The sequence below is a fragment of the Mytilus trossulus genome, chromosome 11, assembly GCF_036588685.1.
Source record: "Mytilus trossulus isolate FHL-02 chromosome 11, PNRI_Mtr1.1.1.hap1, whole genome shotgun sequence".
Taxonomy (NCBI): Eukaryota; Metazoa; Mollusca; class Bivalvia; order Mytilida; family Mytilidae; genus Mytilus; species Mytilus trossulus.
Window position 1 is genome coordinate 952,616 of NC_086383.1, and position 72,089 is coordinate 1,024,704.

General features: G+C 32.4%; 2 protein-coding genes across 3 annotated transcripts; one reads left to right on the forward strand and one right to left on the reverse strand.

Moving 5' to 3' along the window:
* The first annotated feature begins 6,035 nt into the window (after positions 1–6,035).
* Positions 6,036–23,056, forward strand: LOC134690614 (uncharacterized). Its single transcript, XM_063550584.1, has 6 exons — positions 6,036–6,574; positions 7,785–7,922; positions 9,352–9,484; positions 10,889–11,086; positions 12,584–13,077; positions 22,310–23,056. The coding sequence occupies exons 1-5, from the start codon at positions 6,111–6,113 to the stop codon at positions 12,770–12,772; spliced, it is 1,122 nt and encodes a 373-aa protein (XP_063406654.1). The 5' UTR covers positions 6,036–6,110; the 3' UTR covers positions 12,773–13,077; positions 22,310–23,056.
* A 3,716-nt stretch (positions 23,057–26,772) lies between these two features.
* LOC134691652 (slit homolog 1 protein-like) lies at positions 26,773–50,877 on the reverse strand. Of its 2 annotated transcripts, none has more exons than XM_063552210.1 (11): positions 50,774–50,877; positions 45,275–45,445; positions 39,637–39,708; positions 38,500–38,571; positions 35,753–35,824; positions 34,508–34,579; positions 32,795–32,866; positions 32,124–32,266; positions 31,317–31,349; positions 29,214–29,307; positions 26,773–27,500 (listed from the first exon to the last, which is right to left on the reverse strand). In XM_063552210.1, the coding sequence occupies exons 1-11, from the start codon at positions 50,836–50,838 to the stop codon at positions 27,455–27,457; spliced, it is 912 nt and encodes a 303-aa protein (XP_063408280.1). In that variant the 5' UTR covers positions 50,839–50,877; the 3' UTR covers positions 26,773–27,454. The 2 variants fall into 2 exon arrangements, with proteins under 2 accessions (XP_063408280.1, XP_063408281.1); XM_063552211.1 differs by having other exon boundaries at positions 50,779–50,853.
* Between the last annotated feature and the right edge of the window lie 21,212 nt (positions 50,878–72,089).

Below are 72,089 nucleotides of genomic sequence, written 5' to 3' on the forward strand. Positions count from 1 at the left end.
TACTTCCAACGAGTTCTTGACACTCCAAGAATAATTTATTCCACTATTTCGAAGGCCTTATTTGAACAATGTATTATAAGGTTTTTAATTGTACCAAGTGTGCTGGTAAGAAGAATAGACAATTTAGTAGTTGAACAATTGCTTGAAGACGAAATAAATCTATATTTGTAAGGGGTTTTGTGAAGCTTCGAAAGCCAATACAAAGTTGGAACTTTCATTGTATTTGGCTCTGCTTGTAAAGCGGTGGCTAACAGTTGATGTTTGTTAAAGATTTCGTTTTCTGAAAATGGAGTCAGTTGGAAAGTTTGGTGAATTGGGGATTTCCTTCTTCAGAACCTCAATATAAAATTTACGTCAAACAATAATATTATTATTAGCAGCTTTATCGACCGGAACAAAAAACAAATTCCTTGGCTAGTTCTTTTAGTTTATGTTTGATACGAGAAATAGGTTTATTGTGGTTATTGTTAATAGTAAAATCTTCTTTGAATTGTTGAATACGTATATCAACTATCTTCATTACTGAATTAAAAAAAAGAGTCCAAAGATTGTTTGTCAGCTTTTTCCCGTTTTATCCATTTCATACAGTAAGTATGGAGTGAGTCGAGGATGATCTGTATCTGTATGTATACGTTGAAGATACCAATTCTGGCTTTTACTCAACGGGAGAGAGAGACACCTATTGGCGGTGTTGGAGAGCAGCCTTGAAGCTCTCAACTGTATCTGCGCATACAATACGATCCTCTAGTTGGTTCCAATGTAGTACACTCTTGACGAAGAAAGAGTTCTTATATGGATCGGTGTTGCTTGGAATAGTATCTAGTGCCTTAGAATTGTTCTTCACTGAATTTGTCACTATATTGGCACATACAAAATTGTCAAATGTTTTGGGTTTGATTTTCCTCTTAGGTTTACTTTTAACAAGAAAATCGTCGGGATTAATAGCTGGGACCAACCCCTCAACCACTTTGTACAGAAATACTAGCCGTTGACTTGTTCTTCTTGCTTGTAGGTTGTCTAGTTCTAACTCGGCTAGCATTTTGGTGACCGACCCCTCTTCTCTAGACCTATAGTCGCCTGTGATGAATCTAGCCGCTCTGCGTTGTATTCTTTCCAATTGATTTATATCATGTTGTGTATATGGGTCCCATATTATGGCACCATATTCCATAGTTGATCGTACTAATGATATATATGCGGTCTTTTTGCAATCTTTAGGGCAGAAGCGTAGGTTTCTTCTTAGAAAGCCGAGTGTCGAATTGGCTTTCTTGGCAACATTTGAGATGTGCGTGGTCCATTTTAGGTCTTCTGATATTTGTAAGCCTAGATATGGGTTGTGTTGGACTTGTTGTAGTACATGTCCGTCTAGGCTGTACATCTTCTGGCTTTTGTTCTTAATGCTGAGTATATAGCACTTCTTTGCATTAAAGCGCATGCCCCAGTTTGTGGCCCATACTTCTAGGTTTTGGAGGTCTCGTTGTAGGAGTGTGTGGTCATGTTGACTATTTATGTTCCTGTACAGGAGGCAGTCATCTGCGAAAAGTCTGACAGATGATTGTACTGAATCTGGAAGGTCGTTTATGTGGCAGAGGAAGAGAAGGGGTCCTAGTACTGTACCTTGTGGTACACCGGAGTCAACTGAAGCTTCTTCTGATTCCTCCCCATCTACAACAGCTTTCATTTTCCTTTGGGTTAGGAACATCTCCAACCATTTGTTTAGTGGTCCTCTTATACCGTATTCGTTCATTTTGTGCAGTAGTTTGTTGTGTGGCACAGTGTCAAACGCTTTGGAGAAGTCCAGTATAGCTACATCAATTTGTTTTCCTGCGTCGAAGGCTTTCATGAAGTCGTGTAGTGTGACTAGCAGTTGGGTTTCACAGGAATAGCCTGACCTGAAGCCATGGTTTAGTGATGTAAGTACTCTGTGCTTCTCTAGATGTTTAAGTATATGTCTACAGATTATATGTTCCAGTAGCTTGCATGGTACAGATGTTAAGGATACTGGTCTGTAGTTTTCTGGTGCATGTTTGTCCCCCTTTTTGAAGACACTTGATATGTTTGCATTTAGCCAGTCTCTTGGTAATGTACCAGTGTTGATGGATTTTTGGAATATCATTGTAAGTCCAGGTGCTAGTTGTTTTGACCATTCTTTCAATATACGGTTTGGTATGCCGTCTGGTCCTGATGCCTTGGATGTATTCAGTTTTTTCAGCAGCTTTTCGACTCCATCAGTATTTATGTATAAAGGAGGTATTGTGCTTTTTATGTGCTTTGATGTTGTTGGCAGAGTTTTGTCTTTATTTCTTGTAAATACTGAGCTGAATTGTTTGATCAGTAATTCTGCTTTACCTTTGCTGTCATTGATTAGGTGGCCGTTGCTTTTAAGGGGTGCTATTCCTATGTTGTCCTGTTTTCTTGATTTTACATATTTCCAAAATGGTTTTGAGTTGTTGTTTTCCAGCCCTTCTAGGATTGTGGTATTGATGTAGTTATACTCAGCTTTTCTGATTTGCCGCTTGCAATATTTTTGGAAGTGCCTGTAGTTGGTCCAGTTGTTGGTTTTCTTTGCCTGTTGGTATAGCCTTGTTTTCTTTTTAAACATTTTCCTAATTTTATGATTGATCCAGGGTAGACTGGTTTTAGATCGGATGAGTTTTGATGGTATATGGTTGTCAAGGTTAGAATAAAGGTCTGTCTTGAACTTGTCCCATAATTCCTGTACTGTGGCACCTGAATTATACATTTCAATGATGTTGGTTGAAAGGATAGTCAGGTCTTTGTGTAGATCTTCCCATTTTGCTTTGGAGTATATGTAGCATTTGCGTGGCTTCTTACTCTGATAATGTGGTTTTGTGTCGCAGTCTGTTACAATCATATCGTGGTCAGATATTCCTGGAGCATTAGAGGATGTTTTGATGAGTGACGGGTTTGAAGTCAGCACTATGTCCAGTAAGTTATTGCCTCTTGTTGGTGTTTCGTGTATCTGAGTTAGTGAGTGTGATATGATAACTTCCATTAGAGCTATTTGTATTTCCTTGTCTTGTGCATTTTGGTTTACTGACATGGTGTTCCAGTTTATGTCTGGGCAGTTGAAATCTCCAGTTAGCATGATGGTTTGATTTTTGTTTGAAATGTGGTCTAACGATTTGTCTAATTCCTTTATGTGTTCCATGTTTCTGTGTGGCATATAGAATGAGCCTATTGTGAGATCTTTTTTGTCTTTCATTTGTATCTTTACCCATTCTATCTCACATTTTGTTACAAACTCTGGTTTTTCAATTGCAATAATGTCGTTTTGTACAAGGATGAAAACACCTCCTCCCAGTGTACCTCGATCATTTCTGTAGGCTGTGTAGTTTCTGGAAAAACTTCGCTAGATTTAATTGCATCTTTAGTTGGGTTTTTTCCAGGATGTTCACCTTTCAGCCAAGACTCTGTGCCGCATATGATGTCAGGTTTGATGTAGTTGACTGCAGCTGAAAATTCAGATGACTTGTCCTTGATGCTTCTACAGTTCAGTGTAAGGATTCTTAAGTTTTGTTTCTTTGGTATGTTGAATACGTTGCTGCTGTTGGTTCTGTTTTTGCTCTTATTTCTCTTTGATGTGTTGTTATTAATTGAATTATTGCCTTTTGGACTGCTGGTTTTAAGTGGACTGAATGCATTTGACGTAATTGATTCGAATGTGCTGTTGTGGGTTAAAGGATCATAATAGTTTGAAGTGTTCAATTCGTAACTGTGGAAAGTGAAAGTAGAAACTTTGATGCTTTCACATTTACAGCATAGCCATTGTACATTAGATCTTTGCAGTAGGTCGTAGTCTGCAGAACATAGTTCTATACATGTTTTGTGATGCCAGATGTTACAGTCATCACAGCATACTCCTTCGCAGTTCCATGTGACTGGGTGTTCACAAAGTCCACATGGGTAGATACTTTGTTGTTTTGTTCTTGGTCCCGGGTTTTGCTTTATGTCCCCTGCAAGGAGGAGAATTAGTATTGCCATTGAATAGTTCTTATTTGGCTTAACAGGTAATGTCATTGGTTTACGGCCTGCTGATGACCATTTGTTGTTTAATAGATTTGTAAGTAAGTGACGATGGTCCCATGATTTTTCATTGAAGATGGATTGCCCAATGTTATATATCAGAGTCACTGCTATTATCAAAGTAAATATTTTCATCTTGTAGATTTTTCTATGAGTATCAAGCTCTTGTAAATGTTGGGTTACTGTTGAGGTCTTCAGTTTAGCTCGGAAGAGCCCGTGCTGACTGAAACAACAACAGCAATTACCAACAGTTAATTTGTGCTTGCTCAGCGATCTTCTTTAACCAGGTTTTCGCTAAAAGGTTGTCTGGGTGGATTCCGTCAGCGTATAGGTTATAGTTGTATTGTGTCCTGGTTGTTGATGTTCTGTGGTCTCCTTTTTTAAATTTAGATTTTGTCTGTAAATCGTTTGAAAATTTTGGAGAGTGACTGTTAATGTTGGTATTTAGTTCTTTGATTTTGAAGTTTAATCTGATGACTTGATCTGTTAGTATATTGTCCTGTTCTTTAAATTCTTCAGGTGTTTTGTGTTTACGATGACAGTTCCAGCGGTAGATTGAGTATACTGGTGTTTCAAGTATTGTTATTTTGCAGCTATCGTATTGTTGGACTAATTCAATAATTTTATTGTAGTGATCTATCAGATGATCTATAGTTTCATCAGTGTAGGTGTTGATTGAAATATATTTCTTGTTATAAGATGTTAGGTCGCAAGTGCCTAGCCAGACATATATCCATATAGCTCCTAATTCTCTAGTTTTAATATTTAGGGTTGTTTGTAGCCATTTAAGTCTGTCAGCTATTTTGGCGCCACTCTTACACCACCAGATAATTTCTTTTTCTACTGAGTGTGATCTGTTTACATGGTTTTTAAGCCAATTTCCTTTACTGTCCGAAAATACTACAGGTGTATATTTCTTTTGGGTAGTTGGCTGTTCCTTGGTGTTGTTCAGGAATTTTACCAGTTTAGAGTTTGACATTTGCTAGTTGACAGTTGCTTCTTTTGTTAGTTTTTGTTACAAAGCGATATATTGGGGAAGGTTTACCAGCTAATTAATTTAATGCACCATAATTACTTTTTTTATGGTTCCGTGATAAATGAAAATTTTTGTTTGTAAACAAAGATGGCGGGTGAAAAGTTCGCTCACAGTTCAAGTTCAGATAAATATGACAATTAAATTAAATGTACACTTTTAAATTGGTATCGATGGTGAGTATCAATGTTTTGAAGAGTTTTGGTATGAAAAATGTTCAAATGCAATGTATATTCCTGATAATATCTCTATTTTTCTTCTTTCTTCGTCGCGGTTTGAAAAAATCCTGCTACTACTTTGCGCATGCTATTACGACGAATACATAGTTGTACAATTTCTGTTTTTTTTACGCATCATCCTAACTTCTATAGGATAGATTTCTACGTTCAAAAGTCAATTTCATGGGGATACGTCGTGCATCATGACTAAGTATTTATTGCAACAATAAACCAAGAATAAAACAAAGTGACAAAACTCAATCTTTTATGCATAAGAACATATATAGATAAATCGTGCAGATGCTAAAAATATTCAAGAAACAGAATATTTAAAAGTAAAGTAATACATTTTTAAAGGTTAACAATGGACAGAAGAATTGCCGGGAAACGGCAAAGCAATCTATGTCAAATAAGTTAACCGTTACGTATTGCATCAAAACTCTCGGCACTCTGTATCTAGAAAAAGTTTCCGTTAAAAATGTCACATAGTTACCAAAAGATTTTTTTAATTTTTTTTTTTAAATCACTTTGTGATAGCAGAACCTGCTGCATTGGTGTATACATGTGTGAACGTTATTCGATAACGTCAGGAACGATTACTCGTGGCGTAACGTCATTCGGTATCGTGTTACCTTAACATTTTTACACAATAACCGATGGTGGTGCTTCAACTAAAGGAGGGAGATACAGAAAATACTTACATAAGATCTTCCTAGCATATTATTATTGGTTTCTCTCCCCCTACTTATATTTCCCTGCAAAAACAGAAGATGCTTTGCGATCCAAATTTGCCAATATAATTTATATAAAGCATGAGTAGATTAAGGGATAAAGTTGATCGACAGTTCTCCTCCAGTTCGGAATGTGAAAGGGAGTCAGCTCCGTCGTCTGGAACTGTTTTCCACGAAAGACAAACGGAGGTCCCAACATGTACATCAAATTGGGATCAAAACCACTTGAATCAGCTGCAGATTTCAGCTGTGTTGTCAAAGGCATACACACCAATGGACATTATAAATAGTTTTAAAATATATAGACTCAGTTATGATTATGAAGGATTAATTGATCAGAGAGTGAAAAAAATAAGTGATCATTTGTTTTCTTGTATGCCAAGTGGATTACAGGCTTTACATTTTGATGACTTTTCATCAGTACCATCCAAAACTGCAACTTCTTTGTTGTATGATAAGTATGATGGTTCATGGAATGAGAAAAGTTTTCATGTTCCACCATTACCAGGTCCCCCAGATGCTAAAGATGAATATTGGCGTGAATCGTGAGTTATTTATTTAATTTTCTTTCGCCTCAAAATGTCTACCTACATGTACATGTACCATGCGTCAGTAAATGTTTACGTCACAGGACCATTTCATTTATTTCAATTTGTTAAAGGTGACAGAAATCTTATAGGTTTTATGGCAGTATGGGAGAATAAGCTATCATGGCTATTGGTACATGTATTTTCATCAGTTGTCATTATGCAGGTCTTCCAACATACCTTAATATACCAGCCTTAAAGAAAAGATACACTTCAGGGTTTTACTTTTTGCAATAAAGTATTAATATTTATTTATCATGTTTATTTGAAATAATTAATATTCAGATTTCTTGAGCATGTTCATGATATTGAGGCTAAATTTGTTTTCATGTCACTAAATAATATAAAAAAAGAAGCTTATTGATGCTTCTTGTTGCGAATTAGTGAGACCCTCATATATTATTCTTAATCATGTTTATAACAAGTCCTACAGCCATGGCTTGCAGAATTGCTTGGGGGCTTGTAAAATTCTTCTCTACAAGCCAACAGAATCAAACTAAAATATCTCATGTATATGTCATGTATGTCCTCACAAATGTATGAGCTGCATTGGATAGAAATCGACCTTATGCAAGTGACCAAGTGTACGTGAATATGTAAATGTGTCAGACTCTGATTAACTTTGAAACATTCATTTATGAAATACAGTCAAATAAAAGATGAAGTTTGGTCCCTTTTGAGGCATTCAAATAAAAATTCAGCTTCCAAACAGTCTTAGGCTTTCTGTGGATTTTTTTTTCATAACCCAAACATGTAAGCGGATGTATTAATGTTGATTTACATAAGGTCGATTTCTATCCGACGCAGCTCGTATTACGTACTTGAGAATACATACAATGTATACCTGCCTCCTCATGCTGCTTTATAGTTATACTTGCTTTTAAAATTAACTTTAAGAGCAAAAAAAACATTTATTTCCATAGTACATTTATTTCAAAGAGACAGATAACTTCACATGACAAATATTCATCTTTATACAAAGGGACACAACTCTCGCAGGTTTCCATAAAACATACATATATATATATATATATACATGTACGACCATGCATGCACATATATCTGTATATATATCATGTACAATGTGTATATATAACAATATGAAGTACATTGTACTTAAGCATTATTATGATTAACAAGTTGTTTAAGAAAGTATTTTTTCAAACAGATTCAGAGTCAATGGAGATCTGTTCAGCAAAAGATTGATGTATATGACATGGCTCAGGGAACAAGATTTACCAGTCTCAGAACATTTGTTTCAGGAGCTGTTTCAACATTTCAGTGCAATGTTTGGATTAGATGCAATGTAAGAAAAAATGGCAGAACTGCATTTGAGAAAACATTTTTACAGCTTATTTCCTAATGCTTGTAGAGCAAATGTAGAGTAAAACTCTGGCATTAGACAACACCCATTTGATTTTCAGGGGAGGGGGCTTTTGATTTTTTTCCAGATAATTTTTTTTTTGTCCACGGGGAAAAACAATCTATTTTTTTTCTTTCAACTTTAGTAAATTACATAAAGTCATGAAAGTCATGATAGTGACAGCTGAGGGTGCAACAAAAAATTATTTTTAGTTGCTGCCTTAGGAAATTAGCTGTAATTAATCGTAAACTTTCTCAGCTCTTATACAGTGTTGAAAATTAATATTGATATAAAAAAGAAGATGTGGTATGATTGCCAATGAGACAACTGTCCTAAAGAGACCAAAATGACACAGACATTAACAGCTACATGTACATTGTACATGTGTACAAGTATAGCTCACAGTATGGCCTTCAGCAATGAGCCTGGGATCTATAGTTTTGCTGCCATGCCCATCTCGAGCCTGGGTACAATAATTTTGCAGCCATGCCAATCTCAAGTCTGGGTACTATAATTTTGCTGACATGCCCATCTGGAGTCTGGGTACAATAATTATGCTGCCATGCCCATCTCGAGCCTGGGTAATATAATTTTGCTGTCATGCCCATCTCCAGACTGGGTACTATAATTTTGTTGCCATGTCCATCTCAAGCCTTGGTACTGTAATCTTGCTGCCATGCCCATCTTGAGTCTGGGTACAATAATTATGCTGCCATGCCCATCTCGAGCCTGGGTACTATAATTTTGCTGCCATGCCCATTTCCAGCCTGGGTACTATAATTTTGCTGTCATGCCCATCTTGAGCCTGGGTACTATAATTTTGCTGCCATGCCCATCTCGAGCCTTGGTACTATAATTTTGCTGACATGCCCATCTCGAACCTGGGTACTATAATTTTGCTGACATGCCCATCTCGAGCCTGGGATCTATACTTATTTTGTTTTGATGTGCATAATATTGTGTAAGAATACAGAATATATACCATGTATACTGTAGACCATTTTTTTACCAACAAAAATGTACCTCCAAATAAATTCATGACTAAACCATTTGTAAACATGAAAGAGCTCACTATTTCTCTTTCATTTCCACTTGTGACAAGTAAACAGACTTGAGAGACACTGAAATCATCAATACTGTAAATTCAACAGGGTTATAATCGCAATAATGAAAAACTCGCATTTAATTATTTTTTTTATATGAATCAAACAGGATTTTTCTGAATATTGCACTAAAATAAAAGTGCATTTTAGTCCAAAATGACAAAATCCCAATAATTAATGCACACAATAGTGTCTGAATTTACAGTATTGCATGCACAGTATTGACAAAAATAATTGACATTTCATTACATGTATATATTTAACTGCAGTGGTGCACCTGGTGTAAAGTGTGAAACATTGAGGATTGGCGATGTAGAAGTAACATCAACAGCAGATCTAGTTTATTATGACTTTCCTAAATGCAGCCATGACCAAGGATCAAAGATATTTGTTGTGTGTGAGGTATGATATTTGTTGTGTGTGAGGTATGTTTTGCAAGCAACAATTTTCCTTAGAGATCTATATAAAGAAAGAAGATGTATTTTTTCCTTTAAAAATGTCCTGTACCAAGTCAGGATTAGGAAGATGGCCATTGTAATATTATTGTTCGTTTCTGTGTGTGTTACATTTTAACGTTGCGTCTTTTGTTTTGTCTTATTTTTTAGTTTAAATTCACATTGCGATAAGACGTGGCACGGTACTTGTCTATCCCAATTTCATGTATTTGGTTTTGATGTTATATTTGTTATTCCCGTGATATTTTGTCTGATGCTTAGTCCGTTTCTGTGTGTGTTACATTTCAGTGTTGTGTCATTGTTCTCTTATATTAAATGCGTTTCCCTCGGTTTTAGTTTGTTACCCCGATTTTGTTTTTTGTCCATGGATTTATGAGTTTTGAACAGCGGTCTACTATTGTTGCCTTTATTTATGATTGCCAGTTAGACAACTCTCCACAAGAGACCTAAATGACTTAGAAATTATCAACTATAGGTCTGACACTGTTCTGTCTTCAACAATGAGCAAAGCCCATACAGCATATATAGTCAGCTATAAAAGACCCTGAAATTACAATGTAAAACAATTCAAACAAGAATACTAATGGCCTTATTAATGTAGGTCATAGTTATACATTTTTGTGTTTTTATGAGGCAAAGAATGTGACAGGATTTTAGACATTAATTAGAACTTACTTTTAAGCTCACCTAGCCTGAAGGACCAGTATGAGCTATGCTCAACACTTGGCATAATTTATATCATCTGATGTGGCCAATTAATGTATTTAGTTTAAAAAATGTGTCTGATGACCTTGCCTGCCAACCAATATGGCTGACATGGCTAAGAATAGAACATAGAGGTAAAATGCAGGTTTTGTCTATTATCTTGAAAAGCATAAGAGATAGAGAAAATCTGACAAGAGCTGAAATGTTCAAAATTATTATATCCCTTCTGTTTATTTACCTCAAAACTATCAGAAAACTTAAGGTGGTACCTAACACTACAGGGAGATAACTCTGTAAAATCAGCAGAACATTTTAATGACATTGTGCTGTTAAGGGAATATTAAGCTTCTCAATGATCAAAATAAGTTTTTGTAAAACTGCTATATAACCAGTGTAATTTTTCTGATTGAATTGTTGGTTCAATTTTTTGGAAATTTTTATATTTTTGTCAAAAGTTCAAAGTCAAAATTTTAAGAAAATTAAACGAGCCAAATTAATTTTAGTTCAGGTGTAAGTTCCACCTTAAACCAAACTCATAAGATCATGAATAAAAAAGTCCTAGTTTTCAATCCTGCAAGGGTTTATATTTGAAGGGAAATTGTTTCCTTTACCATTTTTTGTACTACATACATATGTCTCATTTCAGGTAGAAAAAGATGCCTTGCAAAATGATGAAGAACCATCACCTCCAAAAACACATCGATATGAAGAAGGATGCCAACAGCGAATTTGTCATCTATCTTCTAATTTAATTGGACAACATGGTGGTGACCTACTGACACATTTTCCTTGCAAATCATCAATACAGTATGGTCTGTTTGGTTTTATTGTTCAGTGCACCAGTGTAAGTGTTGTTGAAAGTTGCAATGCACTTTTATAATTATATGATAATTGAAAATTTCTCAAAATCTAAATGGAGCATAAAAGTAAATACATGATATATTTATAAGTCAATGTCTTCTTAGTATGAAATAACTGTGAGCTAACTTTTTATACAACCACAAAACAAAAATGTGGTCGTATATTGCTATAATGTCGTCGTCTGAAGACAATTGGTTTCCTGACAATAACTTTTGTATTAGTGAATGTATCTCTATGAAATTTAACCACAAGGTACTAAACCAACAAAGGACACTTGGGATTGATTTTAGGGGTTATAGTCCCAACTGTTTAAGAATTAGAAGCAAAAACACAAGGATTTTCTGGTTTCCTGACAATAAATTGAGTATAAGTCTGTGGATCTCTATGAAATTGTACCACAAGGTTCCACACCACAAAATGAAGGTTGAGATTGATTTTTGGGGTTATGGTCCTAACTGTTCAGGAAAAGGTGCCAAAAAGAGCCAAAAGCAATACTTTTCTAATACTTTGTGTAAATTGCTTACTTCTTTACCAATTTCAATTAGGTTTAATTCTTGAATTTTTGGGGTTCTTTAATGTGCTGAATCTAAATGTGTATTAATAGTGTGTATTATTTATTTATTTATTTTGGGGGGGGGGGGGTTAGTCATTATTACTGCATGATTTATTTTCTGAAGACAGCTTTTCAGGAGCATGAACAAAAAATTCAATACAAAAATTAATCCAACTAATGTATGAGTGGAAATTTTTGAGATTTTGGAGGCAAAAATAGGCATGTTTTTTCTCTGGATTTTAATATTTTAAATTTTGAACAAAAGTCAAAAATAAAAGATGGAATCTGGACAGCTGTCTCTTTGATGTTTGCCCTGTACATGCTTTTATTCCTATGCCACAATACTGTATGATGAAGTAACATTAGAGAGTACAATTAATCAACTGGAAATATAAACTTAAACTTAAAGAGTTTTTACATTGTCATTTTGGGGCCTTATATAGCTGACTATTGGCTTTGCTCATTGTTGAAGGCTGTACTGTGACTTATATTTGTTAATTTCTGTGTTATTATGGTCTATTGTGGAGAGTTGTCTCATTAGTAATCATACCACATCTTCTTTTTTTTATATCAAAGAGAGATTCCATAAGATAATAAAAGACTGACTTTATTTTAACAAAGGAAATGTCAAACACTCAACACTATAGTTATTGAATACTTCGGCTAAAAAGACTTAGTGTAAGTGAATCATCTTCAGAATATTGATAGATTTGAATCATTATATCATCATCAGATATTCAAAGTAAAGTCTGACTTTGTAGACACAATATTTTGTGGATTTTGATTTCAGTGTTGACAGCAAAAATGTGGAAAAATTAGGCTACTACAAAAAATTACCGGTTATATATATATACAGTATCTGAGAACTGTTAAAGAGTTGATTAAATTGTTTGAGTGGTTCAAATCATGTTTGTCTTTATTTTTCAGATAACATTTACACATTTGGATTGTTCTGAAATAGACTTTGAGCAAATAAGAACAGGAAATCCTTCTTTTCCTCCAGGAACTGGACCTGTTATACGATTTAGTCAGCCATACAACTTTCTTAAAGCTGAGGATAGAAGGCACATAATTCCGCCTTTACTTAAACTTGGATTGATCAAGTCGTATATGTAACGATTTAGTCAGCCATACAACTTTCTTAAAGCCAAGGATAGAAGGCATATAATTCCGCCTTTACTTAAACTTGGATTGATCAAGTCGTATATGTAACGATTTAGTCAGCCATACAACTTTCTTAAAGCTGAGGATAGAAGGCATATAATTCCACCTTTGCTTAAACTTGGATTGATCAAGTCGTATATGTAACGATTTAGTCAGCCATACAACTTTCTTAAAGCTGAGGATAGAAGGCATATAATTCCACCTTTGCTTAAACTTGGATTGATCAAGTCGTATATGTAACAATTTTTGTCAGTGCTGTAAGTGAACATTATTTGATTTTGAATTGTAAAAGTAATCCATTACTTCAAGCATCTGACCAATAGGGCTATGTTAGATTTAGTAATCAACTTTGAAGATATTTTAATCACCCTAAGTCCTTTGTTTTTTCACTTTCACATTTTCACCTTCTTTGAAATCACTGATTTCATATTGATTACGTAAAAATATACAATAGTAAGAGTAAATTTTTTAAGCCAATCAAATTTTTGACGTGACATATTATTGTATACAAATGTCCAGCATCCTTCTTAAAAATGTTGCACTGTAACTTGAGAATAAATTATCCAAATTTCATGAAACTTTACATAGTTGTTTCTTATGATGGTCAAACAATCAGTATACTTTTGGTGAAAATAAGATAAAAACTTTTTGAGTTACAGGACTTTGCAACTAAAAAGATGCTGTTTTTTTTCACATGTAGCGCTCTCTACGAAACTATTTATGTTAATTGCATAAAACGTCACACACTTGTTAGTTATATTATTTATTTGTGATGATTCTTTATTTTATTTTTGTGTTATTGAATTTTTATTCAGCTTTTTTAGTTAAAAATGTATTGCTTAAAAATTTACACCCTTAATGTGGGGATTTTTTTTGCAGAAACATGAACACTGAAATTTTTGTTTCTCTCTTTTATCAACTTTCTGTTTTATGAAAATTTTCAACTTATGTATTGACATGCAAAGTTTCTGTTGCCAAAATCTTTAAAATCAGAATTATTGCTTGAATTTGGAATCAGATAAAACATGTTGTGAGCTACTTTTTTCTGTCTCTTATATAAACTTCCGTTTGAGCAGGAATAAGGAATGAGTCAGTATATACTTAGCATGACTTTCTGTACAACCCGTATAATTCTTAAAACATTTATTATTAATTTTTCACAAGATGACAGGCTAATTGTTTTACATTGTCTTATCAGGGCCTTTTATAGCTGACTATATGCAGTATGGGCTTTTCTCACTGTTGAAGGCCATACAGTGACCTATAATGGTTAATGTTTGTGTCATTTTGGTCTTTTGTTGATAGTTGTCTCATTGGCAATCATACCACATCTTCTTTTTTTATATTATCACGTGCCTATTGCACAGCTGTTATTTATTCATGTCCAAATTTCAAAAATATAAAAAATATAAAAGTTTCTGAAACTTGAGATTTTGTAAAAGGGATGTATTCTTATCTATGATCAGTTTATTTGCAACCACTGGGTCCATGTCACTGCTGGTGGAGATTTATTTCCCCTAGGGTATCACCAGCCCAGTAGTCACCACTTCTGTGTTGACTTGAGTTATCATTGATATGTTCATAATTATAAATTATCTGTTAATAAAACTTTGAATTTTGGAGAAAAATGAGGCTTGTCTACCTCAGGAGTAGATTACCTTAGCTGTATTTGGCAAAACTTTTAGGAATTTTGGTCATCAATGCTCTTCAACTTTTTACTTTATTTGGCCTTTTAAACATTTTTTGATTTGAGCGTCACTGATTGTTCTTTTGTAGATGAAACGGGCGTCTGATGTTAATATAAAATTTTAATCCTGGTATTTATTATGACTTTATTCATTATAAACACCATATATATTGTTGTAATTAATATGTTTGAGATTTTTTTCACTCTGAAATATAACATTGAATTACTCTTGTAAACATTGTAAGTAATAGGACAATTTGCTAGTGGTTGAAACGTTATGATAAAATTTGCATGGTTACACAAACATATAACGTCACCTCCCTGCCTGTCATGACACTTGGCCTTAAGGAGGCTGGCGGTACAAAATTTGAAGCAAAAGATTAAACATTTGTTTTTTCATTACAAATTTTATTCATTACAATATTAGTTATTACTAAATGATATGGTACAAAAATCAACCAATAAAATCGATTCTGTTTGCCCCCTGATGACTTTTAGAATATATATATCATTGAAAAAGCTCCAAATTATCTCCCTTTTGTTCAGAAAATGCCATTTTTAGCTCACCTGGCCTGAAGGGCAAAGTGAGCTTTTCTCATCACATGGCGTCCGTCATCGTCGTCATTAACGTTTACAAAAATCTTCTCCTCTGAAACTACTAGGCCAAATTTAACCAAACTTGGCCTAATCATCATTGGGGTATCTAGTTTAAAAAATATGTCCAGCGACTAAGCCAACCATCCAAGATGGCAGCCATGGCTGAAAATAGAACATAGGGGTAAAATGCAGTTTTTGGCTTATAACTCAAAAAACCAAAGCATTTAGAGCATATCTGACATGGGTGACATTGTTTATCAGGTCAAGGTCTATCTGCCCTGAAATTTTCTGATAAATCAGACAACCCGTTGTAAGGGTGTGGTCATGTTTCTCCAACATTTAGTAATTAGACTAAAATGACATTAGGGATTATGGGGTCCTCTTAAGGACTGGATCTTGATATCTACCTGTAATTCACCTGTTCTTAACCAAAATATTGTTAAAAAGGTATATATTTTTTAAAGACCTAAATATTTTTTAATAGTCTCCCAAAATTGTAAAAGTCAATATAATCTTACGCAGTGATGTAATTTTTTTATTTTATAAAAAAAAGATGTGCATGGTACGATAGACAATAAGACAACTCTCTACAAGAGACCGAAGGACATTGAAGTTACAATTATACATACAAAAAAAGAAGATGTGGTATGATTGCCAATGAGAAAACTATTCACAAGAGACCAACTGACACAGATATTAACAAAGAAAGGTCACCGTATGGCCTTCAACGCTGAGCAAAGTTATATCGCATAGTCAGCTATAAAAGGACCCGAGAAGCTTGAGACAAATGTTTAACAACTCAAACGAGAAAACTAACAGCCTAATTTATGTACAATATAATGAACGAAAAACGAATATACTATAAAAGGACCCGAGAATCTTGAGACAAATGTTTAACAACTCAAACGAGAAAACTAATGGCCTAATTTATGTACAATATAATGAACGAAAAACGAATATAGTACACAGGCTCCAACACTCCCCCTTATCTTGAGACATCGGTGCAACAGAACAATAAAAGAACTGTACAAAAACATAAAAAAGCAACAAATAATCTAAGACTAAATTATCAATCACTACACATCCAGTTATATTATTTATTTCTGATGATTCTTTATTTTATTTTTGTGTTATTGAATTTTTATTCAGCTTTTTGGTAAAAAAGGTATTGCTTAAAAATTTACACCCTTAATGTGGGGATTTTTTTTGCAGAAACATTATACCATGAACACTGAAATTTTTGTTTCTCTCTTTTATCAACTTTCTGTTTTATGAAAATTTTCAACTAATGTATTGACATGCAAAGTTTCTGTTGCCAAAATCTGAAGTAGATATGGTTCTTCGCACTAGAAGACAATAGCTTTCGATGACTTTTTACATTAATAAAACTTGGCTGTTTTGCATTGGTTTAGATTTTAACATTTACATGTAACACAAATACAAAAATATATCAAGTAATAGAATAAATTACTAAAATGAGGTACATTCAGTGAAAATTTCGATTTTTCATGTTACTTTTAAAGTGGAAGATATTAGCAGGCAAAATCGAGGGAATTGTGCAAATGATGATACATGAAAATTACCACAAAGCATCATTATTATATACTTTTTAAGAAACAACTGCCGGCCATTAAAAAAATCTATTTTTTTCAAGATGGCCACCGCCGTTTTCTAAAATGGCTGTTTTTTTCAGTTTGAAAATATTGATTTTTTTCTGAAAACCTTTTCGTTTACGTTCTTTTAGTGAAAAACAGCTGTCAGGTTTAGTAGGTACCTTCCTTACGTGTGAATAATTCACTAGACATGAGTATTTGACATATACAGGGTTTGCGCATGCGCTAAAATGTAACAAAATTCATAAAATATCATTTTAACTATTTTAATATAAAATAAGTGATTTTGGATTTTCAATGATATTATGATTTGGTTTGATAACGTTTTTAAAGGTTATAACTCACATGATTTATCAATTTTGCGCATGCGCAATCTATTTATAGACATAATTAGTGTTTGTATGCACTATCAGGGCAAACTGGTATACATCGTAGTTCATCTCTTTACTCTAAAAAGCAAGGCTCTTGTAGTCTTGTAGAGCTGTTCAAGTAAGTGTAAAATCTATGATGCCACTGTTTAAAAACAAGCCCATTCAGTTGCAGGTTTAATCCAACATTTTCTACATTTGAAAATGCCTGTACCAAGTCAGGAATATGACAGTTCTGGTCCATTCATTTTTTATGCGTTTTGTTATTTGATATTGCCATGTGATTATGGACTTTTCGAATTGATTTTCCTCTAAGTTCAGTATTTTTGTGATTTTACTTTTTGCAATGATCAGGTATTTGATGAATAAGACGGAAAATGGGTTTAATACGAGAGAAACATCAATAGTAACGGCAGATCAGCCAGTTTTGGTTATGAATATTCAGTGGGAATGGCCTGATTTGTACAGAGAAGATAAGTTTATCGTCATGTGAGGTAGATTGCACATTGAAATGACTTTTTATAAAATTCTTGGTGATATATTACGCGATAGTAGAAGAACATATGTCCTCAATAAAACCAATATCGCAACACCTAGAACGGTACATTCTTTGTATGTATGTTCAATTGTACCTAGGACTAGACACGCGCATCATATAACTCTGTTTTAGCTTGAATGGTATATATCGGCTTAAGAAAGCTAACCACAGAAATTATAATCATGTCATGACTCTGTCACGTTCAATGATTTGATAGACTGGTGTAAGAAAATATATTCATCTCGACCACAGTTTAATTCCTGGCGTTCAATTATGAAATAAGAACTTCTTGTGAATTTGGTAGTATGCTCATTTCATGAGTCAGATTTTGTACACACAGTCCATATTAAGCATGATACCGTATGTATATAGGTCTTGATCGTGTTATATGTTCTCGATCGTTTCCGACCTTCTCCGAGATCTGGCCTACCTTCTCTTACATCAACCACGGGTGGTAATTGATTTTGAAAATTATAATTTCACTGTACGTAAGACCAGAAAATATTTTTCTTATAGCACAATTGATCAGGCAGAAAAAAATAAAACAATGCTATTGTAAAGGGCGATGTGTTGTCATGGGTTTAACCGAAGACCCCATTTAGACGTTTTGATGGTAGCTGGACCAGAAGTCAGTTGACTACCAGATGAATTTGCGAGATCTAGTGATAGAGGCATTCTATAACAGATGAACGACTTAATGAACACAAAAGGATTCCTTTAAAAAGATCAAAGACAAGATCGTTTGAAGCAAATGCAAAACGAATGAGAACCTGTTTCTTATAATCAGATAAAAAAACCAACTTCCTATTTTGTCGGTAAAATAAAACTGTTAACGTTTTTGTCAAAAAACAAAGCGAGAGAACCTTACAAAGTATTGCGATATCTTTTTTTAGACTTTTATTTCTTGTCGCAGTAGACAAATTGATTTGGAATATTTCTTAGTCCATAAAGACAAACTGCTCCTCTGTTTTTGTCTTAGGATGTCATTTAAACAGTGATATCAAATCGGTGCAAATGGATAAACTTGAAACATTTTGCAATTTGCAGATCCAAATTCTGACGCATTTATCGTTAATTGGGCGGCAATGGTTTATTCCAGGCCACCTTTTTGGGCAACAATATTGGATGACTTTGCAAATGTGTCATACTGCCTTAAATAAAATCTTGCATCGATCAGTATTCAAGAGAAGATATTGTGTTAGATGTTTACGAAATGAATAATTTAAAGGCTAGATGTGACAAGACAAAAGTTGGTTCTGGAGTAGTTTTCTCTATGAAGATGATAACGAAACGAAATTTTTCAAGTGTCTTGCCGACAGAAAAGCTTTTTTAGAGACTAATAAGGATACTTTCCAGCTTCACCTTGCAAGTATGGAAAAGCAGATATACGAATGTTTGTCCATGTTCGGCATGATTATGAAAATTATTGTAAGACGGTAATTATAGGTAGCACCGACACAGATGTAGTAGTATTAAGAATTACAGCACTCCAAAAATATGGCAGAACAAACTGTGGATAGGTTTTGGCAGGAATGAAGACTTTTGATGGCTTCCTGTACGTGATATTTCAAATGCGTTTGGTCCTCGTGTAGCTACTCTTCCTTTCTTTCATACATTCAGTGGATGTGACACTTTGACGGATTTTCGTGGGAAAGGGAACAGGTCAGTTTGGATGACATGGGAAGTATTTCAACATGTAAGGGACGTATTTTTTTCTTTGCTGAAGTATAAAGACACATGCATATGGACATAATAGAAGCATCTGTTTGCATCATATATGACAGAGCAGCATCACCATTTGCTTTTAACGAGGCACGATATAAATATTTACTCTAGGAAGCAGCGGCATTGTGATTTCTGATGTAGTTTCGCCTACAAGAGGGTTCTTTTCCGGAGCACATCTAAAGAGCAGCGTACCAAGGAGGACAAGTTTGGGCTCAGCGTGATATATGTACCAATTCATGAACACTGGGGTTGGATGAAAGAAAAAAATGATGACAGTTGGAAACCAAAAGGGACTTCTTCGGCTGCCGTTAAAGTTGCATCCTCCTGTCGGGAACTTTTGAAATGAGGAGGCGAAAAATCCAGCTGTGTTGGTGACTGTAAATGCTACCGTTCTGTCCTTCCTTGTACGTTTTTTTTTTATTTGCTACTGTCAGATAATAATAAGATAACCAACCTGTCTTTCTAACAAAACTAGGCATTTAATCTTAACAAAGAATATAATATCACTTATTTAAGGTAGAACACAAGTATATATTTTTTGAGTCAGAATTTTTTTATAATTTGCCAAAATGAAGATTTTACTATTCTCTTTTCAAAAATTTAATAAAAAGTATAGGTAACCGTGCTATTTTTCAAGCTATGAGTCGTTGAAAATTGCCAAAATTTGGTTAGTTTGTTCATAAAAAAACACATTAGTGTGCATAAAAAAAATTCTATGAGATAGATATTTTGAAATACATTGTGAGAAGAAAGGTTTCATAATATGTTTTAAGAAAATAAAAAAAAAACATGGTGTCACCGAACTTGTTTCTAGCTACAAGTAAAAATAAAAAAAATCCCTATTAGCCCAATATAAATTTTGTTCTAAAAGAGTTATCTCCCCTTAAATGGCTCTTTTGATTTTTTTTTATTTTAAAACCAAAAAATTGATATTTGTTAAAATATTTTGTATGATACGATTAATTAACAAGTGTTATTCAAATAGAAAAAAAAAAAAAAACTATTGAATTGCAAATCTGTCTCTAAATTTGCAGATTTAGACAAATAACTAGACCGATTTTTTACTGTGATTGTACAATCAAAGATGGCGGTATACCATCAATCTACCTTAATTAAGGAAATTATGAAAAAAAAACATTTTTAAAAAAATTTGCCGCCATTTTGGAACCGGAAGTTCCTTCTTTTTTGTCATTCATGTGTTATTTTTTCGTCCTTTAGGAACTGTAATTTACGTTTAATAAAAACTAATATTGGATTTTTACCTATAACAAAGCTTTCAAGGATTTACGAAATGTAGCCAACTGGATATGACGCCATTTGCAAAATGATCGGTGGCCATCTTGAAAAAATGGAAATTTTTGATGGCCAGCACCTGATTTCTTTTAACTATCATTTTGTCCACCTTTTTACCAAATTTCATGCTCGTATCACAATTTGCACAATTATGTCCATAATATCTCCCACTATTAATAAAAAAAAATCTTTTAAAAATAATAATTTCGAGATTATTTCTTAATATTTTTTTATGAAATTTTCAGTTTGATAAAGAATTCACTTGTCTATATAATGATTGTTTTGTTGAATAACTTTTTAATTTTGTAAATCAAATACGAATGCAAATAATTACGTAACAGTTTCGGGTTATACTCGACCAAAAATATATGGTTTGTTAATTTTTTGAAAGATTTTTTTTTGGACAATATCCCTTTTTACAATATTTGAGTTAAGACCTAGTAAAGGTGAATTACAGGTAATTATCACGATGCCAGTCCTTATGAGGGCCCCCTAATCCCTAATGTTGTTTTAGTCTTATTATCAAATGTTGGAGAAACGTGACTAAACCGTTGTAAAGTTGCTGCCCCTGAATATGTAATTTTAAGGAAATTTTGTTGTTTTTGGTTATTATCTTGAATATTATGATAGATAGAGATAAACTGTTAAAAGCAATAATGTTCAGCAAAGTAAGATTTACAAAAAAATCAACATGACCGAAATGGTCGCTTGACCCCTTAAGGAGTTATTGCCCTTTATAGTCATTTTTTAACCATTTTTCGTAAATATTAGTAATCTTTTAGAAAAATCTTCTCCTCTAAAACTGCTAGGCCAAATTTAACCAAACTTGGCCACAATCAACATTGGGGTATCATGTTTAAAAAATGTGTCCGGTTACTTGGCCAACCAACCAAGATGGCTGCCATGGATAAAAATAGAAGATAGGGTTAAAATGCAGTTTTTGGCTTATAACTCAAAACCAAAGCATTAAGAGCAAATCTGAAAAGATATGAAATTTTTAATCAGGTCATGATCTCTCTGATCTGGAATTTTCAGATGAATCAGAAACATGTTGTTAGGTTGCTGCCCCTGAATTGGTAATTTTAAGGAAATTTTACCATTTTGTTGTTATTATCTTAAATATTATTATAGATAGAAATAAACTGTAAACAGCAAAAATGTACGGCAAAATAAGACCTAAAAATAATTCAACATGACCAAAATGGTCAATTGACCCCCAAAAGGAGATATCGCCCTTTATAGTCAATTTTTAACAATTTTCATAAAATTTGTAAATTTTCACTAACATTTTCCACTGAAACTAACTGGGCCAAGTTCATTATACATAGAGATAATTGTAAGCAGCAAGAATGTTTAGTAAAGTAAGATCTACAAACACATCACCATCACCAAAACACAATTTTGTCATGAATCCATCTATGTCCTTTGTTAAATATTCACATAGACAAAGGTGAGAGAAACAGGCTCTTTAGAGCCTTTAGTTTGGCATTGCATTTTTTTTTAAATTTAACACATCAGTGACCTATATTTTATATTATTGTTTTCAAATAAGTTGTACATAAACTAAATAATTGTAAAATTTAAACTGAAATACCTATTCTGTAAACATTGGTAAAGGGTCAATATCAAATGCGATGCAAAACTAAATAAATATTTTACATTTTTTAGGTATATGGCCGTCATGACAAGATATCTGAGTTGGCAAGCAGCTGAATATTCAGCTTTTGATTGGGAACATAATATTCACTGGCTTTCACAGTTTCAGATACATCTGTGTAAATTTTGAGGCTTCAAATAGTCTTAACGCAGTCAATGGGTTTTCTCAGTTATTACAGATGTGAAATATGTGACATTTTTTTTTATATGAGACATGTTTAGATCGATATGGAACGGAAGCCTGAATTGCTTCATTGCAGAAATTTCTTTATGCAGATGTGTCTAAATTGAAGCTGAAAACCATAATTCAGAGGGCAATATCAACATAAGACAAATCATGATCACTCAGTCAGATATATCATGGAACTAACCATTAACACCACACCATGCAAACAAAAACAAAAAATATATTAACTATGTCGCACACCACAAACACCTAGGGCATGTAGAGGACTGTGACCTTTTATTTTGAAATTGTTTATTCTCATGATACTTATGCAAAATAGAATTTACGTCAGATACCAGTTACCGAATAGATGCTATGATTAACAAAAACTTGTGCAACATCTCGACATACTCATTAACAACTGCCACAAAATGTAGAACTATTAACCTGAGGGATTTTGCTTCTTACTTAATTTTGAAGCGACACAAGAAGTCTGTTTAAACGTTTTGAATTTTATCAAAGATAAGAAGAAATGATAAATAAATGACCATGCATATATTGTTACATAAGCTAAGTTTGGTATTAATTTTTTTCCTTACTAATATATTTTTTTGTCCAAGAATGTATCAAATGAAGCTGCAGTATAAAATCAATATAAAATGTATGTAAAGGTATTTGTTTTTGAGTTGTTTTTACAGCATTTTTAAGCAAAGCCTTTAGGCTTTGTTGTGGCGGCTAGTTTTTATTTGTTGAGTAAGCTGTGGTGCCTGGAGAATACCACAACCTTTAATAGGAAAACTGACGATCCTTGTCAATTAAGATTTGGAGTCAAGTGCACCCAAACTTACCACTTCGTTTTTATGTGGTTAGTGATTACAGTAGTTTCTACTTTGTTCTCTCGGCCACTGAGGCCCTAATTCTTGATGGTTGAAATTGTTATAGGAAGAGTACACCTTGATAGATATAGAAAGAAGTGGTATGAGTGCCAATGAGTCTGTTTGTATTTTGTTTCATTCAATTTTGCATTTGAGCTTAAAGATGGAATGTTACAGTTCATATCCAGTCGTTTGATGTGTTTGAACTTCATGAACTTTTGATTTTGCAATTTGATAAGGGACTGCCTGTTTTAAATTTTCCTCAGAGATCAGTATTTTTAGCTCACCTGGCCCGAAAGGAAAAGTTAGCTGTTCTAATCACTTTGTGTCTGGCGTTTGACATCGTTAACTTTTACAAAAAAAATCTTTTCTGAAACTACTGGGTCAAATTAAACCAAACTTGGCCACAATTATCATTGGGGTATCTAGTCTGAAAAATGTGTCCGGTGACTCAAGATAAAAAATAAAACAAAGGGATAAAATGTAGATTTTGGCTTATACCTCTGGAACCAGAGCATTTAGAGCAAATCTAACATGGGGGTTAAATTGTTTATCAGGTCAATATCTATCAGCTCTGAAATTTTCAGATGAATCGGAGAACCCGTTGTTGGGTTGCTGCGCCTAAATTGGTAATTTTAAGGAAATTTTGCTAATTTTTTGGTTATTATCTTGAATATTATTATAGATGGAGGTAACCTGTGAACAGCAATAATGTTCAGTAAAGTCAGATCTACAAGTAAGTCAAAATGGTAAATTGACCCCTTGAGCATGTTGAGGAGTTATTGCTCTTTATAGTCAATTTTCAAAATTTTTTCGTAAATGTTTGTAACCTGTAACAAAAATTTACTCTGAAACTACAAAGTCAAATTTAGCCACTTGTCCACAATCATCATTAGGGTATGTAGTTTAAGTATAGTCCGTTGAAATGGCCAGCCAATCAAGATGGCCACCATTACTAGAAATAGAACATAGGGGTAAACTATAGATTTTGTCTTATATCTCTGAAACCAAAGCATTCAGAGCAAATCTGAAATGGGTTAATATAGTTATCAAAAGTACCAGGATTATAATTTTATACGCCAGACGCGCGTTTCGTCTACATAAGACTCATCAGTGACGCTCAGATCAAAATAGTTAAAAAGCCAAACAAATACAAAGTTGAAGAGCATTGAGGACCCGAAATTCCAAAAAGTTGTGCCAAATACGGCTAAGGTAAATACACCTGGTGTAAGAAAATCCTTAGTTTTTCGAAAAATTCAAAGTTTTGTATACAGAAAATTTATAAAAATGACCATATAATTGATATTCATGTCAACACCGAAGTGCTAACTACTGGGCTGGTGATACACTCGGGGACGAAAATTGTTAATCAAGTCAAAATCTATCTGCCCTGATATTTTCAGACAAATAAGGCAACCTGTTGCTGGGTTGCTCTCCCTAAATTGGTAATTTTTAGTTTTGCTCCTTTGTACATGTAGTCAAGATTATGCCAAGCAATATGTTAAACGCGAGAAAAAAGACAAAGATACTCTTTCCAATGGATTACAGCTGAGAGGTCGTTGATACAAATCAGAATTAAGAAACTGAATGGGTCTATCATTACCCATGCTACGTCAATCATAAATGATTTAAATGTTGTAAAACTCTTGTTCTACCTCCATGACAATATTGATGATGTCCCCCCAAGACGAAGCATCAAACAACATCGTTTTTGTGTGTAAATAACATTACATAAACTGCTTGATTACTGAATTGGGTATTGACAATACCACGACGATATTTACCTTAGATGAAATACTGGATTGATATAGGTCTTTTCTATCATTCTATGTTTCTTTGTAATTTCGACAAAAGATGAAGAACTGCACGGATCTTCCATCACTGTATTAGATACCTTAACTACATATGTGTTCTAACAAACAACGATATCATGTTGCGTCTTTCAAGAGCACCACGAACCACTTTTAAAACTATTAACATAAATTTGATCAGCATTAAAACCGGGCTCAAAAGTTATTGTGAAACTGCCTATTCTGGCAACAGATGTGGATTCTAAAAAATATTGTAGAAAACATACAATCTAAGATTCTTTCAATGCTAAAGCATTTAAACATTTTACTTTTGTACAAATTACACAAGTATTCCCCATAACAAAATAAAGACAAATTCAAAGAGCAGACATTACAAAAAAATGGCAGAAGTAGACACAAGAAGGGAGGAATACAATCAACTTAATAAAATTCACTCTGAATCCAGCCAAAAATTCTCAGAAACTAACGTTATCTAGATGTTGGATTTCTTGATTGGTGATAATACATTATTATATTTGTTACGTTTGGAGAACGTGTTTTTGAATACACAATCTACAATCGACATTTCAATGGGAACACAATGTGTCTCGCTATTTGCCGGCCTGTTCCTTATGCTTCTGAGGATGGTTTTATACAGGAACTTATTCATGTTATTAGAAAGAAAGAAAATAATTTAACTGAATACTATTTCTTTACTTTTAGCAACATAGACGACGTTTTCGTACTAAATAATTTGAATATGATTACTATGTTGAACGCATCTAGCCAATCGAACTTGAGATAAATATACAACAAATACAGTGAAGTATACCTTATATCTGGACTAACATCTATAAATTGACAATATGGGTTGGTTAAAAACAACACTTTACGACAAAAGAGATGATTTCAGCTTCTCAATTTTGGAATTTCCATTTCTATGTAGCAAAATTCCAGCAGCATATGGAGTTTATTTATACCACTTGATACGATATTCCAGAGCTTGTATTTCATATCATGATTTACATGATAGAGCATTAATGCTCATTACGAAGATATTAAACCAACGTGACTTCCCAGTTACGGAAGGGGGGGGGGTGTACTTACATGAGAAATACGACGGGGGCAACATATGTGTCAGGATCTGTTTACCTTCCGTAACACTTAATATCATTGCCAGTTTAGCTGGGGTTCGTTCTGCTTCGTCTTTGGTTTTCTTCTATGATGTCTTTTGTGTACTTTTGTTTGTATTTCTTAGCTATGGTGTTGTCATCTTATTTACAATTTATGAGTTTCAGTGTCCCTCAGGCATTTTTTATCCCCCTTTCAAATTTCCCTTTCATAGATATTTAACCGTACATTAGTAAAAAAAAATGGGAAAATTTTGTCTCTGATTTCTGAACAAAAGAACATAGTTTACTTTCTTTAAACTAGTCTAAATAAAAGAGAATAACATATAAGGATTGGTTTTAACAGATTAATTTTTCGGGATTCTAGAAAGAATACTAATTTCCGGAAAAATCGGATGCAAACCCTTCCCTTCGCCTTTCTCTGAATACTTGTTCATTGAATATCATATATAAATATGTAAAATCACAATAAAACTGAACTTCGAGGAACATTCAAAATGGAGAGTCCGTAATCAAATGGCAAAATCAAATGCTCGAACACATCAAACGAATGGATAACAAATGTTATATTTCTGACTAGGTACCGGCATGTTCGTATGTAGATAATGGTGGATTGAAACCTGGTTTTATAGCTAGCTAACCCTCTCATTTGTATGACAGTTACATCAAATTTAATGGCATTATATTGACAACGATGTATGAACAAAACAAACAGACATATTAGGTAAAAATGTCAAAAATACAGCAGTCAGCATTCACATTAACATAAAAAAAAACTAGATGTTCATACATGTATGTACAGGATGACAACAAAATGATAGATTGTACTGTAAATGATATACTATCAAACATGTAATAGAAAGCTATTCTTCGATTTATTTCACTTGACTGGGCGGAGTTTAACCGGTTCGCTCATAATAGACCAGTCCATCGATAGATAGGTGTTTTAGGATAAACTCATCAATGAAGTGTCCAGTCATTGTTTTATGAATTTATTTAATGACACTGATAAGTGATTAGAAGTCAGTAATAATTACAACGGCAATCATTCTTATCACACACATCTTCAAATAGACTGTTCCTATGCAAATCTAAACGTAAGCTCCGCCCGATCATGCAGTTGAAATAGCATTGGTTATACCAGGTAAAAACTGTTGGTCCGTACAGATTGTAATTGTGTGGAATATGTGTTGATCCTATTTATCCATATTAACGCTATTGACTTTGCGTTTGCTGTGTTTGCTGTAAATAGAATCAAATAAAACAAAGCATTTAAATGTATTTCCTAATTTACAATCTTTAGGTTGTGTTTGTGTCTTTATATTCTAAGTAAGGTTTCTAACACTTTTTTTTGCCTTTTCCTCGTTTTTTTTTTTTTTTAATTTTTACTGTTCCTCTGGTATCCTGCGTCTAATTTTATAATTTGAAAATGTAAATAGTTACCACAGAAGGCTTACATTCCTGTTAAGTATAAACACCTGAGTTTGTATTTAAACAAGTGAAGTAAACGCTTCAACACAATTTAGATATCAGCATGTAAAGAGAACACATGATGTTGTAGTCAGTTTAATAATGCTTATTAAATAGAGGCGTCAAAGGGGTTGGTGGGATGGAGTATCTATACAAAAGAACATGAAATAAAATTTACATTTCCTGATTGACGATCTATTAAAAATGTCCTGAACGCTGATCTGTTTACCGATTTCACAAAACACGTATAATAACGAACCATTTGCACGGCTGCACGTGAAATAAAAATGGCGAAACACGTTGCACGAAAATAACCCTTTACCAACCTAATTAAAATGTGGTAAATAACACTACAGAGGGTATTGTCAAACTCCTATATATCCAATAGAATTTTTCTGATAAAGTGTGTGGCTAATTTTTTTTTGAAATATTGTAATTTTGTCAAATAATGTGTGTCAAGGTATTGGTACCACGTTAATAACTCGATATAAAAATAATAGGATTGTTTGATCAGTTTGTATCCTTCCGCTTACTGACGCATTGTTCTGTAGTAATTAGTACAAATGCCATAATTTGTCAAATATATTGAGTAATTCGTTTACCGACATTCACGGAAAAAGATGATGAGAACGATGATTTATGGTTACATTATGTTGATTTGGATTTTAATACCGGAACATGCAAATGTAATATATGTATAACCGTGTATTGAACTACCTCGTCTTCCTAAGCTGGATTTTGACAATGTCAGTTTACAATATGACAGTCTGAGAAGAGACATATACTAGTTACCCTAATTGTACACCTAATTATGACTTCGATCCAACTTTGCTCTTACCCTTCAATGTCGGGTGCTTATGAGACGAATGTATGGATGGATTGCTGTTTTACTTTAATCATAAAAAAATGTAATGTGTATTCAGGTCTAGAACATGATAATAGGATATAAAAATAAACCCTGCTTTGACTCAATCAACACGCTGAGCTGGATTTTACACGTTTTTGTTCTATCGGTAACAATCCTTAGGGACATAATTATGTTGCCCACTCTTTTACCCCAAATAGCGTGTAGAATCAACATGTATCAATTAGTAAATATTCGATGTTTGTCAGTCTGGATTTATACACAGATCCTTCCGCACCCAAGGCGAACACGAAACCCTTAAAACCCCAAGTGGTACTTAACATATAAATCCGATACAATAATAAGCATGATAGTAAACAATATTTGTAATCACATAAGTAACACGACGGGTCCCACATGTGGAGAAGGATCTGCTTACCCTTCCGGAGCACCTGAGATCACCCCTAGTTTTTGGTGGGGTTCGTGTTGTTGATTTTTTAGTTTTCTATATTGTGTCATGTGTACTATTGTTTTTCTGTTTGTCTTTTTCATTTTTAGCCATGGCGTTGTCAGTTTGTTTTAGATATATGAGTTTGACTGTCCCTTTGGTATTTTTCATCCCTCTTTTTTATGTGTATTACCTCTTATAGTGACAGCAAATGCAGGAAACAATGACGATGATGATAACAAATAGAATGGATCCACACACAGCAGCAACAATAATAGTCGTACAATCTGAAATAAAAAGTAAAATCACAAAAATACTGAACTTAGAGGAAAATCAATTCGGAAAGTCCATAATCACATGGCAAAATCAAATAACAAAACGCAATTAACGAATGGACAAGAACTGTCATATTCCAGAAATGGTACAGGCATTTTCAAATGTAGAAAATGGTGGATTAAACCTGGTTCTATAGCGCTAACCTTCTCACAAGGTTCTCAATAAATTCAATATAAAATAAGGATACAGTAATCTATGATGCATGCATTACACGGGACATTTTGCCATTCAATGCATCCGATATTTTACCCGGTAAAGTGCATGCTGGGAGTTTTTGTGTCATTGACAAGAGAACTTTAATGTGAATAATAAATATTTATACAGTTTCCTTTTAAAAACGTGTGTTAATGTGATACATGTATGTACAAATAGTCATTTACAGCTAACGTTTCTAATGCAGTATGTGTGTTATTATTGACACACTATTTAAAAAATACAAAGTTCGATCCTTTTGTAAGAAATTGTGCTTATCATTTCTTCATTAGGACCGTCAACCCCTTCTAAAAATGAATACAAGTTGTGTCCGTCATTAAAAAAATTCATTGGTGACCTATCGAAATCAATGCAATATAGAACTATACTTTCTGATGAAGAAAATTGAAAGTATCAACCTACATAATAAAAAGAACCCAAGAGTGTCACAAAAATTTAATAGAGAAATTTAATTTAATAATTATCTTGTTTGTGTTATACATAATATTACGGCTAAAGTTATAAACTATATGTTTATTGATTATTCACTATTGATATCCTTTTTTTTCTCTCTTTTTTTTTCTTTTTTTTAAATTGTTAAGCAATAAAGTCATCAAGCCCTAGAGATAATTCCTTGACTGGTAAGCTTAACATAATGTTGTCACGTAGAAATAAACTCATCATAGATACCAGGATTAAATTTTGTATTTAAGCCAGACGCGCGTTTCGTCTACAAACGACTCGTCAGTGACGCTCGAATCCCCACAAAGTTAAAAAGGCCTAAAAAGTACAAAGTTGAAGAGCATTGAGGACCAAAAATCCTAAAAGTTTTGCCAAATACAGCTAAGGGTAATATATTCCTGCGGTAGATAAGCCTTAGTTTTGTAAACAGTTAATTTGAACATATGACCATTTCAAATATAATTTATGTCAGCACAGTGCTGACTACTGGGCTGGTGATACCCACGGGAAATTAAAACTCACACAGCAGCGGCATTAACGCAGTGGTGTTAATACTGAAAAAGCAATAGATTGTGACACTAAATATGACAGCAGATAACAGTGTTGGTCCTTCCAAATAGTGAAGTTGAAATCATCTCTTCGTAAATTTTACGGACGCCATCACGAGTTAGTTGACTGTTATCGAATAACCGTTTTGCAAATGATATTGGAAATGTTCTTTACGTCGTAACTACAACCCCCTTCCCTTTCAAGAATGTAAAATACCGAATAAAATTATTTAACAAATTTGTTATCGCATAGGCAACACTACGGGTGCCACATGTAGAGCAGGATCTGCTTACCCTTACTGAGATCACCCCTAGTGTTTGGTTGGGTTCGTGTTGCCTATTCTTTAGTATTCTATGTAATGCCATATGTACTATTGTTTGTCTGTTTGACCTTTTCGTTTTTAGCCATGGCGTTGTCACTTTATTTTCGATTTATGAGTTTGACTGTTCCTCTGGTATCTTTCTTTTATCTTTTACAGAAGTTTACAAGAACATTATGTTTCAGGGGCCTCTAGCCTTTGTATATTTATTTTATTTTAGTTATATGTTTTAGAGGTTAGTATGATATCCATTTTCACTGAATAAGTACACATTTTGGAACCAGCTGACAACCATATCCATGTGAAGGATGATCTTGCTGTTTTGAAGACCCATTGATGGCCTCGGGCTGTTGTCTGCTTTTTGGTCGGGTTGTTGTTTCTTTGACATATTTCCCAATTCCATTCGCATTTTTTTAAACGTGTTATTCATTAACCTACCTGTTGGCTGCTTAGTTGTAACTGAGGCTCCTCCTGTTGTCGTATATAGTAAAACATTATTATAAAAAGAAAAACATATCATTGAGAAAAATATACTCAAATCATAGTACTCATGTTCATAAACAAAAAAAGAACGCCAACAAAAGTAAAAATTCAAATATTTCGAGCGTTGAGTTTAAATACTTTTTTATTATTATTTAAGCTGATTCAGCTTCTTCTGTTATGACTTTGATAGGTGCCACAATATTACGCAAAACATAAGAATATATTTGTGACACTTGCTATAACAGCGGATTATAACACAAATCTAAAAAAACGTCATATTTAATTCCAATGTACGAACTCTTCAAGAAAAATAATTCCAAAGCAAGTGATATTTGATGTCATGTCTATTTAAAATATTGTGGATTCATCATTATTTTTTGGACACCAATTGTCGTGGGTATCGTGGGAACAGATAAACCACGAAATCATCAACGAATAATACCTTTTCAATAGTATATGTATGGAAAGATTGGCAAAAACACGAAATCAAGTATTCACGAAAATTCAAGTTTTGAGCAATCTATTAAAATTGATACACACGAAAATGAATAAATCGACGAAAGGCTAGACTCATAATAGGGACATTTGCATTGTAAATGTCGACGGCACAAAAAAAAAAACGTTTCACAAAATGCTACACCGAAATGTAAAGACAGCGAGTTCATATCATTTAAATATAACGCAGATATGATATTTAAAATATTTAAAAAATAATAATAATCTGTTTCTCTGACGTATAATTTTGTTTTTATTATATATTACCTATGCAATTGGTGAAATTATATTCCATTAACTTTGTGCCATTACACTCCGCATCTCGATCCGCGATTGTATAACTCAGTATGTACAACTTGACTTGTTCCAACTCACAGTTTGAACAGTCCAGAGGATTGTCCTTAAATTGTCTATTGGTAAAAAAATAAAACAAAAATTTTTCTAATTTAATAAAAACTGCATGAATGGTTTGAGGATCCATGCATAACCGTAAGGTTTACAAACGCAATTAAAAAGCTGGAACTGCAAAATAGTCATGATCTGCACTTGAATTAGTAAAAACCATTTTATTTTAAGTCTTTAATATACTCGTATGCCTTGAGGGACAATTACACATATTCTATTGTTGACAAAAACTTTTTAAATCAACAAATGACATGTAGAGACATTTATACATATTAGTCAACATACCATAAATTTAAGGTGTTTATTATTATTACCCTCAAAAGAAGTACTCATAGTAACTTATTTCTTAGATATGACACGCCTTAAGATAATGATGAACTATTATGAAAACAAAATACGTTTATCTGTTTGAAATTTTAAAATGAATAACTATTAAGAATTAGGTTTACAAAATGTAAGATTATATATGAATCAGCAGATACGCAGTTTCTAATGGTCGGGAAAAAATATATTTTCGCCAAAGATTTACTTACATTCCTAAAAGCGCCGGTAACTTATTGAAAGTATTGACATTTAGTGAGGTGAGTTGATTATCCACCATGTTCCTGAAAAATATCATTTTGTAAAAAGTTACTATATCTTACACCAACTACATAGCAGTGCAGTCATACTTAAATATGTCATCTACTGACATGCAGTTAGGGTAAAATTAAGCAACTCAGAAACTAGAATCCTTCAATTACTATGCTTGGAAAACAGTTTTTGTTTGTTAGGTTTTACATCTCTTTGGTATTTTTCGCCTTTCTTTGGTAGTCCTATGAAACTGAAATTCTTCTTGCAACAATTAAGTCTTGCACAATGGTTTCTAATTTTTCTTTCCGAATAAAATCATAATTTGGGAGAATATGTCCAGATTCTTCCTTTCCTTAATAAATCCAATTGGAAATATTGCAAAAAGGGGCTATGTAAAAGAAAAGAGGGGCAAAAGATACCAGAGGGACAGTCAAAACTCGTAGATTGAACACAAACTGACAACACCATTGCTAACAAAATATTAGAAAGACAAACAGTCAAATAGTTGTACAGAAGACACAAAATAGAAAACTAAAGACTAGCCAACACGAACCCCACCAAAACCGGTGGTAATACCAGGCGCTCCGGAAGGGTAAGCAGATCCAGTTCCACATGTGGCACCCGTCGTGTTGCATATGTTATAAAAAATCCGGTAAATAGTCTTATTTGCAAAAAGGGCAAGGCAATTTATATAGTTAAAATTTCAGTGACATATTGGAGATTTACTGTAACTTTCCGATTCATAATATTAGATCAGGTGTCGTGATCGATCTATATAAGTTACGAACTTGTTTAGATTAAAAACTAGTCTGTCACAAAATACTAGAACTCAAGACATTCACATACACATAATCAAACAAAAAATTGTCATGTAGTGCTTAATTTAGTGTACTTCTAGTTACAGACGGAAAGACAACTTGGGTATGTAACGTTATCGTTGTATAAGAATGTTTGGCATCATTTCGATCATAACCGGTCTTTCTTGTTCCCGTACGCGTATACTAAGTGTTCCTGTAGCGAAATATCCGTGCAGAAAAAAATGTGACCAATATTACTTATTTTATTACTTTTCATAACAAATTTTATTTTAAGTATATATGATATTATGAGAACTGATATTATTCAATATCTTTTAAGCTGTTACACATAACCGGATAGCACCACAAGATGTCTTTATACACAAATGTATAACTGATGATAAACAAAAGTCGTTTACAAAATTGTTATCCGTTGGGAGTCCGTTGATGTATTGATCAAATTAAACGGGCGAGAAACGAATGCTCAACACACACAGGATATGCAACGTACAAGAAACGAAAACGTACCGGACAGAATGGATGTTGCACAAACATCCAACGAACGCTTACCGCATAAAACACCTAACGGAAGCGTTCTGGATTGAACGGACAAACACGATATGCGGAAAAATTGAAGGCGACAATAGTACAATGTAAATCGCATAAATATTCGAAACGTTTCCGTGTAACTAGTTTTTTTTTGTTCTTCAAAGTACCACCAAAGGGCAGAGCAGCTTGATAGCAAAGACTTGTTCTTACTCTAAAAATCGTTTTCAAATTATAAGATAACATATAATTAAAGGAGCAGGGGGACATACTACAATAACACACCAAGTCATCAATAGTTTCTAAAAATTTACTTGTTCAGCTACCTACACTCGTTCAAGCTTTGTCAATCCATTGAAAATATTGGGATCTAGCGAGATGATTAGATTGGAATCGAAAGATCTGAAAAAGAATATTTTGTAAAATGTATAGTGCAACTGCTTTTGTAATATAAATAACTACAAAAATACGTAAAAAATATATGCTAACTGAAAGGAATACAGATTTTTTCAAAACTTCACTTACATATTGCAAATTAATGAAATAGATGATTTTACATGTTGTTAGTTTGAGTACATTGTTTAATATCAAGAGATTTAACTTCATTATTAAGCACCTTATATTAACAGTCGATTGTTTTTGCAGTTCTGAAATACAAAAACGCATATCCAGTAAAGTTAATATAACGAGCACCCACTATATCGGCGCATGCGCAGTCATACTGGAATAGTTTAACTATTGACGTCAGTGCTTGAAATCTTATTATCTTCAAGTCTTGAGCGAGCTTAAGAGCGACACTGATTAGACTATTGTAGACGAAACGCGCGTCTGGCGTACTAAGCGAGCGGCAATTATATTTTGCAAAACTGTTTCTATCTGTTTCCACTGCATTTTTTTTTGGAGGAAAGTAATATTGGTCTACACATGTTCTTTTTTTCATTTGTTAGATGTATGTAACGCCAAAAAATAGCATAAATAAATACAAATGTATTTCTAGGACGATTGCAAAAAAATCCTTCACAATCTAAAAAAAATATTCATTTTGGTTCTCAATGCTCTTCAACTTCGTACTTTATTTGGCATTTTAATTTTTTTTGGATTCGGGCGTCACTGATGAGTCTTTAGTAGACGAAATGCGCGTCTGGCGTATATACTAAATTTAGTCCTGGTATCTATGATGAGTTTATATACAATTAGAAATTACATTTTACAATATTCAAGTAATGACTGTAATATTTTTTTCTGTCTATGAACCGCATTTTTTTTATGTTATTTCGAATAGATAGATAAAGTATTACAGTAATTTCTTAAAATCTATTTTGTCAATTCTATTTTAAACCGGAATGAACAATAAAAAAAACCCGTTGATGACGTCACGATCACATGACTAAATTACGTCTATGAGTTGATAAACAAAACACCGTCAGCCAATCAGAAGATGCTTTTTGACTAACATTAAATTACTAGTATATAAGATTATATATGAGCCAAGGAGACGGGAGACATAATGCGATAACAAATCTGGTAACCAATGGTTGCACTCATATCCTTTTTTCTGCCTTTAAATCTACTTACAAAAATCGAAGCCCCGTCAAGCCATTGAAAATATTTCGATGTAGTGAGGAAAGTCGATTACCGTAAAAATTTCTGAAAAAGAACATTTTGTAAAATGTATAGCTCAACTACTTTTGTGATACAAATAATTGTAAATTTACGTTGAAAATATAGGGCAACTGAAGGTAGGAAAGATCTTTTCGAAAAATTAATTACCTATTACCTAGAAAGATAATATTCATACGCAAGACGTTATATATCAAGGGATGTATCTGCAATATTATGACTTTATTTTAACAGTAATTTGTTGATTACAGTTTTGGTTACGGAAAAATTCATTCTATCTAATACCAACTAAATCAATAGCAATGCAGTCAGAAATAAATATTACCCATACTTTGTACCTAACATCGTATATTTCGTGGTGTTGACAATATCGAGTCATCATCTCGTTTATGTTGTTTATAGTCTATACCTTTCTGAATACATCGTTCACATCGTATACATCGTGATGTTGACAATATCATGCCAACATCGCGATTATGTTGTATATGAAATATGTACCTTTCTGATAACATCCATAACATCGCATACATCGCAACGTTAACAATATTATCTCAATATCGTGTTTATAATATATATATAGATATATTCTACAACTTTGTATTTATATCGTTCACATCGTATATACATCGTGATGTAGACATTATCGTGTCAACATCGTGTATAGATTGTAATACTGTCTATTACTTTCTGTGTACATCGTTAACATCGTATACATCACAATGTTTATAATATTATTTCAACACCGTGGTAAGAATGAATATATATTCTACAACTTTGTGTTTACATCGTTCACACTGTATATACACCGTGATGTTGACAATATCGTGTTTACATTGTTCAAATTGTTAACATATTATCAAAGTGATGATATACTCATATTCTAAAAAAAGAACTAATTTTGGGTAATCTTAACCGCAATAACTATTAAAACGATATGAACACAATTTAGTATTTAAATTGTAAATATCGCAATATAAACGATGTGAACACAACATCTTTTCAACATTGTATATACATCGCAATGTAAACAGTATGTAAGAGTGCGGCAAATGTTAACAAGTTGATACAATATCGAGGTAACATTGTATAAATCGCGAGGTAAATGATGTTAACACGATATCTTTACAACATTGTATATACATCGCAATGTCAACAGTATGTAAGAGTGCGGCAAATGTTAACAAAGTTGATACAATATAGTGTTAATATTGTATAAATCGCGAGGTAAATGATGTTAACACGATATCTTTACAACATTGTATATACATCGCGATGTAAACAGTATGTAAGAGTGCGGCAAATGTAAACAAAGTGGATACAATATCGTGTTAATATTGTATAAATCGCGAGGTAAATGATGTTAACACGATATCTTTACAACATTGTATACATTACGATGTTTACAATGTCATCGGTGCAAACAATATGTAAGAGATACATTAATGTAATGATGTACACACGATATCGAATATATATATTGTATAAATCACGATTTCGACAATTTTGATTGAACATTGTACACTGGACATGTTAGAATATACACAGAAAGTATATACAAAAAGTTATCAAATCGTGGATCTTTCTACGTATATATATCCAGGTTAAGACTTTATTCCACGACTTCATTTCTTATCATAATTATTACTTCTTTGATAGAGGACACCCGCGCACAAGGAAGCTATTACACGAAAAGTAGCAAGTTGTGAACTCATCAGTTCGTAAATGTTATGTACACCAGCATGTGTTGGTAAACCGTTGTTGACTATCTGTTTCACAGATGCCAACGAATATGTTTTTTCTTGTCCCCTTTTAAACGAAAATGACTAACTGAATAAGACACTCTACTGGATTTGTACTTACATAAGTATCAATGATAACCTTCCAGAGCACCTGAGATCACCCAAGTATTTGTTAGGGTTCGTGTTGCTCAATCTTTAGTTTTGCATGTTAAGCGTTAATGAACTGTTGGATTTTTTTTTCTAACCTTTGCAGTTTTTTTTCGACTTTTCTTTGGTATATTTGCCTCTCTTAGGCAGTCCTTAGTCATTTAACTAAAATAATACTTTCAGCAATTATGTTTTACATAACGGGTTCTTTTTTATAAGGAAAACAAATCCCGATTTCAAACTAAAACCGACAAAACAACAGAAACACTAAAGTGCAACAAAAAAAAATATACGACAGTGTAACACACAGAAACGATCTATAAGATAACAACTGCGTTTTTTCTAACTTGTTATGGGTCATTTCAAGAATAAATGGTGGGTTGAACATGGTTTGGTGTCTAGCCAAACGTTGCTCTTTTATGACAATGTTAGACATAAAAAAGATAAATGCACCAGATTCAGTGGTGCAATTCGTGTCTCTTATGATTTATAGATGATATACACACAAACTTAATACTTCTTTCCGAATGATGTGCACACATATGTGGTCTTTCTGTGTGACGTCATCACGTATAGTCGCTCTTTTTTCATGAAGTCAAAATCAGAAACTCAGAGGAAAGCAAGAACGTTTGACGTCTTAATTGGGTTTTGCCTAATGATGAAATTAGAATAGACGAGCTACACGATGATTAGATTAAAATCAAAATAGATCAGGAAAAGAAAAAAAACGGATAAGAATTTGAGAAAATGTTATATACCCGGTCACAAATGGTTGCAACAATACGAGGTTTTTTATTTGACTATCAATTTACTCACAATGTTGTAAGCGCTGTCAAGCCATTGAAACTGTACTCATCTAGCATGGTGATTTGATTAGAATCCAAAAACCTGAAAAATTGCAACTTCTAAAATGTAATGCTGATCTTTTAATTATATATGATCATAATAAATAAACGTAGAATTTATAGGCCAACTGAGAAAAAGACAGATCTTTCCGAAACACTAATAACCAAATGCACAGGAACGAATAGATAAAACAGGCATTTTGAAAGTGGTGTATCTTCAACATGTTCAAGGTTAGTTCTTTATCTTTTCAGTTGGTTGTTGTTTAAGTTTTTGAATTCAGAATTCAAACTATACAAGTTACTTTATCATATAACTAGATCGAAAGTGGTGCTGTGAGACTTCAATCAAAATTTTGCCGACGACAGCAATTGTCCTACAGGAACAGAGACGTGAACAAAAAAAGTGAATTTCAATCGCATTGAAGTTAAATATCATGGGATATATATGTTACTGTGAAAGCAATCAAAAGCCAACAAAGGTTAGTGGAAAGAAATAATAGTCTACAGTTAACAAATAGGCATGCCTATTTCTTGTTGGAGTTCGTGTTGCCTTTATTTTAGTTTTTTATGTTGTGTCGATTGTACTTTTATTGGTTTGTCTTTTTCTTTTTTGGCCTTGACTTTGTCAATTTATTTTTATCTAGATGAGTTTGAAAGTCCCTCTAGTATCTTTAGTCCCTCTTTTGTACAGTTCTTTGAACTTAAATCATCATACATTAATTACATCTTGCAATACTGTTTTTGTTGTTTCTTTGGTAAATGATTTTAGGGAATGAAAATTAATCTACACAAATTCAACTATCTACATTTATATTAAATCAAATTTAACGAATAGGGGCGAATTAGTTCTGACGTCAATAAAGAATAAGGAAAAACGGCAATTATATTTCTCAATTTTATAATTCGCCTTTTCAGAATCTAAAAGACTATATTGATAATCTCATTGTTCGTATACCAAAATGACAAAATATGACCAACTTGTTTGATTGCATTCAATCTATTAAATGTCCAAAATATTGAATGCCTTATGTGTATGACAAAATAGCATAACAAATAAATTTATTTTTAAGTAAACTCGGTTGCTATTGGTTGCTATCAATAAACTTACAAACTCTGAAGCGCTGTTAAGCCATTAAAACTATGTTCATTTATCAAGGAGATTTGATTATAACCTAATTGTCTGAAAAAAAAGATTTAAAAATGTATTGCTAAACAACATTTGTCATTTTACCTAGTACACATTTACGTTGAAAATATTAGTCAAACGAAGTTTGTACAGCTCGTTTCGAAATAACATTTTATCTATAAATAAACGGACTGATGTCAATTTTGTTTTAAAAGTTTTTATATACACAATTAATTTGTAACAGATTGAGCATACAGAAAAACAATTTAAACTACTATATAATAAATAGAAAGAAAGGAATGGAAAATTGATCTACACATATTTCATCATTTTTTTCTGCCAATTTTGTCCAACAAAGAGAGTCAATTTAAAGAGGAAAAAAAAACATGTCTTTTAACAATATAATTGTTTCTCAACTGGGCAGACTTGGAGGAGATCTAAGTCTAAAGTAATCACATAAGCAACTTTGACCAAACATCTTCATTCATCAATTATATTTTGCTCAATTGTAATATGTATTTTGTTAGGATTCTTTTGTTTTATTATTATACAGTAGTCATATTTGCCTTCATATATAAATATAGGAAGATGTGAGTGCCAATGTGACAACTTTCCATCCATATAACAATTTAAAAAAAAATAAACCATTATATGCCAATGTACGGCCTTCAGTACGAAGCCTTGGCTCACACCGAACAACAAGCTATAAAGGGCCCCAAAATTTCTAGTGAAAAACCATTACGTCAGGTAAAATGTAAATAGTATTTTATCTTTGATGAGTTTATATAGAACCACTGGGTCGATGACATTGCTGTTGAAGTTTTAATTTCCGGAGGATATCACCAGCCAACCAGTCAGCACCTTTTTGTGCTGAACTGAATTATCATTGATATGATTATATCTATAGATAAACCGTTTCCAAAATTTATAATTTTTGAAATACTAAGGCTTTTCTAGTTTAGTTTAAACATATGTTATTATTCCAAAAAGAGACAAATGGATTAGACACAAGTTTTTCAACTTAGTAACGTCTTCTCCAATATATACAGAAATATACACATGCATGAACATTACACAAATATGACTTTAACCAATTATTATATTAGCATGAAGATATAAAAATAAATTACATATAAAGTTAAAGAATCGAATCAATGGATATTTACCAATATTTAACCAATCGAATGCGCTTATTTTCAAAACAAATAAATACACAGACACCGAACTGTGTAAATTAAACATGTTAGTGTACATGACAAGTTGATTTAGTCATGTGTGAATGAATTTGTTTAAATGGAAATTACACACTCATAGTTTATAGTCACGGATTAACAGAAAAACGGAATAAATATGTATACACATAATTGTAAGTATCAATTTTGTTTTTTTACTTAAATCCATTAAAACGTTTCAAAATACAAAAGTCAATCATAAAGATCATTCGATTATCGTACCCAAAAGAACAAACATACATTGATCATGTTCTAGTAAAATCTGTTACAAAATAAGGTTTTCAAAGTTGAGAAAAACGCTTGGTACTTTTTATATACCTTTGTACAGATAGAAAAACGCTATCATTTTCTTCAGAATTCAAAGACTCACCACCAGAGAGCAATAACTTAATTGTAATATTGACAGCAGAAACATTGATTTCATTTATTATTAAAAGCCTTTGTGATGAAAAATTGTTACAATATAATAAATAATGCTTCATTGATGAAGCCACATAAACAATTGGAATCTTGCATTAAACAAATCAGATTGAAGAGTGCTACAATGGTTTCGCAACCTTGCATGTAAAACAGATAGTAAGCGGTCTCCAGAGCAAAAATGCCTCGGAGGTTTTTCATTCTTATAGTATAACATGTGCAATTTGCTTTTAAATGATGAAAATGTAGGACTCTGTCTAATAATAATAGCTAAAGTGTTCCACAATGTTAGGGATGCTGAGAAATAAGAATGTTGATAAACCGACAAACACTTCACTGAAATAGTGATATTGTGTCTGTTTCGTAAATTGTAATTACTAATATCAGACACAAATTCTGGAACCAAGTTCCTTTTGAAGGAAACTGAGTTTATTGAAAAAGTTAAAGGGGATATCAAAACTGTCATTGAAGAATATGAGTCTGATCCATTTATTGATATTGAGACAGAGGACAAACAGTTTAATATAAGCTATCAGCTTTTATGGGATATGATTAAGATGAAAGTTCGTGGATCTGCAATCTCATTTTCGTCTTTCCGGAAGAAGGAACAAAATAATAAAGAAAAAGAATTATTATACAAGATATCATTATTAGATAAAAAACAAAAACTCATAGAGAATAACTTGCCATCAGTACAACAAGAAAGGGAAGGGTTGGAACTAGAATTAAAAGTAATAAGAGAAAAACATGTTAAAGGGATAATTACAAGAGCAAAGGCAAGATGGCAAGTAGAGGGGGAAAAGGGAAGTAACTATTTTTGTAATTTGGAAAAAAAACATTATACAGAAAAAAATATTCCCAAACTTATTCTGGAGGACGATTCTGAGATAACGGATCCATGTATTATTAGAAATGAACAAAAACAATTTTATAAAAAATTGTATACTAGTTCTAACCCATTGTTACTTGAAACTCACAGGAGCACATTTCTTCAGCATGATAATCCTTTTATTACAAAACCTATTGAGGAAGAGGTGAAATCATGTGAAGGACCTTTATCAGTACAGGAATGTCTGTCTTCTCTTAAACATATGAAGACCTCTAAATCACCTGGTATAGATGGATTCACTGTTGAGTTTTATAAATTTTTCTGGAATGATTTTAAATGTCCACTAGTAAGATGTTTAAGTGAGGCTTTAGAGTATGGAAAGTTCTCTATCACTCCAAGACAGAGACTCATTACCTGTATACCAAAGGAGGGTAAGTCAAAGTTTTATCTTAAGAACTGGCGACCTATCACACTGCTGTGTGTAGACTATAAGATAGCTACAGCCAGTCTAGCAAATAGAATTAAAAAAGGTCTTGGTAAATATAATTAGTCAAACACAAAAAGGTTTTCTTAAAGGTAGGTATATTGGCGAATGTACTAGATGTTTTTTTTTTTTTTTTTTACTTTTAGTCGATTTTGAAAAAGCTTTCGACACAGTCGAATGGTCTTTCATATATGAGGCGTTAGAGTTTTATGGATTTGACCATACATTTATAAATTGGATTAAGGCTTGCTACTGTGATGCTTCTTGTGCTGTGTTGAATAATGGTTATATTTCCGATTTTTTTTTCATTAAATAGAGGGGTCCGTCAAGGAGATCCTTTATATCCTAACCTATTTATTTTAGTGCTAGAATTACTAATACAGCTATGAAAAATTACCCTGAGGTTGCGAGTGACACAATTAATGACTTTGAATTTCTGTTGAGTCAATACACTGATGATTCTTCCGTAGTCCTGGATAGTGACCAAAAATCCCTAAATCAGTGTTCATACTTGTTTCATAAATTTTCAGAATGTGCTGGACTTAGGCGTTATGTTGACAAAACCGAAGCCGTATGGATTGGGGCAAAAAAAGGGTAGTATGGAAAATCTTTTGCCAGAAAAAAATCTTGTTTGGAACCATGTTGGAGGTTTAAACTACTAGGTATATGGTTTGAACTTGCTAAACTGGATAAAACTCTATGTAATTTTACAGCCAAGATAAACAGTATCAAGTCATTACTCAATACTTGGGCTTATAGAGAACTGACATATATTGGGAGGGTTGTAATTCTAAAGACTTTAGCACTTCCCATTTTGGTTCAAGTTCTGACTGTCCTTCCTAACCCCCCAGAAGGGGTTTTGGGGGAGATTCAGAATATATTTTTTTAACTTTTTATGGAAAGGAAAACCTGATAAAGTGAAAAGGGCAGTGATAATGTCCGAACACTGTGATGGTGGTCTTAAGATGCCCAATATTTATTATTTTTGCTATAGTGTAAAAATGTCTTGGCTGTATAAATTATTAGATCCCCAAAACTACTCTCCTTGGAAAGTCTTGCTACTTAGTTATATACAAAAATTTGGGGGAACAAGATATTACACTTAAGTCAGGAAGGTTTACTTTATTTAGCAGAAAAGGTTAATCCATTTTGGCATGGTATCCTGGTCAATTTTTCCAAGTTAAAGGATAAGTTAAAAGCTGAAAACAATACTAAAATTTTGACCCAGTCCATATGGCTGAATCCAAACATCAAAATAGAAATTTAAAAAAATATTTTTCACATTTTTTGGGAATGTAATGTATCACAAAATTTCTGGCTATCCGTTATAGATTGTATTAAAAATTATGGCATTCTCCTGCCTTTCAGTGCAAAATAAGTCATTTTGGGTGTGTCTGAGGATTTTGTCAACAGTAAAATAGTTAACAATATTTTGTTGTATTTCAAATATTATATATACAAATGTAGATGTAAGAACATATCCCCCACAAAATGTGGTATGGTAGAATATTTAAGATATTGGATTAATATAGAAAAATACTCTGTATGTTTCTTAACCCCTGTACAAAAAGTAAAAATGGATCAGAAATGGCATTTGTTAGAAGAAGCTTTTATTTAATTTATTTGATTAATTAAAAAAATCTTTTTGTTATATTTATATCTATATCTTATTATATCAATATGACTTAATTGATTTATCAAGTATTACTTTAGTTTTAAAATGTGTATCGAATACTGTAGTATGTAATTTCACATGTTTCATCATCAAAAATAAAATAATTACAAAACTAGTCATGTAAATAATCTGGAGCCTGATTGTAATAATTTTATAAAACATGGCTAACTTTTTTACCTCCCGCTTTACGCTTAATTTTTCCCATCCCGTCTCCCTGTAAATAGCGTTTCGGCTAGCATAACTTGGTCATCCAGTAACTATGCGAGCAGCCTCGATTTGAATATTTTCTATCCGATCAGAATTTGTGTTCCCACAATTATCCCAAACTTCTGATGAATACTCAAGTATCGGACGAATAAAAGGCTTTTCTACCTCAGGAATAGATTACTTTAGCTTTATTTGACAACACTTTTAGGAATTTTGGTCCTCAATGCTCTTTAAATTCGGCTTTTATTTGACCTTTTAACTTGTTTGTATTCGGCCGTCACTGATGAGTCTTTTGTAAACAAAACGCGCGTCTGGCATACATATAGAATTTAATCCTGGTATCTGTTATGAGCTTATTTAAATCGATTTACACTTTCCAATATACACAATTAATTATCACATTACAATAGAAAACACAATCTCAAATACTTTCCTGTTTGCATACAATTTATTTTATTTAAATAATAATAAATATTTTGTGATTTTACTTTTTATACACAAAATATTATCACTAATTTAGAAAATGTATGAAAATGACGTTAACAAACTGATCGATTTAGCGATTTATTATGCAGAAGCTTTAAACCTCGGAAACATGATGATCAATTCTTCACACAGGCCGAGTAACCTCGTACAGCTTATAAATACATGTAACATCAAACCCTCCACTTGTAATAATTTTTTTCATCTTTAAGTTTAAACGTTCCACAATCTATCGTTATAACACAATCATGAACGGTAATTTGTTTTTAACTTTAATTCAAAAAAGTACTTACAAAGTGGTTGCTGAATTCGGAATTGCAGATGGAACTGTTGTTAGATTTAATGATCTGCATTCTACAGTATTGCTAGCGCAAGAACATACATCAGGACAGCCTAAGACAGTACTTGTTAAGACAGTACATATAATTAATAAAATGGTTTGTCGCATTGTCTCTCTAATATACCTGCAAAAGATCATTGTGGTATATTTTAGTATCATTACCTGCATATTAATTAAATCTAAGGAAAAAAAAAACTTATCTTAAAATGACTGAATTATTTTATAAATAGTGGTGCATTACTGTGTCTGATACTCATTATACATTATATGAAAAAGATGATGTGATATGATTGCCAATGAGACAACTCTTAACAAGAGACCAAAATGACACAGAAATTAATAACTATAGGTCACCGTACGGGCTTCAACAATGAGCAAAATCAGCTGTAAAAAAAACATTTTTTTAAAACAACTTTCTTTTAACTGAACGGAGAACAGAGACAATATAATAAATATTTATTTACAGATTTTAACATCCTACATTATTTTCAGATTTATAAAATCGAGATTGGTAAGCTATCTTATTTTAAAGTCAGAGTCTTGTTAAAGTGAAGGAATGTTTTACATGAAAACCGCAACTATATCGAGAGTAGTAAACACTTATTAAGATGGGTTTTTTGGGGGGCTTGTGTGTGTTTAACAAAACTTGCATTTTCCTAACTTCCTTAATAAAACTACAAAGGGCTTAATAGTTTCATACAATAAATATGTAACGATCTTTTAAATGAGATAAAAACAGCTAACAAAATCACTGACATTGTTTGTCTTTATCATGTTTATATCAGAAGAAATATTTCCATTCTAAATACAATATAAATATATTTAAAAAAAGGAATGTAAATTTAGAGAAATGAACAAATATTTTCTTCTGATTAGCAGTCAGGGGCATTAATTTAACAAGTAACAATTTTTATGACGTATTTGCGTTATTTTTTTCAAAGCTCTTTCTTATTCCCGTTTGATTTTTTCTGCGAGTAAGGGGTAAACTGTAAAATAATGCATTCGGACACACTGATTACAAATCTCACACCTGAACAGAGGGTAAAATTGTTTAAATAACATCCATTGCAAATTACATCATCCTGATCAGAGGGTAATATATTTTGAATAACATCCAATGCAAATTACATCATCCTGATCAGAGGGTTATATATTTTAAATAACATCCATTGCAAATTACACCATCCTGTAAATTTTAAATCATAAAACCTTTTCAATCACTGGATAAGTAATACACGATTTTAGAAAATATAGGTTTATTTATTATACCTGTAAAACACAACTGTACGAAGGTATGAAAATGTGTTGAACTGCATTTTGTATGACAAACTTTATTTTTATGATTTTAAAATATATTTCTACTGCAACTTTAAAATACTTTACTTTTTGAAACAGTTATCAAGGATTGCTATGAAAGTTCTATCAATATTTATTTATTGTGTAACATTTTTGGTTTTACAAAAAATAATTAATATTTATTAAAATGCCTCAAATTCTATTATATATATTGTAATACTAGTATCGTTACGGATATTTGAATCATGGCTTGAATTTCTAGCATATTTGATGTTCCTAAATAAAGTAATGTGAACATGTTATCATGTATATGTGAATTCATTTTAACGAAACTAAATTTATAAAAAGACACTTGTGTTATACAACAGAAATTACTTCTTTTAATTATCTTGTTTATTGTACAGGCAACAGTATTATACCGATGCTCAAAACTCATAAATCGATTAAAAAAACAAATCCGGGTCACAAACCAAAACCGAGGGAAACGCATTCAATATAAGAGGACAACGACGACACAACATTAAACTGTAACACACACAGAAACGAACTAAGCATTTGACAAAATCCGATGAGAATAACAAATATAACATCAAAACTAAATACATACATTTGCAAAAGAAGCATTTATACATTGTATATAGAGAAGTTATGGTTAGAGGGTGGGATACGGTGTTTGCGCAATGCTAGGTGGCATTGTCGTAGTAGTTACAAGTCAAAAGTACAGGTTCCAATCCCGCTCGGGTAGGAGGTTACTAATCAGATCTTCTCTACCATCATTAGGTAGATTTTTTAGGTCCTTGATACATATAGGTATGCATAGAAGTTCTTATTTGATAAGGTACAATATATAGATACAAAAATAAACAGGTTTAGGTTGAAGAATTAGTCGAGTTTGGTTGATGTGAATCGTTCCCAAACTTTCTAATGGAATTGTAAATTGCAAATTGTCAATTCATTTAGATGACAAAAATAAGTTTTAAAAATCGTTTGACTAGTTCAAACAGACCAGTAAAGGTTTATCTGTTGGTGTCCGCGTTTATCACAGTTAAAATACATCTGTGTTTGTTAAATGTGAATATCAAATACATTTGCATCTCTCAGATCCCTGCATTAATTAAAACACTAATTGATCGCTGATAGCTGATAGCTGTCAGGGTAAGTCTCTCCTATAATCTGCTTGATACGTCAAATACGCTATTTCTGATCACACAGTCAACCATCGGTCACCGATAATTCACTGATCAGTCGAGTCCACGTCCAAGGTTTAGGAATAAAGTTTCGAAGTATTATATTGAGTATTTTTTACTATTCTGGTTTGCATCCTCTCATTGTGTTGTTTGTGTTATCTTTGTTATCTTTCACGTTTGCTTATGTGCTTTGTGCATATTACTTTTTTTGTTTATTTGATACGTATGACGTGGCTCTGTACTTAAACATCCTGCCATAATGTTATTATTTTTTTATAATTTTTGTAATCTTGTCTTTCATATTTGCTCATGGTTTGTCGATATGCCCTTTTGTGTTCCTTTGATACATAATGACGTGACTCTTTTTTAGAAGAAATACACAATAAGCATATAGACAATCGACAAGAAAGAAAAGATAAAATTATCATATAGATTCTGCACAGAATATACCTAAAATAACTAAAGTGTATATACTATGTTCTTTTTATACTTTGAGCGACATTTTCTTTTTATCTTTATCTTAGTGACGCTTACATTCTGACATCTGACGGGCGATTCTACGTCAGAGTTTCAATCTTTATGGTTGAATTTAACATACTTAACATACTTAAATGAAATACACAAATAAGATAGCAATAAAAAATGTTGTTAAATTTAATATATGTTTTTTTCGTGCTTCTTTCTTAAATATTTGTTTTTTTTTATTGTGATTAAGATTGCAACAAAATATTGACTGTTGTACCCCTAATTTTGTCATTTTTACCATTTATATCTGATTGTTTTGTTTATGCATCGTTGCCAATACAATGCCATTTGATGCGAAAGTCGTCAAAGAGATAGGTTTAACACTATTAAACAAGGTTCAACCCACTATTTTCTACATAAATTAATGCCTGTACAAACCCTTTGATTTTGTCGTTTGATTAGGGACTTTCCGTTAAATTTTTTTGTGATTTTACACTTTTTCAGACTATGATTCCTTCAAAACTTTTACTATTTAAGTTGTCCTATCAGTCTTACAAATTAAAATATTTAAAACATGTTGTACAAATGTTATGTTGACATTTAAATAGTGATTTATGTCAAAAAGAAAGCAGGGTAGACATTAACCGTCGCCATTTATTCAAGATTTAAATTCTATTATCCGTATGCCTGAATGGATTTTAAAATAAAACATTGGTGGATTGTCGTGAGATATTTTGTTTTTAACAATGAAATTTAGTTCATGTTTGAACCAGTGATGACTTATATAACGTCATCATAGGAAAAACGCTGGAATTTATGACTGTTTTTAAAGGACAAGGTATGATAAGAGGCGTTTTTGGCCTCTTTCCCAAATAAGTTTATATATACATCATTGATAGCCTTCGTATAGAAACTATTCAAAACTATGATTTGTTTTATGTTCCGGTGAAACGAAGGTTGCCTAGAAACGGTTTTAATAAATAGCCAAATTATCACACATGCATTGCTTTCTTATTACACATTAGCACAATTCAAAATAGTATTGTTTGTTTTGGGACCTTCAAAAAGTTAATTCAAAAAATTCTTGAACTCAGAGGAACATTCAAAACGGGAAGTTCATAATCAATTGTTAAAATCAAAGGATAAAACACATCAAACGAATGAACAACAACTGTCATATTCCTGACTTGGTAAAGACATTTTCAAATGTAGAAATTTGTGGATTCAACCTGGTATTATAGCACTAAACATCTCACGTGTAAGACAGTCGCATCAAATTCAAACATGTTTCTTAATAGGTTAATAGCCTCGCAACATTAAATAAGCTATACTTATCTAAAACATGTGGTTCTATTTGATAAACATCCTCACTATATAATGCATAATCAGGAGTAAACATCCTTACTATATAATTCATAAACAGGAGTATCCATAATGAAAAGGCCTTACCAGATGGTGACACAGGAGTATACATAATATAAAAAGGCCTAACCAGATGGTGACACAAGAGTATAAATAATATAAAAAGGCCTAACCAGATGGTAAAACAGGAGTATACATAATATAAAAGGCCTTACCAGATGGTGACACAGGAGTTTACATAATATAAAAAGGCCTAACCAGATGGTGACACAGGAGTATACATAGTATAAAAAGTCCTAACCAGATGGTAAAACAGGAGTATACATAATAAAAAGGCCTTACCAGATAGTGACACAGGAGTATACATTATATACAAAGGCCTAACCAGATGGTGACACAGGAGTATACATAATATAAAAAGGCCTAACCAGATGGTAAAACAGGAGTATACATAATATAAAAAGGCCTTACCAGATGGTGACACAGGGGTATACATAATATAAAAAGGCCTAACCAGATGGTGACACAGGAGTATACATAATATAAAAAGGCCTAACCAGATGGTAAAACAGGAGTATACATAATAAAAAGGCCTTACCAGATGGTGACACAGGAGTATACATTATATACAAAGGCCTAACCAGATAGTGACACAGGAGTATAAATCATATAAAAAGGTCTAACCAGATGGTAAAACAGGAGTATACATATTATAAAAAGGCCTTGCCAGATGGTGACACAGGAGTATACATATTATAAAAAGGCCTTACCAGATGAAGGCCTTACCAGATGGTAAAACAGGAGTATACATAATATATAAAGGCTTAACCAGATGGTGACACTACGTAAAAATAATTTACAAATTTCACGTAATACAAATTTAACTGACAACAACGACTACAACTTTATTACCATGTTCTGACTTTGTGCAACACTACGGGAATTTAGCGAGATTTGGCATCTTTTCAAGAGCCAAACCTTCTCTGATATAAGAACATGTTATAACAGTATAAGAAAATTGTTATCAGATAAACGTCTATGTTTAGGTTTCTCTGTTAGCTTGTACTTATTTTTTTTAGAGAATAAAGTATATATCTATCTATTTATATGTAAAAAAAAAATAGTACAAAATTTTTACTTACCTCACCTGAAATAAAATACAACCATAATCGTCGTTTGATGAGCATTGAACTGTGGTTTCAATCATTAATGTTTCCGCTTTAATATGCAAACTGTCACGGTAGAACGTTTAAGATTATAAAAAAACATAGTTCATATTAGACTATCAACTCAATGAATGTCATAGATCGTTAAACACGTACATATTTGAAACTCAATGTATTAGGTTGAATTTTGATCAAAAACAATATTGTTGTTAACAAGATCATTCTTCTTATAGTTCAAATTCGTGTACATGTAAAATAAGGCCAAGTCTATGTAATGATGTCTTGTTGCATTATTACGAAGTAAAGGGGTTTGTTAGCGGCATATACCTGTTCGGTCAGATTTGTCACGGGAAGTTTTTTTCTTTTGAACTAGACAAATTGTATTGCACAAAACAAAACATGTAAAACTAAAGTGTATCATGTGCCTCAAAAGGGTAAGCATATATTGCTGCACATGTGACAACTGTTTCGTTGATCATATAAGTACAACCCTCCAGAAACAGTTATTATTGCAATTGTTCAACAAAAATTTTAGTCGTACACTTTTATATATTGCTTCTAACAAATTACAAGACCAATAAAGACAAAAATAAGTATAAATACAGAAGATAAAACACTTAGGGTATTTAGTGAAAGGTGTTTGGGTATTTCATGGTATGTTGATCATGTTTACTTATATAAGTCAACACCATTGGCCTAAATATATAAAGAAGAAAACGTAGGGATAAAAGAAAATCTTCTCCATAACCTTGAAAACCTCTCAAAGAGATATGCTCTCTTTTTGGAGCAAATTGCCATTTATGCAAAGATATATTTACCAATAAACACTTTTGTTTGGTATATGTGCTTGTTATCTCACATTTTGCGCCCATCCTGCTGCTCATGAATGTAAAATTCTTTGATATATTCCACATTTCGTTACAACAATCATGTTCTCTTTTCACGAATGTGACCCGCCGAATCAGGCTAATTACCGGGCCTTTGTGTTTTCGTTTTCCTTTAGAGTTTTTTAAATCACATAATTGAGGCTTTTTTTATAGCATTTTAATACTTATATAAGGTTCTGTATGAATATTATTGGTGTTAACACATGTTTCAGTGGTACAATTTTTCATGATAGCTTTCTGACACAAAACGAGCACATCTTTACAAGTGATATATAAGAAATATGCAATATCCTAAAAAATCATAGAGATAAAATAACACCGTTATACATTCACAGCAAAATTAAAACTCCTTGCATTATTAAAACGATAATGATTTGGATACATTCACCCTTATTTTCACATTATTAGATAAAACTTTAACAAAGATCTTTATAGTTTTGTAAATTGTTTTCATAAAATATTTTGTTCATTAAAAGTCCCTCATAAGACTTCACGAACTGTCTGGTAAGATACGGATATTGATGAATCAAATACGCATGTTTAAAAAAGTAATGTTTGGATTTAATAAACATGTCCGAAGTTGTACTTAAGTCTATTTATGAAACGAACATAGTTTGCTAAATCATTGCCAAAAAATCGTTTTTTATTTTTAATGTATCGTTGTATATTAAATCTTTTGACTGTTTAAATATACATTTCGTTTTTGAATATCATTCTCAAAATGCACAAAACCATTAAAACGAATTAAAAAATTAAAATGTAATTATCTAGCATTATCTAGATATACGCCTAGTGTTATATGTGGGAACTTTTGATTTTGTGCAACATCCATGACATCATGTTCTCTAAGTTTTGTTTATTTCACATTCATTAAATCATACGTGGACTACTTTTTATTTAATTTGTGCACTCGTATGACACAAGTGAATCCAAGTACATCAAATGATATATAATATTTTTTTTAATTTGTTTCATGCATGTTAACGCGTTGTTCCAGTATATGACTTTAATTTGATATATGTATATAATTGAAAAGTCTCAAAATGGGTACATTGACATTTTAATTACAATTTTTACTGAACAGTATTATGAAAGAAGAAGGCGGGATAAAGGTTTGGGATACTTTAATGTGATAGCCATGTATAAAAACAAGAAACCATATACAGAGATAATAGTTTCAAAGGTTATCTTTTGGTTTTGAATATGTAATATACAATGATATTCACAAAGAGTCTGATTCTAAGATGAATATTTTGTTGTTTTAAAATGAAATACAAAAAACATATATTTAAGATAAAATTGAAAGTTCCTCTTAAAAACAAAATGTATTTCCTTTTACAAAATCAAAGGTAAAATTGTACCTTCTTTTTAAATTACCAAAAGTACAACATTACCCTCTTTTACTAAACTTAAAATGTTTCGTTTCTTTAACATAATCTAAAGTTAAATGGCACGTTTCATTTACACATTCAAGGTATAATGGTACGTTCCATTTAGACAATCAAAAGTACAATGTAAGGATCCTTTTACACAATTTAGAGAAAAATTATGAATTCCATCAACACAATTTAAAACAAATGATACGTTCCTTTTTTACAAATTAAAGTTAAGTGGTTAACACCACAATCAATTTCATGTAATGATGTTTAATGTTCATCACAGTACGTGATGCATACCTATGTCTAGACAGGCTGTATACTCTGATAAGTAAGCAGCACGACGGGTGCCGCATGTGGAGCAGGATCTGCTTACCCTTCCGGAGCACCTGAGATCACCCCTAGTTTTTGGTGGGGTTCGTGTTGTTAATTTTTTAGTTTTCTATGTTGTGTCATGTGTACTATTGTTTTTTCTGTTTGTCTTTTTCATTTTTAGGCATGGCGTTGTCAGTTTGTTTTAGATTTATGACTTTGACTGTCCCTTTGGTATCTTTCGTCCCTCTTTTTAACTACGGTTTTTATTGAGTTAAGCTATTCCAAATAGTATTTGATAGTGTGTCTTTCTATGTTGTGATTTTACACTATTGTTTCAGATAAGGCTGGAGGTTTGGTACCATTAAAACGTTTAATCCCGCTACAATTGTTTTTTCTATCAAACAGCAAATAACCCATAACGTATAGTCGGCTATAAAAGGCGTCAACGTGAAAAATATGAAACAATTCACTTCAGAACTTACTGTCTATAACCAAACAATATACGTACAAAAGTATGAAAGACATGAAACAAAAAGCATCATTAAACTACAGGCTTCTGATTTGGGACAGTAACATAAAAAATGTTGTTAAAAATGTTTGACAGCGCAAACCGTCCCCTCACATTAGACAGTTTTGTTACAACACAAAATAAGAACATATTATGACCATTAGTTAAAAACAGACTTAACTCCTCAGATCAATACAAAGCAAAAATTTAAAAAAAAAGTGGCCGACTAAACGTGGCAAAAAGTAAAATCACAAAAATACTGAATTTAGAGGAAAATCAATTTGGAAAGTCCATAATCACATGGGAAAATCTAATAACAAAACCCATCAAAAACAAATGGACAAAAACTGTCACTTTCCTGACTTTGTACAGGCATTTTCAAATGTAGAAAATGGTGGATTAAACCTGGTTCTATAGCGCTAACCATCTCACTTTAATGACAAGGTATCTAAAGTAGTTTTATATCCATAAAGAGATAAATTGTTTAACACTGAAAGAATTGATAAAACAAAACAAAATTATCTGCTTATATATCTGCTTTATTACAATCTTTAAAGGGGCACTAGCTGTCAAATTCTCCTTAAAGGGCCACTAGCTGTCAAATTCTCCTTAAAGGGGCACTAGCTGTCAAAATCTCCTTAAAGGGGCGCTAGCTGTCAAATTCATGGTCACCGATTTGACTCAAATTCTCATATTTGATTTATAACAATGTAAAACATTTATCCAAACCATCAAAAGTCTAAAATAAACAGTTTACAGAGTATGTGGTGAATAATATATACTAGGTTCGTTAATAATAAAAAAAATTATATAGGTTCGTTTTGTGTGTATTGTAGTCCAGACGTCATCTAATTAACTATCAATTTGAATTCAGATGACCATATAAGCGACGTAAACATAAATAAAGATATGAATAGATTAAACCAACACGTGCAATTGGATTATTTTAGATCTGTTTGATTTTGTTTTATAGATTAAACATAGATGTTTCTCATTGTTTTAACCGTATACGAATGATTGTATGTGCATCGAATTAGTATTTTTGAAAAATGATTAATCGTAGTTTCACTTTCATTGTTGACATTCTTTTTGTTTAAATAACCAGTAAACGTACAATGCATGCGTTGTCAATCTCTAGCCATGGGTAAAATTGAAGTTCAAATGAATACGGATTTAAAGAGGTCGACTAATTCACTTGCAATTGAATGAGTCTAAAATTATGTTTAATCGCTTATTTTAACAAAATTAAAGGAAATTGATTGTTAAAAGTAAATTATTATCTCATTATTCAACTTTGATAAATGATTGATCTAAAACAAATCATACTTTACTTTTATATATATATATATCGTAGCTAGTGCTCCTTTAAATACATCAATCATACTTTACTTTTATATATATATATATCGTAGCTAGTGCTCCTTTAAATACATCAATCATACTTTACTTTTATATATATATATCGTAGCTAGTGCTCCTTTAAATACATCAATCATACTTTACTTTTATATATATATATATCGTAGCTAGTGCTCCTTTAAATACATCAATCATACTTTACTTTTTTATATATATATCGTAGCTAGTGCTCCTTTAAAGACATCAATCATACTTTACTTTTATATATATATATATCGTAGCTAGTGCTCCTTTAAATACATCAATCATACTTTACTTTTTTATATATATATCGTAGCTAGTGCTCCTTTAAATACATCAATCATACTTTACTTTTATATATATATATATATATCGTAGCTAGTGCTCCTTTAAATACATCAATCATACTTTACTTTTATATATATATATATATATCGTAGCTAGTAACATGAGTAATTACAAAAAATATATATTAAATATTTCATAACAACTTTACAGAATGTTTTGCTTCATTATTTACAACATGACTTTGCAAAATGCTACTTTATTTTTAAAACATGCCCCCTCCCTCAACTAGCAAATCTTGTGGCTATTCAAACAGGAAATTATATGTTTTTATCTACAATAAGGTATGGGTTTCTTTTTATTGTCTTCTTGTTTAGACATTTTAAACTAATTGTACGTTTGCTTGGATTAATGAAAACAATTTGGTTGTATATAAAAGATGTTCGTATACAAGTTATTTATTTTGCTTGATACCAATTATTGCACAAGAATATTGTAAATAATTTTCCAAAACTGAAAACGAGAATATAATCCATACAAAAATTGTACACAACATGGTTTTATTGCTGATCATTTATTCTGTTTAGTTTCACTCCATTTTCTTGAGTTTTTGCCCAAAACCAAAAAGAAGGTTAAAAGTCCGCATTTCCAAATATAAGGGCGATCACTCATGTGCAGAGCGACATTCTACTAGCTAAATCTGAAATTTACTTAATTGTAGATCTTGAATGCTGCTCATGAGTTATGTTTTATTCTATATATTATATTTTTACGGAAAAAGACAAACAGGAACGGAAATCAATTTCGGAACGTACGGACAAGGGTTTAACTTTATGCCCCACTACGATACAAAAATGACTTTTTTGAATTGTTATAAAGCAGTTAAATAGATATAGGAAGATGTGGTGTGAGTGCCAATGAGACAACTCTCCATCCAAATAACAATTTAAAAATTAAACCATTATAGGTTAAAGTACGGCCTTCAACACGGAGCCTTGGCTCACACCGAACAACAAGCTATAAAGGGCCCCAAAATTACTAGTGTAAAACCATTCAAACGGGAAAACCAACGGTCTAATCTATATAAACAAAACGAGAAACGAGAAACACGTATATATTACATAAACAAACGACAACTACTGTACATCAGATTCCTGACTTAGGACAGGTGCAAGCACAGTCCACAAATGTTAATTAAATAAATTTTAACTGTTATCGCTTTTATATTCGATCTATGCAACATAAACTGTTTTATTTCATTTTATACAGCCTTTGGATGGTGTAAACTTCCCAAAAAACGTGTGTGGTGAAATGATGTATGGCATATGGTGTAATGGTGTAAAAGAGGGACGAAAGATACCAAAAGGACAGTCAAACTCATAAATCTAAAACAAACTGACAACACCATGGCTAAAAATGAAAAAGACAAACAGAAAAACAACAGTACATATGACACAACATAGAAAACTAAAGAATAAACAACACGAACCCCACCAAAAACTAGGGGTGATCTCAGGTGTTCCGGAAGGGTAAGCAGATCCTGCTCCACATGCGGCACCCGTCGTGTTGCTTATGTGATTACAAATCCGGTATATAGTCTATTTCGGTAGGTAAAATTTATGAAAGGGAAGGGGATTGTAGTTACGACGTAAGGAACATATCCGATATCATTTGTGAAACGGTTATTCCATAACGGTCAACCAACTCGTGATGGCGTCCGTAAAATTTACGAAGGGATGATTTCAACTTCACCATTTGGAACTTGGTTTAATAGCTTCCTTGTGAGCAGTAACCCTCTATCAAGTAAATCATGATAGAAATGCAAGCACGGGAATATCGTATCAATTGGGAGATATATACCCCGTATGCAGGTGCTGCAGGAATGTTGCTACTTAGAAATGGAAAGTTCACAATTGGAAAGCTGAAATCATCTCTTTTGTCGTAGAGTTTTGTCTTCAACATTGTCAATTTCTAGATGTAAGTCAAGATATGAAGCCGACTTCAAGGTGAATGGTGTAATGGTGTAAGGTGTATGGTGCTATAATGTATGATGTTAGAGGAATTGTGTAATGGTGTTTGGGGAATGGTGTGATTGTGTAAAGTACGATTGGTAATGCTGCGAATGATAGGGTACGACATTTCATTGGTTGAAAACGAAGTTCTTTTTATTTAATTTTTTCGAATTGTAAACATAAACAATAATAACAATCTTAATATTTGAAATTTAATTGTATCATGGATAATTTCGGATCGTCAAGATAGAATGGGGAATCTTAAATGGTGTAATGTGTAAGGTGTAGTGTGCAAAGGTGTAACTTGTATGGTGTAATGGTACAATAAAATCAACGGTACCAATTTTGTTGCACCAGATGCGCATTTCGACAATACATGTCTCTTCAGTGATGCTCGTGGCCAAAATATTTGAAATCCAAAGCTTATATAAAAGATGAAGAGCTATAATCCAAAAGGTACAAGGTGAATGGTGTAATGGTGTATGGTGGAATGGTGTATGGTGTTAGTGGGAAGTTTACACCATCCAAGGACTGTACAAAACATGAGTGATTTCTAATGAGAAAACTGTAGCATTACACAAATCAATATTTATTGAACAGAAAGAAGCTAGGGAAAAGGGGAAGGTGTCAAAAAGACAAAAACCCGACTGAAAAGCAAAAAACAATACAAGGCAAACAATGGGTGTTTAACAAAGCAAAATAAAACTGCATGCATGTCATTATTACTATATATATATTGTGAACTGACAAGTACAAACCTTATCACTGAAATGCTATATACTAAAGTTCACGAGGCCGGGATAAGGTACCGGTACTTTATTTATCTTTAAAATTCAAATAAAATAATATAATTTAAACTGAAAGAAAAAAAAACACAAAAAAAAAGAAACAACGAAATGAAATAAAAAACTACACCGAAAGCGAGCTTGAGGAGGCCATTATAATGAAACAAAGATTTCATTAATCAATGTTTTGTGGCAGTGTACATATGTTTTTTTACAACATGTTCAATACAAATAGAAACTGATGTGCACAATTCCAATTTACTAACTAATTACCGCTACAGGACATTTGTGCTTTAAATTTTGACACAGCTCAAGCAAACTTTAACTTGGATATTTTGCATTTTTTACCTACAAAAATTTACCTTTCATCAAAACTAGGTAAATTTAAGTCAAAGTATGATAGTTACAAATTATATTTAAGTTAACCTGACGTACAAACCTTTAAATCACAACACGTTATCAAAATCAAACTTGTTTTAATAGATGGATCATTCAAACTTTTCATCGGGATTATTTTTTTTACAATCTGCTTGTCATGATGACTTTGAATATAGATTCATCGCTTATTTGTGACGAAATACTCAAGATTGCTGTCAACAAACAAAGAAAGAAAATGACACCATTATTCTCTGTTCTTATTTTTCCTGACTTGTTTTTTTTCTTTTCCTTAAATTTATACCCTATATCATTGTCCATTCTGTAAATCCCATCTAAACTTTGACACACGCTAAAACAATGTTTACTGTTTCGATGTCTTGGTACTAGTATATCTTTCCTATTATTATTTGATACTCCATAATTTGTAAAATACGGACTGTTTTCATTGACGAGCGTCCAGTGTTGTTGAATGTTGAATGCATGATGGGGTTTTTTAAATTATATTTTCAATCAAATACGGAAACTCTGTGACATACTAAGCTAATAATGTATTGCTCACTGAACTGTCGTTCGAGACAAAACATGAAATATGTATCCTCAGGCAAAAAATAATCCTACAGTACAAAGATTTATCATACAGAAAATGCATGTTATAACATCGGCTTTTGTTTTATCTTGACATCCAATTTGATAATTGGAGATTTCACGATTTTGAAATACAATTTAAGAAAGTTTCTGCCATGTGTGTACTTTCAATAGAAATTTTGATCAATTTGAAATAATGAAGTTTGTAAAAATAGTTTGAACCAAAGTTTCTCGTGATTTATCCGAAATACTAAGGATTTTCAAGGCATATATTACCTTAGACATATTTGGCACATTTTTTTTTATTGTTGGTCCTCATTGCTCTTCAACTTTGTTTGGCTTTGTAACAATTTTGACCTGAGCTTCACAGATGAAACTTATGTAGATAAAACGCGCATATAGCGTGTCAAAATATCAGCCTGGTACATTTGATAACTGTTTCTCAATACGTACATTACACCAGTAAATTATCATCTGCTGCTAGAATTAAAAATAAAACAAAGACTTTTCTGATTTAACTTTAATAAAGAACACTTAAACACATAAAATACCCATACTTAAAGTGTATTGTTCAAGACGTCATTATCTTTCATCTCTGTATGACAGATTAGAAAATATAAAAAACATTAAAAAAGACATACTAAACTAGGGGATGTCCATATATACTGACAAAATCAAATTATAGTAATAAACTGAACAAATAATATGAGAGGATAATTACATTTATTTTCATTTACACACACACACGTACACACAAACACATACATATATATATAGTACATTTTAACCAGTAACATCTCTACGCCAGATTTTATTTATCGGATCACCAGTTACTATGATACAAGACTGAAAACACTTTCTGTATGTACAACTCGTCTAAAAATCCTTCCAAAAATGTTTGATCTGTAAATTTGCCTAATGAGAGTTTTGTTCCTCTATTGCCGGGATATATTTATTAAGTGGGACAAAACAAAAAAATATTTCTCAGAAAAATAGACAAAAATAAAACTAACGTTTATATACAGTGATATATGAGGCATCTCTTCAAAAATCTGATAAACCGAAAGCACAGTTACCGATCTTTTCCTTTTATTGCCAAGTAAGTACACAAATCCTGAACGTAAATAGATCTAGATTTAACTCCAAATGTAAAATAATCTGTCGCTATGGTGTAAAAGATTTTTGTATTCAAAGCATCTATTCTGTTGAAAGTTCGATATAAAATCCCGTCCAATCATTGTTTCCATTGGACGTGAATTCGATATAGACAAAGTTATCTAAAGATGTACGTTTCACATTCTGGTGTGATCCAGTCCAACTTTCCAACTGATAAGCTTTGTCCGGACGGTTGTAAACCTGCAAAAAACAGTATTTGGTAATAAATTTCTCTTAATAAATGTGGTAATGATTTACCATTCTAGTTTTCAATTTAGTTAAGTGAGACACGCGAACAAAACACTTAAAGGTAATTGACGATGAAACGACCAGGAACAACACAGTACTAATGTGAACTGAGCTAACAATGTTTGCGTAAGGAATATTCAGAATTTTTAGAACGTAATGTTAACAATGATAATCTGCATGTTATTTAAAATTAACATTCCAAAGGAAAATAGCCTAAGAAACAGAAGTCCTCCGTAAGCTTTGAAACATGAACTAAGAATTAGCTAGTTTTGTTGAGCTGCTTTGAGAATGCGTGATGTGCACCTCAAGTTTGATTTTTATACATATTTGAGATAGTGCGAATAGTTATCAAAAGTACCAGGATTATAATTCAGTACATCAGACGCGCATGGAAAATCTGCAATTCAGTAATTTAAACATTTTAGATACCGGGTTTGAGATTTTAAAAGTGTACAAAATACTCATTAGTGACACTCGAATTAAAATGATTTAAACATACATAGTTAAAATAACGGGGAAAAGGGCACATGACCAAAAACTCCAAACGGTTTAGTCAAATATAGCTAGGGTTGTGGTCCTGTGTCTAGAATCTATATAGCTAGGTGGTGAAATTGTTTGTCATCTTGATTGCACATTATGGTGTTCTTTTATTTGTCATTGTAAAATTTTATTACTTATACTGTTTAGTCTTCTTTCGGTAATATATATTAATCGTGGCTCAGTACTTTCCGTCATTTGGGTCATTGTGCTATGGTGGATTTTTGTGTTTTTGTGTGTGTTGTCTATATACCTGTTTGGCTTTCATTGTTGACATGGTTGGGTTTTTTTTATTATTGATTGTGATACATTGTTGACTCATGTACCTCTATTTCCATTTGTGTTCATAATGTCTGTTTGTTTTGTCCACACATTGTTGCAAATATAATGGAAGTTTATGCGACTGTCATACAAGTGAAACAGGTTTAACTAGCTATAAACGAGGTTCGGTCCACCCTTTTCTACTTTAAGAAAATACCTGTAAAAAGTCTATAAATCAGTATGACTGACAATTGTCCATTTCTTTAATATGTTTGAGCTTTTGATTTTGCAATTTGGGTATCTATAATGAGTAAACTTAAAGGGCTTTCTGATGTGAATTGTCCTTGGGGTTTGGATTTTTGTTATAATGTTCTTTAGAAGAAATATTTGAGTTTCCGTGTTTTACAGTAGATTTGTTTGATATTTTATTTCCCATTCGCTTTATAATACTGTAAACAAACTAATTTTTTAGAAGAAAATTAATGCGAATCATAATCGTCGCGAATTTGTCTAACTTGGATCTTCCCTTATTTAATAACATCAAGTAAATTAGAAAATCGCAAAATTAGATCGCCGTAAAATGACTAGAACGAAGTAAACGCGAAATTAAGTATATTTACAGTATATTACTGGAATTTGATTTTTCGGAGAAATCGGTTCGCGATTGGAACATTTTTTTTCTAAAGCGTGTAAAAGTAAATGTGATATCTTCAAAAGATTTTCTATTAACTACTTTTCACATTACCTTCACAAAATCAGAACCATCTTCAATAATTAATGCCAAAACATGTACGACAATTTTTCTGCCATAACCTGTTCTGAAGCTCCAATCTTTGCTAACCTTGTCGCCAGTAATCACTTGGTAATTTATATAAGTGTAAGCCCCTACAAAAAAAATATGTTAAACTTATAGTTATATGAGAACCTCACAAGTAATGTCCTTGTAAACAAAACTAGAGTCTCCAATGAGCCTGTGTTGTTAACTTGATATTTTCATTAACAGTAGCTGCTCAGAATAATGCAACCGTTATACTTTTGCTTTAATGTTAGAGAATAAAGTAATCAACTGCATTGTTCCTCCTTAATTTTTGATAATTAAGTCATCATGGTCATGTCTGCTAATATGGTTAGCAAGCAGTACCATCGGGCATGTTTTGTTAACAACATACCCATATGCTACTTGTGGCCAAGCTTGACAAAATTTGTCTCAGTTGTTTCAGTAGAAGACCTTTTTAAAAGATTACAAAAATTTACCAAAAGATGCTTAATCATACCTTAAAGGGCAATAGTTCTATTTTGGTGATATTGACTTATATTTTGTTTTAATTTTTGCTATACATTATAGCTGTTTACATTTTTTTCTATCTATAATAATATTCAACCCAATAACTAAAACTGCAAAATTTCCTTCAAACTACTTATTCAGTGGCAGCAACCCAATAACGGTTTGTCTGATTCTCCGAAAATTTTACCCCTATCTTCTATATTGAACCTCGGTGGCCATCTTGGATGGTTGGCTGGGTCATCGGACACAAACACCTCAATTATGATTGTGGCTAAATTTGGTTACACTATGCTCAGAAGTTTCAGAGGAGAGTTTATTTTAAGATTTCAATTTTTAAAATACTGTAAAGGACAACACATCAGGCCTTAAGGGTCAATTGACCATTTTGGTCATGCTGACTTCTTTGTAGATTTTTTTTTAGAAATATTATAGCTGTTTACAGTTTATCTCTATCTATAGTATAAAATTGAGAATGGAAATGGGGAATGTGTCAAAGAGACAACAACCCGACCAAATAAAAAAAAAACAACAGCAGGAGGTCACCAACAGGTCTTCAATGTAGCGAGAAATTTCCGCACCCGGAGGCGTCCTTCAGCTGGCCCCTCAATACATATATACTAGTTCAGTGATAATGAACACCATACTTATTTCCAAATTGTACACAAGAAACTAAAATTAAAATAATACAAGACTAACAAAGGCCAGAGGCTCCTGACTTGGGACAGGCGCAAAAATGCGGCAGGGTTAAAGATGTTTGTGATATCTCAACCCTCCCCCTATACCTCTAACCAATGTAGAAAAGTAAACGCATAACAATACGCACATTATAATTCAGTTCAAGAGAAGTCCGAGTCTGATGTCAGAATATGTTATATAATTCAAGATAACAACAAAAAACTGTAACATTTCTATAAACTTCCAATCCGGTGGCAGCAACCAAAAACCAAATTGTCCGATACATTTGACAATTTTACGGCATATAGTTTTTGACCTCATCAACGATTTCAAACCCATGTCAGATTTGATCTTAATGCTTTGGTTTTAGAGATATAGGCTAAAGTTTACATTAAACCCCGTCTTCTATTTGAGCCATGGCGGCCATTTTGGATTTGTTTTCGAATCATCAGAGACTTTTTTTTAAACTAAATACCAGAATGATGATTATGGATTAGTTTAATTAAATTTGGTCAAGTAGTTTCAGGAGAGCAAATGTTTATTAATGTTAACGGACGACGACCGCCCAGTTATGAAAAAAGTTCATTTGACCCTTTGGGTAAGGTAAGCTAAAAATGGAGACAAATACATATAAGTTCTTGTTTCCGAATCCCTTATTCTTCTTTTGTACAGTAGTAGTTTGTGCTTAAACATACAACATTGTTAAAACCAAATCAAAAAGAATCTAGGAACCTTATTTCGGGGCCTTTTATTACTGACTATGCTGTGTTGACTTTATGTTTATTGTTGAGGCCGTTCAATGACCTACAGTTGTTAATTTCTATAATATTCGTTTTCTAGTGAAGACTAGTCTCATCGGCAATCATACCACATCTTCTTTTTTATATTAGACCTACATACATACATGTAACACCTAATGGAATAAACTTTTTTTCTTAATAAATCGACCCTTTTAATAACACAAGAACACACCCGTGATATCGCGGATCCATGCGTGAATTAAAGTATATAACTATGCGTATTATTTGATAAAAGTCATGCCGATTTTAAGATGCACAGTTTTCTCTGCTTTTAAAAGCTTTCTGTTTGGACCCGTCGACCTGGAACTTATCAATTATTGGTAATAAATCTTTGATTCGCTGTTTTAAGTCATGCCGGCTATACAATTGAAAACTGTACCTATACGCCTTATTTAAGTCCAGATTTTTAGTATTCGTAACGGTATTGTCATCTTAGAAAGTCATACTCATCAACATACTACAATAGGGAAAAGTGTGACAATGGTTGAATTTAGTAGTGTCAACCCTGTGGTTATGACCCGTGTATACAGCAAAATCCTAAATACACCGTATGGTGATGCGTCTGTTAAATGCATAACGTACAGATAAAGTAATAGGTAACAGGTGAATATACTATTGGTATCGATATCGGATTCGACCCGGAACTTTTTAATTATTGGCAATATTAATTATATGGACACCATAAGGGTCTGGAGTGGTTTAATTTCTAATCAACACCAATGTCCTATATTAGCTATATATAAATGTGAACTCTTTGATTTGCTGTTTTTACCTGATGACAGCTGGAAAATTGGACCTCGTTATTTTAGTATTATAGATATTATTAATAAACACAAATCAAGCTTTCAATGATCAACATTACTCCAGCTACTTTGTATCCAATTATAATATTCTTGTAAATAAACTTATTATACATACTATAATCAGATGTTTGTCCTCGTAGGTTTTTATCGTAATACAGGGAACACAAGTTGTGTCCCTTCACACCCTTTTTTATTTTCATGTATTTAATCAGTAGCTCATAAAATGTCATCTGACAATAATTCATCATACTTGAGATTTCTTTTCTTTCAATTTGAGACACAATCAATTCGAAAAGAAAAGAAGGTAAACGTCCGAGTCAGCCGTTTCCAGTCAGTTTTTTTTAAATAAAATTTGTCAAAAAGGAGCTTCATAATTTGTCATTTTTTCTGCTTATTCTGTTTGTTTACAAATGCAATTCCAACTTCTAGCACTAGAATCAATTTTGATTTATTGATTTTTTTAATTTCCTTAGAGCTTCCTTATGTCTTATACAGTTAGGAATTTCATAGCAAGTACAATAATAAACAGGAAAACATGGCAGATGGGTATTAGCAGACATGTCGACATGCAAACTTTAAATTATCTTCATTTTATAAAAAAAAAAATGCCACACTTTTATAATCAGAAATATGATGAATAGTTTACCCGCGTAAGACCTATAGTCGTCTTGTCCGAACATTAATTTCAGTATTCACCCAGTCGGTTGTAGACTGTAATAATTATCCAAGGGACCAATTTAATACTCCAGACGCTCGTGTCGTCTACACCAGGCTTATCAATGACGCTCATATCGAAAAATTAAAAGAAGCCAAACAAGAAAAAAGCATTGAGAATCCGACATTTCTAAAATCTATGATTAATACAGCTATGATAATCTATTTCTAAGATGAGAAAATCCTTAGTTTTTCGAATGATACATGCTTTTCCAAATTAAATTTATAGAAATGACCATATAATTGATATATCAACTAATATATTGTAATAATTTTCTGTCTATGAAGAAATACATAAAAATGTGGTGCACACTAAATTCAAACAGATAAATTATTGCAGTATTTCTAAGTTCTATTTAAAGCTGGAGTAAAGCATGAAATACGTTAATGACGTCATGGTCACATTACTTAATTATATTCATGAGCTGATAAAAAAATTCCTTAGCCAATCAGAAGACGAGTAAGATCCTAAAACTAAATTATATAACTATATACTTACACTGACAACTATCTCCATTGTAACCCTCATAACAGGAACAGTACGCACTTGATCCAGATACAACACAATTTCCCCACCAACAATATTTATATGAGCATGGTGTATCTAGATAAGAAGTAGATAAAAGCAGGTAGCAATGCAAATGCTTTAACAAATTAAGAATGAACTGATATCATTTAACGAAAATATACTGTATATATTGAACATTGCCATAAAACAGGAGGTTCAGCTGGCCACACAACCTGGTTTAACCCACCAGATGTATCTTAAACTATCCTGTACCAAGTCAGGATAATGGCCATTGCTATATTATAGTTCGTTTCTGTGTGTGTTACATTTTAGTATTGTGATTCTGTTGTTTCATAGCTCTCCCGTCATAGTTGATGTGTTAATAAGTTTTAGTTTGTTATTCCGGATTTGGATTTTTTCTCAATTGGTTTATGAATTTTGCAAATAAGTATACTACTGTTGCCTGTATTAAACACACACAAGTCGTCTGGTCTAGTGTTGTATAGTAAAACCAGTAAAGAATAAAAAGTAAAACCACAAAAATACTGAACTCCGAGGAAAAATCAAAATGTAAAGTCCCTAATCAAATGGCAAATTCAAAAGCTGAAACATGTAAAAAGAATAGATAACAAATGTCCTATTCCTGTATAGGTACAGGCATTTTATTATGTAGAAATCGGTGGATTGAACCTTGTGTTATAGCTAACTTAATCTCTAACTTACATCCCAGTCGCATCAAATTCTATTAAAAGAGGGACGAACGATACCAGAGTATATAAACCGACATGTGTAACTTGTATGAAACAAAAGCAAAACTATGTTGTTAATCATTCATTTGATCTGCTGGCACTACATGTATATCTAAATATTATTGAGGAATCGACTTTCATTGTTTATTTTTTTTACATTGTTGTCAATTTACGGATGTACTTAGGTGAGGTTTTGGAATTTGTGTCAGATTTTTGGACTCCTTAGTGTTTTTCCATACGATACATGTTAAAATATTTTGCTCCATAACACATATTTATATTTTAATATAAGACTTAAGGATGTATTCTTCTGACTTTTCAGTCTCGTTCTCTCTCGTTGAAATCTCGTTTTTAAATTTTTTCCAAAACATGTGATACGAGTGGGAAATATCAATGAATTTTAAAAATATTATAATCAATAGTTATCAAAGGTACCCGGATTATAATTTAGTACGCCAGACGCGCGTTTCGTCTACATAAGACTCATCAGTGACGCTCATATCGAAATATTTATAAAGCCAAACAATTACAGAGTTGAAGAGCATTAAGGATCCAAAATTCCAAAAAGTTGTGTCAAATACGGCTAAGGAAATCTATGCCTGGAATTAAACATTATGCTGTCAAAAATTGTATGTTTACAATGAATGGTTTTTGAGTAATCCAGTTTCAAATTTTACGACCAATCAAATCTGTATTTTTAGCCAAAATTTTGTGAAAATGGGTGAGGGATACAAAAATTTCACAGATATCATGTACATCTCATATCATTTAGGTCTTTTCAAATTTCTTAGATATGTATATTTCTAATCATTTATAACAAAAAGAGTTAAAATAATATGCATTTTGTTCTTAAAACTGAGAAAAATCACAAAAATACAAATTTGACAGCATGGTAAATTTTACACAAAAAAGCTTTAAAATATGATAAAACTTTCTTATATAAACACCTACCTATAGTGTTCTTAAGTAAAATTTATTTGGATTGTTCCACCTCATCTTTGAAGAAATTATGAAAACAAGTTTAATTGTGGAACTGTGATTTTTTTCCACGATTATAGCCCAAAATAGGTAAAAATCGATGAAAAAAGGGAAAATCATCAAAATTGGGCATTGTCAAAGGGCCGTATCAAAAAAAGAAGTGCACCACTATATGATTTTTCTTCACCAATTATTTATAACTGTCTTATATACCCAAAAATCAGGTTAAGCAAAAAAGTTTAATTCTAGAAATTTTTGGCTCTTCAGAGGTGTACAAAAAATGTACTTCCGTAAGACCCCAATAATACAAATGCAAACATAAGATAAAAGTCCGAATGAGCCATTTACGCCATATTTTTTAACTCAAATATATAAAAAAAAAAAATATATATAAATATTTGTAACTTATTTTGATTCTTAACTTATAATCTTTTAGCTTAAAGTATATATTTTTTTTAAATTATTGATTTATTTAATTTCACATTAGATTCATTCTTAATGGAAGTGAGAGTTAGAGCAAGACATACAATCAGATTTAAACCACCATTTACTATATAAGGAAAGATTTTTAGATAAATCTTGCATATGAGAATTGTCCATTCGTTTGAAGTGTTTCATCTTTTGATTTCACCATTTGAAGCATATGTATATATAGTTTTCGTTAATATTCAACCCTTTTATTATTGTCATTAATTGCGGAATTTTGTCGCATTGCATGCACACACATTAATTTTGATTCAATCGTACTAATTAATATTGATTTTTTTTGTTAATATGTTTTCTTATGAACATTCACTTAAATTTCAATGCCATTCTTTCGGTTCAATCGATTTAAATGAACCTGTCTCTCTATTGGACTTTTAGTCCCCGAGAGTATCACCAGCCCAGTAGCCAGTACTTCAATACTGGCATGAAAATACGTTTTTTTTTGTGTTATTGAAATTTGCTATTACAAAATATGAGAAATTATTATAAATTAAGGAATGTATATCCCTCATGCAAAGCTCTAATTCCTTTCACGAATTTGGCTATGCTTTTTGGAACTTTTGGATTATAATTATAGCTCTTCATCTTTTTATAAGCTTTGGATTTTAAATATTTTGGCCACGAGCATCACTGAAGATACATGTATTGTCGAAATGCGCATCTGGTGCAAGAAAATTGGTACGGTTAATTTTATTAAACCGATAAAAATTTGTTAACGGGATCTTTTTCTACTATTAAGCCCCATACACTCCATAAATGTAAATAGTCCTGAAATTATTTTGATGTCAAGCGTATTTCTGTTCCTGAACAAAAATCAAACACATGAACAGAAATTACTAACTTATACTAAGTATTATTTGGTTAATTCTTCTTTTTTGGTTTGGTCCCTTTGCACAAAATATGTATAATTTCGTTTCATGACCGCACGGATGTTATTGTTCATATATGTCTTAACACGTTTCATGACGTCAAAAGAATTGACAAACTGCGTTAGTATATATAATTATCACAAGGAAGCTATTAAATCAAGTGTTGCAAATGGTGAAGTTGAAATCATATCTTCGTAAATTTACGGACGCCATCACCAGTTAATTGACCGTTAGGGAATAACCGTTTCACAAATGATATCTGATATGTTTCTTACGTCGTAACTACAATTTCCTTCACCTTCATAAATGTGACCTACCTAAGTACAAAATGGAGACTATTTACTTGATTTGTTATCTCATAAGCAACAAGACAGGTGTCACATGTGGAGCAGGATCTGCCTACCCATCTGGAGCACCTGAAATCACCCCTATTTTGGTGGGGTTTGAGTTGGTTATTCTTAAGGTTTCTAAGTTGTGCTATGTGTTCTATTCTGTGTCTGTGTCCTTTTAATTTTAGCCATGGCATTGTCAGTTTATTTTTGATTTATTAGTTTGACTGTTCCTCTGGTATCTTTCGTCCCTCTTTTATCAAAATTAAAAAAAAATGTTGTTATAAATGCCATCAATTAATGTTTATGAACTTGACAAACGTTTGAATGTTTTGAAGATATGTATAAAGTCAAATAACAAGAATACCGAGCTGAAAGAAAAACTAAAAACGTAAGTCCATTATCAAATTGCAATATCACAATCACACACAAACGATTTGAAGAAAAAAATATATTCTGATCTTGAGTTAGTATGGCATATCCTGATGTAAAAAACGATGAGTTTAATCAAATATTTTCTACATCAGAACTGGCGTATAAAGTCAGGAATATGAAGGTGTTGTCCATTCGTTTAATGGGTTTTAGCTTTTGATTTTGAAATTTGTTCATAATATCTAGCTCGCCAAAACTCTCATTTATATAACAGTTGCATAGAATTCCGTTATTTTGACAAACATGTGTGAGCAATTTATACGATTATTACAATTCGAGGATATACTTTTGTCGAACTAACATTGACAAACCGATCCGGAAAATCCAGCTGGACAAATACACGAGTACGTATTTAGGTGGTTACGACAGGTTCCGCCATAGTAACATGGCTGAGTGCTGCATGGCGTATCTGTAAGTATAGAAACACTTATAAAAGTAACCCAATAACTTAAACTATTCACATTTGGCATAACATAAACATAAAATGTATGCTGTTACTATGAAAAAAATGCTACGCTATAAAATAATATGTTTGGCTAAATAACCATTCGTAGTTTTATGCCACTTTATCGTACTATGTTAGTAATGCAAGTTAAAATTTATAGTCATTAAAGTTAGGGGTGTCATCAAAAGTGGTTCTTTCAATGAAATTAATTGATTCAGATGTACAAAATGTATTCAAAGTCTGATTTTAATAATATTAATGCTACTTTTCTTATTATGAGGAAACTCATTATATAAAACTAAGAAGAAGTGGCACAATTGTGATGCTATAACAATAATAAAGACCAAAGAACAGATGTCTTAATGTCTACATGACCTCGTACTGTCTTCAGGAATGAGCTAACAAAATGAGGGGCGAAAAATACTAGAGGGACAGTCAAACCCATAGATAGAAAACAAACTGACAACGCCATGGCTAAAAGTAAATAATACAAACAGACACACAATAGTACAGAAGACACAACAAAGAAAATCTAAAGACTAAGCAACATAAACTCATCAAACACTGCGGATGACATCAGGTGCTTTGCAAGGGTGATATAAAAAAAAATGGCCAACGTAGATACAAGTATCTTGTCTTAGGGAGGGATAAATCCTACTTTGTAAAGAATCATTCTGATTCAAACATAAAAGTCTCTGAAACCGATATTATCAAGATGCTTGATTTCTTGATTGACAACATATTTGTTACGTTCGGAGGACGTGTTTTTCAACAGGCTGTCGGCATCCCAATGGGAACAAACTGTGCCCCTCTTCTTGCTGACTTGTTTCTTTATTATTATGAGGCTGACCTCATGCAGGAGCTTCTTAGGAAGAAAGATAAGAAGTTAGCAATATCCTTTAACTCTACTTTCCGCTATATAGATGACGTTTTTTCACTAAACAATTCAAAATTTGATGACTATGTGGATTGCATCTATCCCATCGAATTGGAGATAAAGGATACTACATATACAGTTTTAAAAGTCGGCTTCATATCTAGACTTACATCTAGAGATTGACAATGAGGGTCGGTTGAGGACAAAACTTTACGACAAAAGAGATGATTTCAGCTTTCCAATTGTGAACTTTCCATTTCTAAGTAGCAACATTCCAGCAGAACCTGCATACGGGATATATATCTCCCAATTGATACGATATTCCCGTGCTTGCATTTCCTATCATGATTTTCTTGATAGAGGGTTACTGCTCACAAGGAAGCTATTAAACCAAGAGTTCCAAATAGTGAAGTTGAAATCATCCCTTCGTAAATTTTACGGACGCCATCACGAGTTGGTTGACCGTTATGGAATAACCGTTTCACAAATGATATCGGATATGTTCCTTACGTCGAAACTACAATCCCCTTCCCTTTCATAAATTTGACCTACCGAATTAGACTATTTACCGGATTTGTAATCACATAAGCAACACGACAGGTGCCGCATGTGGAGCAGGATCTGCTTAC

Coding starts and splice junctions, on each gene's coding strand:
- LOC134690614 (XM_063550584.1), top strand. CDS start 6,111: ATGAGTAGATTAAGGGATAAAGTTGATCGACAGTTCTCCTCCAGTTCG. Junction 6,575..7,784: donor GATGAATATTGGCGTGAATC/GTGAGTTATTTA, acceptor TTTTTCAAACAG/ATTCAGAGTCAATGGAGATC. Junction 9,485..10,888: donor AGATATTTGTTGTGTGTGAG/GTATGATATTTG, acceptor GTCTCATTTCAG/GTAGAAAAAGATGCCTTGCA.
- LOC134691652 (XM_063552210.1), bottom strand. CDS start 50,838: ATGATTGAAACCACAGTTCAATGCTCATCAAACGACGATTATGGTTGT. Junction 45,446..50,773: donor TGTATTTTATTTCAGGTGAG/GTAAGTAAAAAT, acceptor GATCTTTTGCAG/GTATATTAGAGAGACAATGC. Junction 32,267..32,794: donor TTACCGGCGCTTTTAGGAAT/GTAAGTAAATCT, acceptor TTTTACCAATAG/ACAATTTAAGGACAATCCTC.